Source organism: Dreissena polymorpha, chromosome 14 (assembly GCF_020536995.1).
Source record: "Dreissena polymorpha isolate Duluth1 chromosome 14, UMN_Dpol_1.0, whole genome shotgun sequence".
In the NCBI taxonomy this organism is placed as follows: domain Eukaryota; kingdom Metazoa; phylum Mollusca; class Bivalvia; order Myida; family Dreissenidae; genus Dreissena; species Dreissena polymorpha.
In genome coordinates this window covers 7,231,511-7,303,599 of record NC_068368.1, presented here as the reverse complement: position 1 = coordinate 7,303,599, position 72,089 = coordinate 7,231,511, and the positions used below count along the sequence as shown (strand labels likewise).

At 32.2% G+C, this 72,089-nt stretch overlaps 1 protein-coding gene across 2 annotated transcripts; it reads left to right on the top strand.

The window, feature by feature from the left end:
- The first annotated feature begins 19,272 nt into the window (after positions 1-19,272).
- On the top strand, positions 19,273-68,538 carry LOC127858844 (prolactin-releasing peptide receptor-like). 2 transcript variants are annotated; one of them, XM_052396170.1, is made up of 4 exons: positions 19,273-19,955; positions 47,526-47,571; positions 58,849-59,213; positions 64,920-68,538. In XM_052396170.1, the coding sequence occupies exon 4, from the start codon at positions 65,415-65,417 to the stop codon at positions 66,561-66,563; it is 1,149 nt and encodes a 382-aa protein (XP_052252130.1). In that variant the 5' UTR covers positions 19,273-19,955; positions 47,526-47,571; positions 58,849-59,213; positions 64,920-65,414; the 3' UTR covers positions 66,564-68,538. The 2 variants fall into 2 exon arrangements, with proteins under 2 accessions (XP_052252130.1, XP_052252131.1); XM_052396171.1 differs by lacking the exons at positions 47,526-47,571; positions 64,920-68,538 and having other exon boundaries at positions 58,849-62,415.
- The last annotated feature ends 3,551 nt before the right edge of the window (positions 68,539-72,089 follow it).

Below are 72,089 nucleotides of genomic sequence, written 5' to 3'. Positions count from 1 at the left end.
TATGATATATTCAGATCATTTTACAATTAATCAGACCTGCTCTAATACATGATATTAGGCTATTAAAATGAACATAATGACCTTATGTGTTTAGGTGTGAGCATATTAACACCATTGCATCAGTATTTGTTGATTTGTATATAAGATCATAATATCACAAGTGGCAAAGCCACGAGATAGACAATCCCTTTTTTAATATAAACTTAAATGAAATGTTTAAATGTTTATACGATAATTAATTGATATCAACACTTAACGGTGACTATGCAATACAGTAACAATTTTATATTCCTGATGTGAACGACGTTACAACCATTATCTTGCATGTACACATAACCTTAGTTGAGCCATTTATATAACTTCTTTTGTGATACTAATGCACGTGTACATATTAAAATATGTATTATTATGGAACACCAATATCTTTTAAATAGATAAACTACTTAGAAATAGAAACTGCCTCGTATGGTGACCGACTTAAACAACGATACATCAATCTATTGAAATGAGCATCGTGTGTGTTACATGTCATTAAAATTAATTGCGATCTAATTTGCGACAATCCATTATGTTTGAAGCAATACATTCAGCGCAAAATGACAATAAACCACCGTTTAATATCCGTTAGTTGTTTTAACCGGGTTAAATTGTATGAAGTAATACAAAATAAAAAACAAATTGTTGGTTAAACATGTCTTACATTTATTCTTTATATGGACATTCAATTTAAATCTGGATGCACTTTATCCTCATAACGGTTACATTCAAAATAAATTACAAAAATAACTCGGTCTTATGCCGTTAGCGTCTGCATTAAAGCAGAATATAATAACAACGATTTCATACGAATGGAATTAAAAATAATTCGGTATCATGTCAAACACATGAACAAGATACACCACTGATTTAAAGTTGCTTCAGACTCTACGTCGCATACCTTATTTACACGCTCGACAGTTTAAAAAGTCCATCATTTTACTAATGCCTTTTATATGAAAAACTCATGATTGAAGACTAGGTTGTGAAATATAGGCATGAATATTAAACCTGAAAAAGAATTGCGTTTGATGAACTGATATATGCATATGACATTTTGTGAGTTTGTTCTCAATCATATTTTCGGCTGAGTATTATAGCTCACTTAGACGAGACAACTAATTCGATAACGTATTATGCCGATGTGGTCACATTAAACCAGGAAATCTGATTGCCTTATTTGAAATATCAAATACAAATCACTGTCTTTGTTAAGTTTTGATTTCATCAGGCATATGTTTACGAAACATGACGATATACACGGACGACACTGAATAATTCGGTTCTTGATGTTGTTCTCATAATATACTCTCAGATTGTTTTGTTTAAGAAACGAGACTAGTAAGAGTTAAATTCTTTGATCAGAAATCTTACATAGTTGAAGCTTAACTGACTTATTAAATTACACAGCACACGAGACAAAACTTACCAGTTAAAACAAAGAGGCAGTGAAACACATGACAGTGTTTTTCGTTTATTCCAAATTTAGCTTTTATCCATGTTTATTGTTACATATTTAAGTAATAAATTAGCTGTGCTGTGTCTCAAAATGGACTGCTATTACTCCCGACCGCTTTGCTGCAGGCATAGAAAACATGCAAACCGTGATGTTCAAGTACACACAACTCAGAATGAGGGTATCTTTGTGAGTTCAAATTGTGTCGTAAACGTCCTTGATGATGATGTACTTCAAGATTTTGTTCAGTCACTTGATAAAATGTGTTACTCAACAAAAATTGGGTACATATAGAACGATCGTCAAACTGATAATTGGGATAAAGAGCGGCCACGAAAGAGGAACGGATAGACTGACATAACACATTCATCTAATGTATACAAACTGCACTCGGGGTTGTTATATCATAACATAAAATGCAGTATGTGTGCGCATGTTTTATCATGTAAACATAAAATGTAATTTAGACGCATGGTAAGTGACATTAAAACCAGCAAAAATTCCATGTTCAGTAAATATGAAAAGGGAATCTATTGAATCTACATCCAATAATCAAGGGTTAGATTTATTGTATGTATATATCGTTTTGTCACTACCTGTTATTTCGTACTTGTTATATACCGTTATTACTCTATGTTTTCGGACACTCTAAGTTTTCGGACACCCCCGTTTTTAGCAAAAATAATTATTTTTCGTGACTCTTAATTTTCGGACACACGAGTTTTCGTCCATAATTAATGTCTCTAAGTTTTCGGACAGTATATTTTACAGCGCTATTTTACCAAATTTCGGTCGTGTTTTCGATATCTAATGACACTTTGATCATGGGGTTTTACAACCAGATTAACATCATAAAACCAGGCAGGTGCATGCCTGAGGGCAACGGACCATTACATTTGCGTTATTTTGTAAATAACCTTGTAAACTGCTTTTAAAGAATGGTTTCGCCCGATAGCATTTGAATTGATGCCGTATTAAGGAAGCAGTATGTTTCATGTTACCGGGTATATATCTTTGTTCTATATTATTTCAATAGACAACAACTATCGGAAATGAACACACAAATAATTCATAGCTTTTTTTATTGCGTTAGTTACAGGTTCATACTAGCGAGTATCGGTACATCACATGCTCATCTTTGAACTCGTTGGTCAAAGTACAAACTTATAGTAACTTTCTGTAAAATAAATTAAGCACGTGCTTAAAATTATTTAAATTGCAGTGCAAACATATATAAATGTAATTTATACTATACGGCATGGTATTTTACATGCACGTTCTATTACCGGTAGTCGTTGATACAATTGACGATATTTTCGAACACTTCAATTTTGCGACTCTTAGTTTTCGGACACCTGTTTTTTGTGAATATTTTTCGTATCTAAGTTTTCGGACACGAATTTTTTTTTTAAATTGTCCGAAAACATAGAGTTATTACGGTAAACATATATACATATTATTTCGAAAGTTTCCCCCATAAAATGGAAAACAATTCACTTTTCTCATATCATTAAAATGTCCAGCATTTCGACACAATTTACAAGAATTACCAAATACTTAAACATACAAAAAACTGCATTCCCGGCGTGGTTGCATTCATGTTGAAAAAAGTGCATACCTATCATGCACAGCGTATAAAACACACAGGTTTATTGAGAAGCGGAACATGTGGACAAAATGCTGATATTGGTTTCTTATAACTCTCTACAAAATTAGGGGTAAATCAAGTAAACAACAAAAATGATATTTTGATTCAATTATTACGGACTCGATCGTATATCGAATTAACGCAACTTTAATTGTTTGAGGCACGATGACAAGAAATCAAACAAAGAATCAATTTTGTACCGACTTAATAAATAAGCTCTACTTAAAGCCATGGGCATAATACATTTTAATATTTAGTGTATCGTCATGCGCTGTCCTCTTTTCTAGTCATTAAATTTTGCACACTTTTCAATACAGATCATATTCGTTGCTTTGAACCTCTTGTTTACTTAAAGTGAAGAACAACTTTTTCCGAACTGAGCTATCCATTCGAATATATGGACAAAATTACGCAAACATTTACGACTGCATTTTGTTAACAATTTGATTCCTACTGCTGCTTGTACAAAGTGGCATATGTTCATGTAAGATTTATTTCCCTTAGATGTCAAAAAGTATGTTATCTTATGTGATGCCGATGCTATACTGACGAAAATAGCTTAAGGTTTCGAAAAAAAAGTTCAATACAAGTTACATTAGACATTTCGTCGTGGTATGTTAATATTTCGTAAAAAACAACGCTTATATAACACTTAAAGTATTAAGTATACAATAAGCGGAGCGTACGTTTTTAACAATCAAACTTAATCCGCAGTTTTGTTTCTTTAAAGGCCCATCAAAGGTGACGATCCGTAATTATTACCGATTTTTAAATATTGTTTTCATATTTTATTTTAAAAAGTAATCAAAATATCATTTAAATATGCTATTGAACATTACCATAAACAATGAGCAATACAACTTGTTTTGAGCTCAAAATACAGTGTCCTCCAAGTCTATTGTGTTTACAACAATCAGTTTATTTACATCGCTGTTTATTCACAATCATTTAAAGCGATTTCGAGCCGGTTTTCCGATGTATTTATAATGTTAAAGAATGCGAATGTATTCAATTCATCTATAATGTTTTAAAATGCTTATAGTTATACTCAAATGTGCCAAATACATGCCCATAGCAAAAACAACAACATAAATGTTATTTTAATAAATAGCAGTTAAAGAAATTAGATAAAATTCACTAATATACACTAATCAATTTCGATTTTGAATATATAAACAATTCCTTACCTCTCGAAGGCTCATCGAAGTGAGATTTTCTCAGTCGCAATGGGTCGATGCTACTATCAGGCAATGTCTCAAGGGTTCAAGTTATTTTGAATTTAAACCCATCAGCAGTTGTGCACACCCATGCATGTATCATCCATGTTAAGCCTTTAGGTCTCTGTTCTCTGTTTTTTAACTCGATTGCGGATTAAATAAAGCAAGAAAACATAGCCCCTTAATATATTCGACAGAATATCAGTAAAAACCCATATATCAATTAAACAAACATAAGCCCATCTGCGTTGCCGATATTTATATTTACGTTGATGCTTTTTCCTTAGCCACTACATTGAACATAACTATAATATTATGAAATGTATCCTCGCGGATCAACACGGACGGCCAACAATGGCATGCCCTCCTCCTACCCGATTTTGTTTCAAATACAACTTAAACATGTTAATGAATAAGGAGCTCAAATGTTATTGATGTACCCCCTTATTACACATTACATAGTGCGGTTTACAAAAGTATATCAATCGTTATTATATAAAACTATCATTTGTGTTTACCATGAGAGGAAATGTTTTGCACCAATAGTTTTTTTCATAAAATATAGGATGTCTGGACAACAGCTCAACTCAACAGAAATAGCTAAACACGCGCCCATTCAGAATTCCTCTTCTGAGTTGATAAAATTTAAACTAATTTGTTTATGTCATATACCATGTATTATTATTAGTATAGATTGTATTGATGTTAAGTAACGTTGAGGTTTATTTTTCGTGTAAATGTATAGTTTTCTTTACATTCTAAGTAGTGTTATTTATAAATATTTGATTACCAGATTCTGAAATATTATTTGCTACCCGACAAAAAAAAAACGTTACCTATTTTGTAAAATTATTTGGTTGTTTTCTTTTGGAAAATGTGACACAAGTGAAACGAACAAACTGATTAAGACTTTATTGTTATACGTTATTCACAGCGGGGTATGCAATGGTATATAAAAAAGTAATTGCTTATAAAAATACAATCAGGTATTAATGCCTATGCAATGTTTTCAGAAAGTAGTTCATATCATGTTTTGATTGTTCTCATATTTTCCGTCGTCATGGATTCCATGTATAAACGAATTATGCTCGAAACATTACATTACTGGCGGAGTAATAATATCGTACTTGATTAAGGAGAAATAATGCGTATCTATTTGCTTGAACCAATTGCTCTCCTTAGTCTATTGCAGCAGACATAATTTAATTAAGAAGCGTAAACAAACGCTCAATACCTTAATCGAATGATAAATGAGTATAATACAAATACGTGTTTGTATCGAAGGTACGGACCAATATAAATGAACATGGCATGATAACTGTTACACTGTACACACGAACCTACCACGCTGTTTTGCGAAAGCTTAAATTTGAAGATTAATATCTATTTCCAAAGTATGAGTATTAATTCCATTTACCCCATATTAATATAATTTATGTATTACCTTGCATTACATTTGTAATCATTTTTCTAAGGTCTGTGTGTCTGCTGAAAACATCAAGTTGTTTTTTCTATGATCAGAGTGTGAATGAATATACACAGAAAACATGTGCTTTATTCTTCAAAGGATTTAGAACAACTTAAAGCTACTTTAAGCTACCTTAAATACGTAATGAAATATAAGTTCACGACGTTCTCAGCCAGTTAAATAAAATTTATATGTGTAGCATTGTAAAATTGAAGTATACACTCTTTACGGAATGTATAAAAAATCAAGAAAATTAACTGTTTCAAAATAATAATTACATTTGCAGAGAAAGGAAAAAGTAAGCACATATCTTATAAAATTGATAGATATTCTCTGTATATTTTAGATTTCGTTTCATTACATCGCTATCATAAAATATAATATATCGTTCTCATAACCTTGCATAACAATGCACACTAACACCCCCGTTAAATGATGGCTTTAAAACAATTTTATATCAATCTTTTGAAATAAAATCCTGTTTTAAGCGAGCCTTAATTGAGGAAGGTCTCTCTGCTATCTTAATGATGTTTGAAGCCATATATCGATCTTCAAATGACAATGAAACGATATTTTATTTCCGTTCGAATCGAACCCAAAATACATAAATTTGTGTAAAATACAAAATGCTTCACAACATAACGTGATATGGTTTATTATTATTCACAAAGCCATATCAAACGAAATTAATTGATTTCAACTCGTAATATCCTAACAACGACAAACAGAAATCGAATTACATGCGTATTTTTGAAAAATTGAAACGGAAGTATTAAATAAAACATAACAATTCAGAAATCTATCTCATGTATAAAATATATAAATGTGTTTAGCGTAGCTTATTTTGAAAAATTTAAAGATGACAAACAAGTTTTATATAAAATGTTAAAATAAAAACATACATGTACGGCATTATCAAATTGAGCGATAATTATTTGATGCATTACTTTATTAAAATATCTAAAAAACATAAATAACACTTATTTGGTTATGAAATTGTTTTTACTAGAGTATAATTATAGTCTTATAAGAATAAATAGTGACATAAAACGGTTTCCATTACTTCCGGATAATTTAACCAATGTACTAATTTGATACGCACTAAGTACAGGTTGCCGTCAAATTGAAACCAAAATATCAGATGGCATCATTGCAACATCCAATCAAAACTGTTTGGAGAAACTGTATTTCCTCATGCAAGTCATGTATGTATAGACAATCAATTTGCTTTAAATTTAATAATATTGGAGACATAACCAACGTTCCAGAAAGATATTGTTATTTTCGAAACTTTGTAGACCTTGAATCTTGCATATTTCGTTTTGTTTTGAATAGAAGAATTTAAGTTTTCCTTTTATCAAAGACAAATGGACGGTTAAACGAATTACTTTTCTAATATGAGGACTATTAATTTGAGTATATGTTGTACCAAAACACGCATGTAGCCATTCAAATAAAACACATCGGAAGTTTATTACCAGGTTGTGGTAGGAATGAGATATTTCAGTATCGATTGATGAATCAATATCATAACACATGTGTGTAACTTCATTTTTTGTATTTAGATATTTTATAGCACACAACCAATCACATTACAGGTAATCGATCCTAAAAATGCAAATTCATTTTCAAGACGAAATGTTGTTTTTCAACGTTGTCAGTAAACGTTCCGAAGTTATTAATAACCTGTCATCGACAGCAATGATCTAATCTCCTATATTGATAATAGAAAAATGGAACAGTCTTACATTTGTTTTTGGTTAAATTTTGACAAACTTTACTTGAATACAAAATGTGTTTTTTGCAATTAGCCCTATCAAAATGTTCCATAAACACATTGCATGTTTGTACATGCGCCTCAATTACATTTTATACTAAGGGATTCAGACGCATACTCATTATTTTCGAAATTGTCCACAATGATTTATGTTTTGCAATGCATTGTAAGTTCGAAAAGTGTTATGTACGTTTTCAAATTGGCACACAATTAACGACGAACGAAACAGTAACACTTGTGAAACAGCTTTCGTTCAGAAAGCACGGACTGTATCTGGAAAAGTGTGAAGCCTATTGGCACCAGTATAAGATAACTTGATACATGTCTAGTATCGTTTTCCGAAAGACTATCCTTGCGACAATTACTTCTGAAAACACGGCCAGTCTATTATAACATAAAAAAAACATTGAGGATATTTTTACGATATTGTTTGCCTATATAAGACATTCAGATAATAAAACATAATACCAAAAGGCAACATTAGCAATAAATCTATGTAATATTTTATACCGGTTATATATAATTGGCACAATACCCGGTTATATATAATTGGCACAATACACAGTGTAACCATTTTATATAATTTTTGTTATTTTTATTTGTATGTTTTCTTTCAGGAATTTATATAAACATACACGCATTCAAACTATGTGAAAGTATACCAACAATTGTATATAGCATGTATTAGTCATGAACAAAGGTATAAATTGGGTGTTATTATTGAATATGCATTACAATTAATGTCTTGACTTAAAAGGGGAAAACAAAAAAATAAGAACAGAAAAAACAAGAGAAGGTGCGCACATACAGGAACCTAGGAAAATTCTTATGATCGCACTGTAACCTTTCAGTGACAAAGTTATAATTAATATAAAAATTAATTAGATCTTGCAAACAAGTTCTTAAGTAATTGACCATCGTTCTTTTGTCGTTTCAGTTAGTTTTATGTCGTATATATGAAGTTAGCTTCCCGCAAACTATGAAGTTATCAATTGTAACTTGGTAACATTTTCTTTCTTCAAGAAAAAAACCCATTATTATTTAACGTAGAGAACCAGAGTATTTATTGTATTTTTCTATTTCAAACCCAATACTTCCAAGAATAAATAAGTTAAAATTCCTTTCAAAATGAGTGATTGTTTCCTCCCCTTAGTTTAAAAAGTACATGTTTTATTGTTAGTTAAATTAATACTATACTATAAAGAATAAGTTCTTTATATTTGGCGAATAATTGTATAATTGCATTCTGAGTAAGTATCTCTTGTAGAAATGAATTTGAAAAATATACTTCCATTTATTTCCATCGTTATGGAGAATTTTCAATTGTTATGCAAATCGATTATCTTTTTTTAAATAACACGTTATTAATTTATATGGATTTAATAGTTGATAAAAAGTTAGTTTAGCATGATAGGGAAGGCATTTTAACACTCATATCTTTGCTGCTAAATTTTAGATTTAAAGATCTAAAAAATGTCTTCACTGCGTAAATAAAACCTTTTATATTAAATCAAGTTTATATTTTAACCGGTATGTTTTTAAATTGGTGTTTTGCTAAAACAGGAGTTTAAATCAATAACTAATTAAAAAAACAAATCTCTTTTCGCTTTTGTGCATTGCTTTCTTAAAAAAGGTTTGTGAACGATGGTTAATTGTGAAAATAAAGGCAAAATCATGTTTATGACATTGTTTACATCTAAAGTATCTTACAATTCAAAAAACTGTTCGAAACATGCAACCTCTTTGAACAAGAAGTAATATGTATAGTATTTGTTACAATATTATCATAATGTTGCCCTGTGTAAAAAAAGGGTGCCCATTTCTAAACGCGATTTAATAAAAATGACACATTTACTTTAACAACATGAATACAATTTTCTTATCAATGCAGGTTTTATTTTTTTAGAACAAGTATATATGTTTTATCATATTTAATCAATCAATTGCAAACATTGACATTGGACACAAGTTAATCATAAGTTTATTGATTTTATCAAGGATTTCCTTTGTAGGCGTTGGTATTGTATAAAAAGGGAATACAGATTGGAAGTTTTTAAGACTTTCTAGCAGTTATTTTACCTATACGATTAAGCAGTCTTTTGTCATTGATTGACACGACTGATCGCTTTATTCTATTTATTTAGGATCTTGTAGCTATACTTTAGGGCTCCAATAAATCTAAAATTGGTTTTGTAAAAATATAACTTTAAAGCCGGATAATAAAGACAAAACATGGAGCATATCCTATGCAGATTTCAAGGGGTGTCAGAGGGGTGTCAGATTCATCCAGTAACAAAGCCGTTTCGTCAACAAATTGCAAATTGTATACATGTATTCTACTATTTACGTTTATTTAATATAATTACGTTTTGTTAAGTTTTAGTACGTATACTTCTAATAATGTTTGTATGTATAAGTATCCGAATGATTTCACTCAATGACTGTTTAAATAGACACAGTTTGCTTAAAGAAGTACGTTTTGTAAGTGGTTGAACTTTCGTTACAATGCTCGGTTTAGATACACCGATTACATTTCAATATACGAGCTCATGCAGTTTCGCTTACCCATCACATATTAAAGACATCAAACTTTAAGCTGTGTTTTTTTTTTTTTTAATTTTCCAGGAAGCACTTGCGCGTGACATGACAGCCTATCATTTTCATCTGCGACCAAGGATTGTCAGAAATAAAAATATCATGCACTTAGTATGAGGAACACTAATGATACGTGGTCGGCTTAGCTATAAGCGGTCGTTCGTGACATTTTGAAATGCGTTTATGGGAAGAGATAAACAACGACAGCGTTTGTTTTTTGTCAATACAATTGTCATTTTCAACTAGGCACACTTGAGATCAATTGTATTAAAACACACTTAGTCCGTTTCTGGATATGGAATCATTGTATCATTCGTCCAAGTCATCGGAGCTTTTATTAGTTTTACCATTTAAAATTATATCTCGAGATGTATAATGTGTAAATATGTTTATTTTGTTTGGTAAAAGCAATATGAATTCGGCTTTAGTATTTGATACGACTTTCATTGATATACATAATGTGCATGTAATTATTAAAATCATAACGATTTCAAATATGATATGAGCTATGATATGTACCGGCTAGGTTCATTTTCATTCTAGTATCATTATCAATATTTTGAATCATCTGTGAATCGCCAATTTATCCTCAGCGTTACCGAAATCTATTGGACGAACACTTTTTAATTCAAATCTACATCTTGGTAGCCTAATCGTGATACACAAGTTTGCTTTTCGATGTATTCAAATTTGGCCGACTAGAAGCTGTTTTCCATCAAAGGATGTCCTTTAATTTCCTCCATCAATACACATGATGAACATTTTACTTAACCTTTCTTTGACCTTAAAATTTACTTTGATAAATATAAAAAGGCCGCCTCCGAATATAAATGAATACAAAAAATAAATAACATAAATGAAATAAGTTATAAATAACAAAATAAATAAATTAATAAATACATGTTAAAAATATATTTTTCAGGTTTTGATCAGATTAAAACAATAAAGACTATTCTTGTATTGTCCGCAAACAGCAAGCTTGAATTAAAGTCGACATAAAATACCTACGCATTCGAATATAAATAAATGAATACATATACACATGTTTCATTCTTGTTGGATTTAGACTTGGTACAATACAAACTATGCTTCGTTTCGTTTTGTTTAGTAATACTCTCAGCACATTTGTTATAATGTGGAAAAGAGGTATAAAGGTGAGTTACAAAATAATTCAAAAATAGGTCAAGCAGTATGGATAAGGTAACACATACAATATTTTGTTTCAACATAGTTACTAGGATGATATAATCAAATTGCATAGAACTAGATCAAGTCCAGACAATATTTGTATATCAATACAAATACAAATGCAGCAAAAAAAGAAGGGTGCAACGACATTCGGTATTTTATCAACAGTATATATGTTATAATCATTACATAAAGCTAACAGAAACATTATGTATAAACAATATCAGCTAGGTGTATTTTCAAAAAATAATTTTTATAAATTTTACTTAATTACAAAATTTTGATCGATCTGTTTCATTCATGATTATTAAAAAAAGTAAAGCATTATTGGTTTTATGTCTAATGTATGGGAGTAGTTGCTGTCGTTGGTTTGCAAAGAAAGGACAGTTCAATATGTAATGGAATTCATCACCAATGTCATTTAAATTACACAGTTTACACTTTCAAAGGTTACGATCAATATTTTACCAACAGCCCTTTTGCAATGGCACATGGTGGTTACACATACGGAACTTTATAAGGTAAGGTTAATAATGATAAGGTACAAACTCAAAAAAATTGTCTAGTCCAAACGTGTCTTTAAAAATCGATAATTAAGACATTGAGGCATTGAATATATATCGGATGACCATTGCGGTATGCATTGATCACAGAGTACTTTATTTAATTTTGACAATAAAAGATGCTTGGTGCCAGTAAAATATTGATTATTCCACACAAAGCTCATTCCACATTGATCAAAAATACATTTTACGGTATCGAACTCAACATCGTTTACACTTGCATGAGAATATATTAGCTTATACATTATTGCGCTGAGCTTATTTTGATCATTTGTAACAAGTTCATACCAAACCCCGATAATTTTCTTTTTAATTACAATTGATAGTGGGTAACGACCAAGATCCCCATAAATCATGACATGTGTTGTACCTTTTTTAACACCAAGAATATGTTTAAAAGAATTAGTGTGAACGTTTTCAATAGTTGATAAATCTCCGTAACCCCATACTTCGCACCCGAATGTTAAAATTGGGACAATGGTATTGTTGAACAGTTTCAATGTTTCAATTGATATTCAATAGATAAATCAAGGTTTTTTACTTTTTTATATTGACTAAACATTGCCTTTCTCACCTGTTCTACTACATGATTTTTTGCTAATGAAAATTGTCTGTTTTTAGAGAACATCACACCTAAATATTTCAAATAATCAACTATTTCTTATGAGTATTTATGTTTATTTATACCTCTTTTTCATTTCATTTTATCACCCAGAACAATAACTTTATTTTTAGCATAATAAATATCTAATTTTCATTGGCAGCAAGACGAGTAAAAAATGTTCAAAACAGACACAAGGTTTTCTTCCGAAGTGCCAAATATTACTGTATCATCGGCAGTTATGTGCTGTAGCAGTATGCTGTTATTGTCCATAAATAGAGCGCTTGAATACATGTCAATAATCGTAATTTGAATCAGATTTCTTATAAATTATTCATTACGCGATAAGTTTGTAATCGATTTGAATTTGTTTCTTATGTAATCATTCACTAAAATGGTACATATTGCCGATTATTTCAAATATTTTGCATGAAGAAAACTCATCTACAATTTACGAAACTTTGACAATATTTTTTTCCAAAATAGTTTGCTAGATGTAAAATGAAGCAAACTGCTTACACTCCTGTTACTAAGCTAAAATTATTATTTTGTGAGTTACCAATTACGGTCAATTATTGTATTAATTTTGTTAATTGTTGAATACCAGTTTGCTATTTTCACAGCTTATAAATATTGGTAAACGAAAACAAAATATGCTAACACATACCTTTTGATTTTTTTTGCATATTATCGTTATAGGCCGATCCCGCGATATGAGTGTACGTTTTCAGTTGTTACTGGAACATATATATACTAAAACATATTATTTCTCTAACAAAATATTATGTATAAAACGTCAACTAACTCACCAATACGGTCAATATCACTGATTAATAGGAAACATATCACAGGTAAGCCTATTTTCACGAGAATTGATTTAAACATCATTAATTTACTAAACATGTCCAATATTTTCAGAAGTACGTTTAAACATCAATGTTTTAGGGCGTGGAAGTAAAATAAAAAAGATATTTCCAGCAAACTAAAAGCTAGTTCCTAAAAAAATGCAGTAATACATTTCCTCTTGCAAAATTAGTGCCCTATCAATGTGACAGAGCTTTTCTTCTCCGTATTTACCAAACGATAACCGACCTGCGTATGCCCATTATCAACGTATGCAATTTTTTATCAATATAGAGCCAAAGGCAGCAGAAACATGGGTATTCCACAAGGTTGCTGAATAATAACTTGTACATATTAAAATTGTGTAAAATACTCTTAGGTCTGAAATCATTAAATCACGATTTATTTATTTGTTTAATACGTGATATGATTTTAAACGGATTCGGGTTTGTTTGGAAAATAACACAACTATCTCGAAATAACGTCTTAAGGCTTGATTATTTTGCGTTAATTATAGTGGAGTATGAAATTGCCTTTCAGATTACAATCAGAAAAATATACTTACTTATCGGTTGTTTTAAAATAGAAGTTCATTTCCGATCAAGCGTTGGCGTGTTTTACGTCGTCATGGATTCCACGAATAATCGAATATGTACACATAATTTAACTACAAGCGGATCAATTATCCTAATGCGTCTCGCTTTACTATAATCTTTAGAACTGCTCTCATTAGTCTGTTGTGGCAGACAAATTCAATTAAATGGCGTACATACACAGTCAGTGCCATTTATTGAATGATTAATGAGTATAATTAATCCGTCCGTTTTTTATTGAAGGCACGGACCATATTAATACTCATAGCATGGTGATTGTTTACACGCTGAAGACATGAACCGACAACGCTGTTTAGCGAATGCTAAAATAAACAGAATACAATATGTTTCCAGAGAATGAGGATTGATTTCAATTTACGTTATATTGATATTTATATTATCTTGCTTTTCAAATGGTCTTTATAAATGTTTCTATGGTGTTTGTTTCTGCTGAAAACACAGAATAATAATTTTCTATGAATAGTGGACGAGTGGATATACTTAGAAAACATGTGCCGTATTCTCCACGTGATTGACTAAATCTTCAGGACGCAATGAATCTTATTTATATCACACTAATCAATAAAACTGTATATGTGTAGAATTGTTATCTTATTTATATCACCCTAATCAATAAAACTGTATATGTGTAGAATTGTTAACTTGAAATTCGAGACAGTTCGAAACTTATATGTTTACTTAAAAGAAATTCACCTTCTTTAGAACAATAGTTTAATTTACAGTTAAATTTTGCGCATATTTCCCCGTTTTCTGAATATAAAAGTATAATGTTTTAATTCCTGTTCAGTTTCGTGCTTTTTACACTGCTCGTGTCCCGTTATTTAAGTTTTTACAATAAGCCAATGCAATCAACACACTTGATCATTTAAAGTTAGGTAACAATATCTATTTCCGCATGTAACAATAAAGTGCTTTTTTTATTGAGTGCGGTGTTCTTTAGATAAGATTTACTCTGTTGTTTTAAATAGTTACAAAAATATAATAGTTTTAAATATCGTCTCATTAACTTTGCACAACACAGCACAGTTAAATCACCGTTAAATTAGAGCTTAGAAACAGTAATATATCAATCTTTAGAAATAACATATTGAATGGTATCGTTAACTGTTCAATGTAGTTCTCTTTTCTGTCTTGATGTTAGAAGCAATACATCGATCTCAAATGGACACAATAAAACGATTTTGTAATATCCGCACAAATCGAACCAAAACATAATTAAGCTGTAAAAAATACAAAATATTAAACAATTTGATCGTGATATGGTTTATTATAATCTCATTTATCCTTAAAGGTCAATCTTTATTGTTTATATTTTACTGTTCATTAACGCTCGATTGGTCATTGTCTGCTCTGGTACTACTTAAATCTAACCCGGGTACCCTTAAGTATACTGAAATTTACCCTGGGAAACAGAAAATATACTTTAACATATCCTGTCAATTTAGATGTATCCGAGGTTTAGTATTGCCCAAAATCCGTTATCCTAAAACGCACTACAGAATACGAAACACAATTCTATAAAAAAAATGCTTTTGAGTATAAATTTACCGAGATTCTTTAGTATATTTTCCTTTCACGGGATGCATTTAAGTTGTACCCGAGCAGACAATGACAAATCGAGCGTTATTAAACAGTTAACTGAACAACCTTAAACAAAAGTGAAAAAATATTAGTGTTATTTAAAACGTGTATTCTTTTTTTTTGACATATACTCTCTACAAAATATATATATATATAGCAGTTATTTTCATAATGCTGTTTTATGATGTTTCATAAAAACGTTCACGCTGTTTGAAACCACAAAGGTATTTATCTATTGCTTACTTACCGTGCATGTCGACACGGTATTGGTAACCTTCGTTGGTGTGATACGATTGTAAGTTGGCAGAATGTCGCGATTAACCCAATTATGCCTAGTGGACTCTCCCATCCTTCTAAATTGGATCAATTTATTTCCAAAATAAGGGATGTCTAGTATATTTATCTCTTTATTTAGAATATTTCTTACATAAATTCATTTAAGCAAACAGCGTATACCCTGATAGGACGCCGCATCATGCGGCGTCTCATCTGGGTCTACCCTGTTTGCCAAGGCCTTTTTCTAGACGCTAGGCATACATGAGTTAACAAGTTAATTGGTACGATGTTCTCTATGCAAAAAGAATGATAATAATATTAGAATAGCCTCTTTCAATAAATTTAACCAGTGAACCTCTTGCATCCATACATCAGCATATATATACCTTAATTCATTATGCGATTTTGCGGGTAACCTACAGCTACTCCTTATTTATACACTTATAATTCTTCTGGTTAGAACGACCAATCTATAACTTTGATACGGAAAATACAGAGACTGTCATCAAATTGAAACAAACATGTTTGTTTTGATGGCCCAATTGCAACGTCCAATGAAAACATTCATTGTCTTTGAGTTACTTTTTTTCCTCATGCGTGGTGTTTCTGTATTGACAATAAGGGGATGGCCGTTTATTTGATAATATTGTACACATATACAGAGTTCCAGGATACTATTTTTAATGTTCTTGAACTAAAACATTTGGATTTATTATTGCGGAGGTTAAATTTCTTTCTCCTAAAATCAATCACTTTTTGATGGAAACACCAATGTCTTAACTTATATCTTTCGGACTTTCATTTTGTTTAACATGCCACTGATGATGTTGTATAGGTATTTAGTATATTACATTTCATTGATTTGCGCTGAGTTGTATGGATACTAGTTAATTGAATACATATTTAACCCAAACGTTTATTTATTTGATTAAAATAAAACAAACTGAAAATGAACTACCAGATTGAGGTATGAAAAATATATGTAGCTATTTATTGATTAATCAGTATACAACACTCAAATAGAACTGTGTTGTTTTGGTATTAAAATTATTCTAAGAACACACTCAATCTAAACACAGATACTTTAACCTCAAGTTGCAAAACAATGTTAAAATCCGACGTACTTTTTCAACGTTGAAAGCAAAGATTCCGCAGTTATTAATAATTAATAATGTAAATTGCTGTATAAATACAGCATCATACTGCAATATCATATTCAGCAATCCGTGTAAATTGCTATCGGAAAAAAGGAACAAACTTACTTTTGCGTTTGGTAACATTGTGACAAAATGCAATTTTAGACAAATGTTATTTAGATTTGCAATAAGCTCTTTCAAAACCAAAATTGATGGTTATCAAATAGCCGGAACAGTTTTTTTTCATGTGTGGATTTTACGATTCGGTTACCATACTTTGACACAAAATGTACATGGCGCAGATGTTGTAATAGACATTTTGCCCATTCTGCTTCCGCATCTATAAGAATGTGCTCATATAAAAGGCACGCATAAACATTTTTCCAACGTTGTCCACACACATTTAATACTTGCAATGCAATATCTGTTAAATATGTGGAAAATATATATTTGCAGACTTTTTAAAGAAATATTGGCGAAAGCTATAGCAGCTTTACTTCCCTTATCACGGACTGTGTCTAGGGGAAGTGATACGCCTATTGACACAATATGAGATCTTGATACACGTTAAATATCGTATTCATTGCGACCATTACTTATGAAAACACTGACAGTCTTTAATATTAAGCAATAATTGGAAACCTTTTTTTCGTACGATATTGTTAATAATGTTTGAAGATCAAGGACATGCGGAAATAATTAATTTAAATTGTAATTTCAGGCAAAAAATAGGCAATTATTCAATGCTATACATATATTATATAGTTTTCACAATACACATGTTTACTATCATATAAATATAACGATATTTTTAACTACCCAATTAACGTTATTTAATAACTGTTAAAATAAACTTTACTTCCCGAAATTCAGAGTGTCAGTTCTTAATCTTACTTTAAACTGCTTGAATTAATTTATGGCACGCTACTGCAATAGAAGATTTTACTAAGTTAAGCTTTCATGACACATATCAAAAACACAGTACTGTGCCCTTCAATAGTTTGTCAATATTCCGTGAAGCATACCAGACTATATAAGACCATTGTTTTCATTTCCGACCTAGGATTGCCAGACCTTGTCATTCACCTAAAAATATATCAAACACATTTATAAGAGACGGGTTCATTACTTTCTTGATAAAACAATAACATGCGCGCCTCTCTCTAACGTTGCGAAGTGCTCTCGATATTCGTTGTTTGGGCCACAGACCCATTTCGACAAACACGGGTTATCGCTCAGTATCGAGAATACATTATTAATGAGAAGAACTAAACACTGCTTTACAAAAATACAAATACAATTGGCTATCGGCTTTTCAAGTATGATAAACTGTGTTTAAGTAAGTGCAGAATGGGCGTTTACATGTTTGAAAATTTACAGACCCGGTGTTTTGAAGTGTAAACAAGTGACGGTTGAAGCGTGTTTCAAGGTTGTTCATGATTAATTCATGATTAATAGCAATTTACGTAAGAATCATATTATATTTGGATTATCTTGCATTTTAGAATGGTGGACATTCGTTACTGGTATGCTTAAATATAAGTAAGAAACAATAATACCGTTTTCTCTGGATGGTATCAGGTTGAACGAATAACGGCTTAGATAGAAACGATCGTAACTGAAAGTTGTAACATCTTTCATACCAGCAGATAAACTTCAACACTATTTGATTTTGTCATTACAAACATAATTCTTAATCTGAGCATGCGTTCGATCAATTGGATGTTTACAGCAGTTTAACGATGTTGTTATTACATCCTGACGATTTGCGACCGTTTTTGACTCGCATTTGTTGCATATTTTGGTATGGTATTTTGTACTTACCAAGTTCCTTTCTCGAAATGGAATAAGAACAGAACAGTTCTGTTTTGTTCTGTTATTATTAACTTTAACAAAATTCAAAACTTTCGCCGCCAAGTACAAATAAATTGAATCTGATTTCATATACATTATTAATTCATCGAGATCTTTGAAGCCAATTGCAAAATGTATCTTCGCTAATGGAATCATATACTGAATGGATACGGATACAATGAAAATTCTTAAAAGCATTTAATCGATTTATGAAACTTTGAAAGGATTTCGTTCCCAAATAGGTTGTAAAATAAAACTTCATGTAATCGCTAACTACTGTTACGATTGCGTTAATATGAATAACACAAACACATATGTCTAAAATGTCACGATCATTGATTGGTTGAAATGATATTAAAAAGAAATCCGATGGTTTAAAATTAATAATTTAAGTTTCGTTAAATTTAAGTACTAAAAAGTTTCAAAATGTTCATTTACGCGTTGGTTTATCAGAGTGACATTTTCAAAGACTTCTAAAGAAGTTATTTCGAGCAAAATGAGGGCTAGAAGTAATTTGAAACGTTATTCATAATACATTTCCTATCGCCCATTCAGAGACCCCAACAATGTTACAGCGCTATTCTTCTCCGTTTCCAACCAAACAATAAGCGGCCAGTGTATGCCTAGCATCAACGTTTTACATTGATCGACTTAATAGTTTATAGAGCAAAAGGCAGCAGAATAAATACTTAAGACTCCGGGGATTACTAATGTCACCAAAGGTTGGCCTCTGCTGTCGAAGCGAGAAACATGGCGACGCAGCGCCACTGTGCGAATGCTAGGAATTCTTGCACAAATTACTTCGCTATCGATCCGACCAGTGTTAACGGTAGTGGAAGTCATGAAGCTCTATATGCGCCGGCAGCTACGGCCATTCTATAGTATTTTTCCCCAGCGCCTGTTCCACGATCGCCCAGTGTTGTGGAGTATCCTCGCAGAGACTGTACGTCTTAGACACAGAGCGACAAATCGTCTTAAATAAAATCGCCACGGTGCTGTTGTTGATATTGACATAAATATGCAGCTCCAGGAACGAAGCTTTTGTTCCAGAATGAACATTTGACGGATTTATATAAAGTGATGGTGATTTGAAACGGAGTTTGTGAGTATTGATTTCTGTATTTTTGATGCGGATTATAATTTTATGTTATTTGATTGCACATTCAGACTCCGACACGCAATACGAATAAACATATGGCGGGTTCTCATTCGTAAATAACTTCGATATGTTTGCTCAAGACCAATTAAATCTATAAGAAGATTGTATTATTAATAATCAATTTCTTCTATTGGACTTTTATACCATTTGTTTGCATATGAAAAAGAAACTAAATTTTCCACAAATAATTACTGCCATTTCTAAAAACAATTTAATTTACTTCATTTATTTATTCCTTTAGGGAATTATATCGTCAATGCAATGGTTGAAAACGTGATCCACATCATTCTCGATTATTTGTGTGAAATCACGTAAAAAATTACTTGATTAATAAAAGGAAAAAATATGTTTAAGTGCTTTAGGTCAAATTTAACTATTGGAGGATTTTTTTAATGTAATCTCAACCGTATTTTTAAAAAACTGTAAACCAATAATATGGCAATAAAACGTGCATTTTTTATTTATGCAAAAGCTATGATGCATGGTACACAAGGTAGATAAGTGCGATAGTTATTGTTTGTGATAAATTTCGGGAAATTGCTAAGATAATAGAAGGCGCCTTAAGAATGCATAGACAAACATTATACATGCAGACAGTGTAATTGGTCGAAATAAGATAAAACGATTCGGTGAACGATTACAGCTTACATACGAGTAAACGGCATTTTAATAACCTGGCAATTACCTTTTGTTTCTAAAACAGATTAAGAAAAAAACGTATAATATCATTATGAAATACATACAAATACTACTAAGACTACTACTACTACTACTACTACTACTACTACTACTACTACTACTACTACTACTACTACTACTACTACTACTACGTCTTCTACTACTACAACTACTACTACTACTACTACTACTACTACTACTACTACTACTACAACAACTACTACTACTATTACTACTACTACTGCTGCTGCTGCTGCTACTGCTGCTGCTGCTACTACTACTACTACTACTACTACTTCTACTACTACTACTACTACTACTACTTCTACTACTACTACTACTACTACTACTACTACTACTACTACCACTACTACAACAACAACAACTACTACTACTACTACTACTACTACTACTACTACTACTACTACTGCTACTACTACTATTACTACTACTACTACTACAACAACTACTACTACTACTACTACTACTACTACTACTACTACTACTACTACTACTACTACTACTACTACTACTTCTACTACAACTGCAACTACTACTACTACTACTTCTACTACTTATAATAATAATACTACTACCAATAACATTCGTCGTAAAAACAGGATATAGGTGTAGAGTCGCGAATAATGTAAGCATACGTTTATTGTACTGGATAGTGCCTTTTCCGCAAATAAATGCATCTCATTATTCTGGAAAAATAATGATAATGTATTCGCTGGAATCATTGTGGATCATTTTTAGAAACCGACGCCCATCTTGATTTTTTTCGCGAGGTACCTGTAACTGTAAGATACTCCCTCGTTATATAAGCGAACTGTGTTGTATCAGTTCATTCAAACATTTGGAAGCGATAAATATTTACTTGAAACTGTACTCTTAACAAAATGATAAACGATGATTCTTGTGCTTTCCTGTTCATGTTTGTGTAACATCAATATACATTTCACTATATCTAAATTTGTATCCAGTTTCAATTTCTCAATGATCTTTTACTAAGCCTGGAATTGCGTTTGATAGAACACAATTCATACTCTATAATTAGAGTTACAAATTACCATGACTTGCTTCACGCCCCGTGATCATCTATTGCCAACGATCAGCCCATTAGCCTCGTGCTCGAGATGAGTCGAAATCGGTGCGAACACTGTTATTTCCTACTGCAATAGTATGAATAATTGCTCTGGTCGGTTTTCTGAAAATGGCTTATAGCAACGAATAAAGTTGTTGTTTTGTTCAGACAGCTTAAATTATCATCGCATTAACATTTGTTTATTGAAGAGAGATGATGATATATCTTCAAATCGTTATAAATAACTTGAGTTGATTTTCACAATGTCCAAATCAGGTACATATTCTTTAACTGTAAATACATATGAGGCAAGATTTTAGATTAATTATTATAACGCGCATATATTGTTTTCAATCTTGCAAATCTATTTGACATAGTTAATTTTTTTTCTAGAATAAAATGGCGGTTAGGTGTGAACGCAACCATTGATAATTGCTTTATTAAATACTACGTGTATCCAATTACTTATTCGTAAAATAATATGTATATGGCTTGTTTATGACAATATTAAAAAGTAACAAGTCAAATATCATATCTAATGTTGCATTGCAATCTAAAACTGATAGGTTGGTTTCGTTAATACAGTGTACACGTGTAATCGGCGTGAATGACTTTGTCGGACCTGCGTGATTATTAAACCTTTTAAACACATTGCCAGGCAATTGATTACGAGCACGCATCTCAAGCTTCACCTTTGTTCACAAAAATTTGGGCTTTTATCAACATGTAATTTTTTTTTAAAGTGACACATCAGGTGATGAAACCGGTTGTTCTTGAGTCCAAAGCTTACATTAGAATACATAGTCCCGTTACTTCGCTATTTTAATTCTAAAAGGAGCGAGAAGTTTTAACCATACATAAATTTTAATCAAATTAGGAGATGAACATGACGTCGAACAATCACATTTGAATTAAAAAGTGTTGTTTTTTTTCTAATTAATTTTAAATCATAACAGAGAAAACCGTATTAGAAAATGATTCACATACATGCACACTATATCCGTACCTGACTTTAGGGCAAAACTTTATGGCTAAATCGAGTTGAAGCTAATATGTTGGACATTGAGGTAATTTACGGAAGTGTTCTGGCGTGAATGCAATAAATCTTTGTTTAACCACATTAAGTCTGCGCCTCCTGGTCATAATAAAAAAGCACGTAATTACTCCTGGACATAATTGTATCCTTCAAAAGAAATGCAAATAATGATTGTTCCAAATATTTTAACGTTCAGCTTCAAATAGAGCGATATTCCTATTGATGTCGTTGCGAAACTTCACGTTATTTTGTTCATCTTAGTGTAATGGTTGCATCAAATGTTTAGAAGTTATATATTTCGCGAACGAGCTCAGTCCAAAACAAGTAAAAGGCGATGTTAATGATAACAAGTATAATTACGTAAACATAAATTATGGACATTGTCTGCGTATCAATCGGATAATTCATGCTAACGTTTGAACATGCTTTATTTATTTAAAGTATATAAAATACCCATGAAGTCGTCAACAATAAGAAATATTCATTTTCTAAGTCAATATTTACTGCCCTTCCTATATTTCTAGGTGTTTGTTTTTGCAATTTATTTCTCGCCTCATGCGGATTTCCTGGAATTCTTTCATTGTTTCAAACGCTCAATATTTGGTATTGGACATGCGAGGATAAATCCTCATTTTGCGTATAAATATTAACAGCATGAGCATTGACATTGCACAAAGAAGGAGCAAAACGTTATTCAAAGTTCGCTCAGAGTTTACTGTGTCAGGAAAATGAAATTTTGTTCTAGAAACATGTGAGTACGTTTGCTTATGTTACTTTAAATGCTCAGATAAATGATTTATTAACGGTAAAAACGCTTATATAAACACGCATTTAATGAGAACATATTGCACATTTGAAATCATGTCGCTAACTGTTATTTAAGAGTAATTTATTCGGAATGTGCATCATTGTTTATTGTATGATATATTAGATAAGCTTGTTCACTTGTTGTTATCATCGCGCCATGTGAGCTAGGATTTATTATCAACAATTTATTATGTAGTAATAATTAAGTTAATTATCTCACAACTACTGATCAACGTGAAAACAGCTTAATATAAATTTTGCGGCCAATGTTCAGTTCCGGTTCAAAGCATTATTTGCATGTATTTTCATAATACCATGATGGAAACATTTATATTAAATGCTCTTTATTTGTTGTTAATTGCCTGGAAATATGTTTGAAATGTGGTTTATTGCTTTAGAGGTATTCACAGTCATGTAAATATGTGAGGTTTTATGTAATGTTGACAAACTGTGGTAAACAGATTTGCTATTCCGCAAATAAAATGACACTAATCTCAACAATTAAAGAACGAAGATTGTGCATCGTCAATGTCATAATGTACAACAATCATTACGCACTTGTAGAACATTTTCTTCTCTTAGATGAAGAGAGTACAGCTTATATCTCAGCAAGTGTTCGTAAGTTACTCTTTTGCAAAGATGTGTGCAAGAATCATAACTTGAATTCCGTTAATGCAATTACATTTGCTATGAAAACGACCATCAGGAATGCCTACATTAATATACAAAGTGGAAGATTTTTGGTTATAAGATTAATACTTGTTATTGGCAAATAATTAACGGTTATAAACTCAAAAATGCATATATCACAATGATTATTATAAACTTCAAAGTAATTATAAGTAATAATTATGTTTTCTAAGCAGCAATTGATTACAAGCCATACCATATGCTTATCAACGAACGCATAACACATGTTGAATTTTATTTGTTTTAATATAACCATCACTTTTGTCAGTAATCATAGTTGGTATATTATTATAAAATATGTTCTTGTTTTTCTTTTTGTATATTTACTAAAGTCTAAATACACAACACACAAATGTCAAGCCTTGAATATACTTTGCGTTAGCGTGTATAACATAACATGTCGGGCGTAAAAAACTTAACAATTCTATTGCAAACTTAACGCCTCTTATTGAAGAAGTTTGAAAGCGTTTGACACGTTTTCTTTGCAGATCATGGTTCAAGTAAAATGCCTATGTTCCGAACGAAACGTGGTTGTTGTTTTATATGCCAGACACTTAAATCATGGCAGTAATTACTTGTTTATCAATTATGCTTATCTAACAATGTGCAGTAACCTATAAGTTTTGTTAGTGTCAACTGTGAGCTTTGTTGAGGAGTGGGTTTGACATTTTATTAGAACAGAAGCGATCCATCCCTGGGTTTTAACATCATCGGTTCCGTGCTTTAATTTATAGTTGAATCACGAAGCCGCATTTGAAGTAAAGAGATTATAATCAGCAGGCTTTAATATCCGATTTGACAGGATATTAAAACTTGAAGGGCTTTGCGCATATCTCCGCCATTAATTTAATGTATTTTCTTTTTTAAATATACAACATTCGTGGTTGCCTTGAACACTAGTTAGATAATTAACTATTTATTTTTTAAATTATTGTTTCATGTAAACCACCGTGTTACATTAACTATCAACTACATGGCGTTTTGGGTTTAAAATTCTTTAACTTTAGGTAGATATATTTGTTTCACTCATTTATACACGCTCCGAATAAATGTTAAATTGATTTTGTAGCTTAATCCATAAGATACTAAGTGTGTATTACGATGCTTTAATTTAAAGCTTGATGAATGCATATTAGTTTGGACGTTCTGACAGAGTGTATGCATTATAATTCGTCACGTTTGGTGCAACTTTCATAAACAATTAATAGTCGTAGACTGATAGTATTTTACACACGCGTATAATACACGTCTTGTTGAATACTATTCATATTATATGAAACATGCAAATCGAAAAGCGTCGTGATAGTCGGACTAGAGCTGATTAACACCATGTATTTGTTTTAAACGTGCCTATGTTTAAACATAAGTACCCCGTTTCAGCGGTATCCGACCAGATTATTTACAAGATACTGTCAGTTTGTAAAACATGAATGCACAGTACTACACATGTATTTCATATAGTGTAGTTATTTGTGCATCTTTTTTTGCGGTTGGCAAGATAAAAAACAAATATAACCTGTAAAATAGGTTCCTGCCAGATATTAGATAAGCGGCGAAGTAAAACCATCCAAAATAACACAAGACGGAAATTCTATGTGCACGCCAAAACCTTCTATGTTTCAACTGAAAAATATACAATTATTGCGGGGTAGTTTCGCATGTTTTTATGGCTCCTCAGACCCGTCATAAAGTTTCCGCTTGTTCATCAATGTAGACGCACGTCGGAAATGATCGACGAAATTGTATTATATTTTTTCTCCTACAGTCCACTAAGTTCTCCGGCTGTTCGAAATGATTTTATTTTATTACTGTGTGTTAAGGCTGTCGTGTTGGTTTTTATGTGTAAACGCAATCTAATACAAAGCAATTCAACAATTTTTGCGTACTTAGGGAAGTGTTTTAAATGTGTCAGTAATAAGTTTGCGTGAATTAAAAGCTAAAACGTAGATCTCGTAAATGTGTAATTATTATATATAATTATATATTGAAACGGAATTGTTATATTTAGTCAAAACAGTACAAACTACATGTAGATCAGTGACTGAAATGCTTTTGAACAAGGTATTTGTATCATGGCAATACTCTTTAATTAACGGACAAACGCAGTCGATTCTTCTACATGATCGTTAAGTGTATACCTTGGGTCAAAAGGTGTATTGTTAACGTGAAGCCAAAGTATTCACCTGTTCTGTCATGTATGTACACGTATCATTGTTGTTACAATTTAATGGTGATGGCAGGTAAGGAGTTACACACTTAGCTTTCTGTCAGATCAAATTCATTCATACGATTCAATAGTGTAATTATAATGACTTTTCAACACGTTGATGCAAACATTATTTTTTAACATGAAATGTACCTAGTTATCATAGTTACTTTTTTTTATTTTTTAATATCACGAAGCCCCTGTTATTGACACCTCTAGAAGTTAAATTATATTATGCTAAACAGTTATTTTACCCCAATGTTGATACTAATTATGATATTTTCAAGGGTCAACTAGCACGTCCTGAAAAGCATTTGCTAAGTTTGTGTTATCGATGCAATACGCAGCTTGCCTCATTTTCGACTAGAAGGCTATCTGACATGAAAACAACATATGGACGATATTGATACATGCGATAATTATGTGAGTAAGAGATTAGACGCATACGCTTTTAATATAATAGGATGGTGATCTTTCACAATTAATATAGGAACTGCTGAATTGTTTTTGTAAATATGTAAGTTAGTTATTGATGATGTCGTTAGCTCAATAAATCTTTTCTATTTTTGTTGTCTTTCTAGAACTTATGAGTCATTTTTCTTTGTCAGAAAACAACAACATCAAAAGGAATTAATAATTATTGTTTTGTTTCATCGCATTTGATGTTTTCCGTTTTAATAAATCTTAACAAAACCCACCAAATTTTAAATTATTTTGAGGACTGTGTTATACTATTTGTAAATACAAAACGTTATTTAAGATGGAAAAGCCCGATAAATTGTCAAGACATTTACGTGAAATAATATTGTAAATATAATAGTAAATAATAATATTCTATTTGCGCATTTAGTCAATGCTAGCATTGTCATTGCATTTAACTTTACTCACGGCTATATTTTAGCCTGTTAGTAAAGAATGAACTCTATTTTTTTAATTAAATAATTAAATCAAGCCTAGGGATAGAATAAATTATACGTTTGTACACTGGGGTGAATATAAATAATGCATATAGCTTTTGCAATAACAAGCATCCCAGTTGCTAGGTCAGTCCATTGCGTCAAATTCTTTACTAAAATAATGATCAGCTGATGGTGTTAGCATTTTGAATAAGTTTGAAGTTAATGGCATTAAACTGCCACAATTGCCTTGTTTCATCAACGCATCATTAGCGAAACAGGTATGGCTATAATTTTACGACTTTCTGACGACCATCATGTTCTTTTAAACAACACTTCTTGAATAACAGGTACGAGAAATTATATATATTATATATACTTTGGAACATTAAACGCAGCAAACGACTATCAAGATGAAGTTATGATCGCAATTAGATTGTGTTATGTTAAATTTAATTTAAATGGTTCGACAAGCTTGGCAGGTGTTATTTTGTAATCTAATGTAAGCATTTAATAATGAACATCTTATACATTTACTTGTTTTAGATAAACCTTTAATGTCTCTTCTGTGCATGTGAAAACTGTTTAAATGTCTGATAAACTTCTATCCCAAATTCATCTTAATTTGTGGCACAAGTAACTTTCTTAAACTGTCCAAAGTAAAGGAATAATTTTGTCTTTAGATTGTGAATGGATATTCAAGACTCAGTTCACTCGCCGAATATTTCATTTGCCTCAATTTTAATCGACTTTGTAATCGTATTTTGATAACGTCTTTGTAAAAATTAACAGCTATGTGTACGTCCACGTTTGTCTGTTTTAAAATCATACAACATCGCTGTTCAGATCGATATATTTCACACACGTTTATTTTCTTCGTTACGTTGCAAGTTTGCTTTTAATCATAACCGTTATGGTCAGATTTGTTTGCCCGTTATGTTTTCAAAAAGAAATATACCAATATATTAATATGTTTTAAACGAAGTTATGATTTCTGGGAAGTAGCCTGCAATACAGCAACAATGAGATATTCAGTGGTTTAAATTGGCATTGTGTGTCGAATATATGTGATATTGTTTGATTGTTATTTTACTAGTACAAAAGGCCAAACGTATCCCCTACAAATCCACACTGTTTTCATACTGCAGTCTTCAGAGGCTGTAAGCAGTAGAGCTATGTTTTGTTATGTTGATGAAACAAATTCACGATATTTTTTAAGCCTTGATGCCTCGCAGTTTTCAATGTGTAGTATGCTTTTCATTTTCACGTTTTGGCATTTATAAATGTGATTTATTTACAGTTGTGCACGCGCGTTTAGTTTTGTGATTGATTCTGGGTAAGTTTGAGGTTCGCGTCGCCCTTAACGCAATGTTGACCCCAAAATATTTTTATTGACATTTCCAAAGCGATCATCCGAGTTTTAATCGTTTTATGTTTTAAATTGTATTAAACATAAACGTGATAAGAACAATAAGTTATATCATTACAGAGTTTCTGGAGTTTCACTATTTGCTTTATTCTGAACTGTTTAAGTTAAAGGGGCCTTTTCACAGATTTTGGCATGTATTAAAGCTTGTCATAATATGCCTTATATTGATAAATTTCAACCTGAAATATCCAGTAAAAAATCAAGAATGCAATTTAAAAAAAAAGAAAAAAAATAACCCTCAACAGGGCTCGAACCACTGACCCCTGGAGTACTGGAGTAAAAAGTCTCTAGCATAGATCACTCGACAGTCGGTGCTCATGCGTTTCTCGTTGCAACGCTTTATAATTTTCAGGTTTCCAAATCGTCAAAAGATGCATATAATGGATATTTTAGAGCATGGTAAAAGTTCAGTATTACTTTTTTTCTCGCAAATATCTTAACTAAAACGAACATTTGCGAATCTGGATTTTTATTTTATTTTGTCAATTTACCAAAAAGTGAAAAATGCCCCTTTAAATCACACAAACACCTTTTGCATATTTCTTTAAATATTAATTCACAATCGACGTTTTCATAAATATAAACATTCCACATCTTTGTTTATCAATGTATTATTGGTATTAGGCCGTTATCTTGAGTTTTAGAAAGCTATCGAGGAAAAGAAACACATCGAAAATGTACAGTTGACTGCATGCTGTGTTTCACTCACATCTCAATAAAATCTCTTTTGATCCAAAACAGGAACAACGCTCGTGAGATACAGGATTCGTATCATAAACCATTTTAATTTCCGTTGATATTGCAATATACATCGTTATATATGTAATTGACGTGGACAGGTACCTGCATTGTGCACTTATATTATATGTATCATGCATAAAATACATAACGCGTGTGCACATGTATCATTTTTTTTCTTAACATTATGCGCAATAATGCAGGAATCTTGATCTAAATTAATATCTGCACTCTTGCCACGATAAACCAGCAGTGTTTTCCTATTAAACATTGTAACATCGTATCTTTCATTTAGGCTAATGATAATTAGGAATGCATTCTTACATTTTGTTTCTACAGGTAAATGAGCACAATGAATTAGAAGGACAATACACTCATCAATTGAGTAACTGTCTCGAAGGAACATTATGGTTTCCAATGTAATATAGATAATTTAATATCACATAACGCAATAACCATTAAAGCGATTAAAAAGAATAATCAATAATTGTATTTTTTTTGTAATTGTAATAAGTGAATCCTCTTTAAACCAGTTTTAATATAACGGGAACGCTTAGCATAACGAACAGATGTTAAAATTGGAATATAAAATACGAATTGCATCAGATATGCGTTCTTGACTACACTATTTGCATAGACTTCTCTCTGTAAAATTAATAAACATTCATGGATATATATACTATAATAAATTAAATAATCAACAGTGGCGCATTTGTGCAGTCTGATCATGAGCTACCCTGTCCGTTTGGCAACACGAAACCTTGCGAGACTTTCTAACGGACAGGGAAGTTGATTATCAAACTTTTCTAATGAATATTGCATGGAAGCGATTTTTATTTGACGAAGCTTTTATAGTGATTATGTTAAAAAGGCGACTCTCTTGACCTGTGTTTACATTTTAGTCTCGCCTACCAGTATCTACAGTTAAAAGCACGTGTATCCCAACGTATGTAACGGTGGAAATGCTTAAGAATTGAACTTTATATCAATATACTCCTACTATGGTATCAATTTCGTAGCAATACTTTGTATACTTAAAAATAAATACACTGCACTTATTAAAATAACATTGAAATAGTGAGAACCCATAACAAATCAATTGTAATAATCTACTACTAAGCAGAGCATTTAGTTGTTTCGTCAGCCAAGTTCCATATTTTTATTTAATGCATTGTCTGCTTAGGGACTTTTTTTAAACGATTAACTTTATTTCTTTTCTTTTACGAATGTCTCAGCTCATGTCAACGGATCACTTTTACATCTCTTTTGAGAAATCTTTTAAATATTCAATCATTATACACCATACCATTCTCATAGCAACTATGATTAAAGTACATACTAACTTCGTGATTCATTTGATGAAATGACATTGCATTTGAGGAAACGAAAATATCTACGCAATGATATGTTTTCCAGACATAATGGAATTCGAAAATGTGTCTACTATTTGTATGCAATCGTTTATTCCGTAAATAAATGACTGCATATGTTAAAAGAATATTGACATGCATATTGACTATACCCGGAATGATAGATACTAACAACATAAATCAACTTACGCGTTTTTTAAAGCATCATTAACGAATTCTCACACATCGTTTGATTTTAAAGCTAAATTCAGTAGTTGTGTGTTTGATAATATACTAGAAAGTATTTGGTTGGTCTTTCGTTATTCTAGCGTATTGCTATACTGCAAAAAGGTACAAATGCCTAAATAAAACACAGGATATACCAACACGATTAATGTTTTCACATTCTGGAAACGTCGAAGGTCTATCGATTAAATTCTTTGATTGAGTTTTTCAAATGTTCTAAGATCATGTCATCCGATACACCTCGAACAGTTCACTGATTAGAGTTCTTTTCCATATTCTTTCATCACCGTTACCATAGAGACAAAGTTGAATTAGACATAATCATGCGAGATCCCCTGAGTAAAATTACATTGAAGCACAGAGGACACTTAAAACGACATGAATTGTTTTGAGGTCGAAACGAAAAAGGATTTATGAGTGCAACATACTAGACTATTTCTTTGCTGTTGTGCAAAACTTGCCATATTATCCACGTAATTTATTGAATCATACAAACCGAATTGGCATTACACAGCCTTAGTTAAACAACTAGGGTATTTTGCATGTACATTTCTTAGTTTTGACGGCAAATGCTACTACAAATATTACGCATATTACATCATATTGTGTAATACGGGTCTAGTTGGACATCATTTTTGGGCTCTAGGGTAATTTTGCAAACATACACATTTGATAACGCATTACACAATGAATGATTACACAACTATATAAACTTTATTTGATGTACGTATGCGATAAGATAAAATGAGATCGTACATTCCATATTGGAAAGCACAATTGCTTTTCTGATTAATTGACATTGGTAATAAAAACGTCTGCTTGGAACGGTATTGGTAAATTGGTCTTCTATTTGTCTTCTTGTTCAAGACAGAAAACATATATATTGATTTAAGAAAGAAACACTACCAACGAATGTCTGACATGCTTGGTACATCGTCATTGCTTAAAAATCTCATTCGACAAAAATAACACAAAACATCTCCACTGCCATTGCCACTGAGGAACAGTACATGTACGTATCCAGTCCTGTTTTAATATTATAATTGTGTATACTAATTGCAAACATATTTTAAATAGTATTTGTTTATATACTGATATACATGTACATAAGTACAAATATTTTCTTTCCATATATAATACAAACTGTTCTTTCTAGACGGAAAGCAACGCCCACGCTTACCTAACAAGTGATCGGTTATTTGATTGTTTCAAATTGTAGAACAAAAAAAACTTCAACCAATTAAGCACATAACAACAGCATGCTCCTCCAGTTAGCAGTTTTTTATGAAGAACGTGTCCGTAGATTGATAGCAGTAAGCACAACAACATATCAAACTTTGACAGGCTGCTGATGTGGGGATACCAAGATCTGTGCATAACAAGGTGGTTTAACGCTCGAACCACTGATATTTAAACATTTAAATGGTCCGTTGGAATATTCCACGAATCTACCACTTATAATGACAAGCAATTACACATCGTGAGCAAGACGTATTGCGATTAAATACACTTTCATAAACGCGTCGTGTTAGACAATGTTTATATTAAAACATGCTTACTTTGATTAAACAAAGACCGTACATTAAAGAAAGTGAATACAATTTCAAAAGTTAACATTTTATTTTCACGATCGTTAAATAAACTTAATTAAAATTCTGTATATGTTCTATTAATCAAATATTAGTAATTTTATTGAACATTATAATGACAGGTATTGTGTACATAAAGGACTTTTCTTCTGTTGGCGACATTTGTTAAACGTCTGCCTCTATAAACAGTTGCATACAAAGTATAGTATGACATCTATTTACATAAGCTTTATTCCAGTGTTTGCATTTTGGTTTCGCATTTTACAATGATTATTTGCTTAATTGTTTTTAACATGAACATATGTAGGTATTTAGTTGCCATTTTTCTTCGATGAACTAAGCGCGATCGGAATCAGGCATAGAAATATTTTTCATGTGGGAATTTTTTTTATTTTTGGCCCGACCGAAACGCATAATGACCAGCTCTTGAGGTCATTCTGATAATAGGTTTATGGTTATTTTTATAAATGATAGTATCTTAATTGTTTGCACTGATACATCATCTTTTATCGACCCAATTTGATATTTTCTTTTTAAAATGAGATCGTCATTACGAATGACCTCATGTCAGTAAATATATTCACGGATAATGTAGACATAATTGGAATGTCCAGGAACGCCACAAGATTGTTAATAACACAATTTCTTTACTCGTTAAATACGGTTATAAATGCATTGACAACAATTGTCGGATCGTTATATTCTTATTATCGACGGACTGCAAATATATCAATTCGCTCTGCTATTAAAAATAAAAGTTGGCATGGTAGCCATGTACACTATATTAATGACTTAGTGTTTAACATATAGACACTGCAATCTTTTTATTATAATTTATAACGTTTTATTTAATAATCTAAATATTTGAATCAAAATATTGTACTATACTTGTGAATACCATAAACGTAGAGCATAATAATAAACATGAAACAAATCTGTCACAATCCTATCAATCATAATGATTGTCATGGAGAGTGTAGTGTTATCTTCGGTCACGAATATGGTGACCAGAAATGCATTCGATGGAATGCACGCAATCAGATCATTATCTAACACGTTTCTTCATACAAACTGGACTGCAGTCTTCCCTTGAATGAAAATGATCAATCAGCATGAAATAAATAGATATATGTTCGTTGGTGCATTATCATAAAAGAACAGTTAACGGCCACCGGAAAAAAACTTTGCGAAGCCGAGATTTCGCAAACACGAGTATCATTTTTCTTAAAGATTCGCTTCGTTTAGACAAAGCGTGTCATACCAGTTTTATTTTTTATTAAAACTTGATTATTTGATTTACAAAATGCTTTTTTTTAGTATGAACTTAATTAGCAAATTTTGTCTTCCCATGTGATTTTTGCATTTCCAAATGGGAATTTTCTTTTCCCCATGTTTGAAAATTCTGTGCGACTTTAAGGGTACTTCTATTTAGCATATGAATCGCGATATTAAACACGTGTGATCGTTAAGTTTAATTTGGTAAATGACTTTACATTTTTAATATAAACGTTTGGCTCGCGACCAATACAAATCGGGTTGGCCAGTAAAATATAGCAGCAGATGGGAGCTATTGAGATATCGGATCTCAATATTGTCGGGCGATTAAGACTACTCAGACCTTATCACTAGCAACAGAGCTACGTTTTTGCGATAGGATCACCTGTCAGACACAATAAACTTCCCAAACGCTGACGTGAACCGTATGCATACCTCTCAACGCAACTTCAATAGAACGGGCGGTGAACTATGTATTCCTGCTGTTCAACATACGAAACTGTTTTAGTGATCTTGGGAGAATATATTCAATGAAACTGATTTTATGGGTTACGTTATTATTGCAGTACTGCTTTATCTGATATTGGATACATGGAATGTAATGGTTAATAATTGCACAATTCATTACGTTGTATTGTTAGTAAATAAAGACATCAATTTAAGATTTTGTGTGTGTGTGATACGTTGACGGTACAAGTTGGAATGGAGCAACGTTTGATTAATTTGTTGGGCCTGTTGGAAGTCTTTTATTCTAATTGTAAGAATATAAATACATGTGGATATTCGAGTTGTTCTGAACTTCATATTTAACAGTTAATAATACCAGAGTCATTATCTCCTTGTGATCAGGTGGTTAAACCTGTTATTAAAAAATAAAGCTGATCTTTTCCACATTCTGTTTACGCAATTATTATCACAAATAACGGCTTGTCATTTATTTTTAGGCACCAGGTGTCTAAAGCAATAAATATAACAGTGCATTATGCTTATATTACACCTTGCCGGCAGCAATCAAACACAAATATGACGATTTTATTACTCGCATTTTAATTTTGATTAATTTCCAAACTCTGTATTTTAGCAACTGCGGTAACTTCATTACGGCTGATGTGAAAGGTGTACATATAACCGTTTTTTTTTCATAATGCAGTTTGCAGCGTACAGTGGAGAACATATGTCTTCTCATGGCTAAAAAAATTGGTCATCTCATATATGGAATGTTGACGTTGTCAGGAAAGTGTAGTCATTTCCACTTGAGAAACCGATGAAACATTATATGCTAATTAAATTAATTTGTACAGTATTTTGAAATCATGACAGCATTCAAATGAACACTGAGTATAATGCTTTATTCCGAAGATCATCATGTCCTGACATGTCTGCTTTCTTATAGACAAGAGTTGAGTTCTGTATTATTACAGATTCTAGTTCCCAACTTCACAGAAGAAGTTTCATTTATGAACTACAGTTAGCCCGGAGATGAGGAACGATACTAGGTTACTTATTTGTCGCAATGAATATATATTATAATGTTAAAAATGCAATACAGTATTATGTATTATATAATTTATTGAGGATTATGTATGCTTTTAATAAGCTTATGGGACAAGTTAGGAACAAAAAATGAAGAAAGACTCGATAATTTGCTAATATATATGTTCATTTACATAAATAACTTTGATTACGGTTGTTAGCCGCAAACTGCGTTCCCTTACATATTTGCTGAATGCTCCTACCTATTTGTTTGCCTGAAAAAAAAAATCTCGTCAACGCATGGGGCATTGCCTTCCACTGAGAGAGATTATTATAGCGATGATAAAACGCGTACATATTTTGTTTCGTTAGCATGAGAGTATTTGAATTTAGTTAAAAAACTCACGGCAATTGCTTCGTAACTATAGGCTCATTTGCAAGGATTTGTCAAATACTACCATATCAAATTATGTTTAAGCATCCGTAGAATAATGTAACACTTTTGGACTTGATACGTTTTTGTTTTAAATAATTATATTATTATTATTATTATTATCAATTATTATTATTATTATTATTAGTTTCATTATTATTATTATAATTATTATTATAATAATTATTATTATTATTATTATTATTATTATTATAATTATTTGTATTATTATTATTATTATTATTATTATTATTATTATTATTATTATTATTATTATTTAAAGTTGGTTACCAATAAATCTGAAAATGTAGGAATCTTATGATATGATGTAAGTACAGAACAGTTTTTATACAGCTACTTATCAAAAACAATTAATAACGTTACGCTGTATCTTTGCAATCTTACGCGTTAGAAAGTTCTTAGATTGTTGAAACGTTCACTTTTGTTTATCAAAACTATTTATTCAATCCAACAACTTAACTGTCTTCAGGATGATATTCGTCACAAAACGTTGTTTTGTCACGAAAACTTAAAGCAACCCAAATGGATCATGTAGTACATAAAACCTAAATCTGATACGCTGAAATAGATGGGCAATGCTTACGCGTCACGCAATTTCGTGTGTGCCAACCTTTTATACTCGCTGTAAAAACGCATGAATTATTACTTGCAGCTCGGGATGCTATCTCTAATTTCAGCCATTGGCAATGTGTTTTTTGTGTAATTCGTTTTAACACGACAAACCGTCACTGGGATTGAGTATGTTTTAAGCAGGTCTACTTGACTTACTATTAAGATAAATACAATAATTTAGTTTATTGAGTTATTTTATTAACACAATAATGAAATGAGTAAACACACACGATAATATAGATAAATAAAACAAAGTGAGAAGTCTAAACGTATTTGCATTTGATCGTTAGTTCCATATAGACAATAATAAAATCTTTGAAATAATTGGTTAGCCAGAAAAAAATTGTTTTTTACACGATGGTCTTTTAACTTCTAAACTCCAACCCGAAAACAAAACTATCCCTATTCAAGATTGTTCTTAAAACTCTAATAAAGCGATTTTTGCAACACCACACACAACAATAAGACTTGATCTGTAGCTTATCTCATGTAAGGCACAAAGGAATAAACTTTTTGTTTAACGTATGAGGCAAATCAGATTCAATTCTTAAAAAGGTAGTATTGGTCCGTATTTAAATATGATATTCATCATTTTAAAGAACTAGATCTACATTATGCTTCTTCAATAATTATGATCCTTGCAATTTTCCAGGCAACAGGAACAAGAGATTTGAGTCAGCTATGAAGTTAAGATGACATTAACAATCATCGTATCTTCTGCCGCGTAAAAGCCTTATTTAAGTTTGATGTGTCAATTAATTATCGTCTTATTTATTAACGGCTTTGTAATATGAAATACATTTACTGATTGCTTAACTTAACGGAATCTGTAACTGCTTTGCATCGACAGTAATACTCCATTTAGGTACGGAAATGTTCTTGCCCATATGTCAACTTACAACGATTCGCAAGCTGTCTAAACTTATTTGTGACAGCGGCAACTGCAGGCAAATGTGTAGGCTGCCAAATGGATATGTCAGAGTCAGACATTTCCATTTCCGGAGGCCGTATCGGCTTAACAGCAATAATTGGCTTCAGCTAAATTAGTTAGACCTTCCGTTAATGCAGGCCACGGAACAAACGTGTTTGTTAGTCATCCATTGTATGATTATACTATTAAAGAGACTTTCTTACCTCTGTCTAAGTCTTGAAACTTCACATTTAACATCTGTTTAGTTACACTGTCTGTTAACTTAAATATTGATGTAAGACTTTCATTTTGTTTAGCTCTGAGGTAATGAATGTAAACTGATTTGAATATGATGGTAAACTGGACATAAGCCTGGATTGAATGACGGTCACTGAGTATTTAAATTGGTTAATTAAACTTATCCATATATACTATTTTATACTTAATCACGGTATTAGTTACCTTGGTCATTTTTTTAAAATTAAAAAAGTTTTACACATCATGTTTATTTGTATCCAAGGAGCCACGCATTTAGATTTATTGAGTGTTAAATATATAATTGCCCGACTGTTGTCGTCGAATAGGCGGGGGCATTTGCTTTGCGAAATTCCTTCGGTTGGTCTGTAGGAAATAAGTTAGGTCTGTAGGTCGATCGATATATCGGTCTGAATTCCATTCGTTTTCGAACAATATCTAGAGGACGCGTTGACCACCGACCATGCAAGAACGATGGTTACTTACGATTTTGAGGTCAACAGGTCAGAGGTCAAGCTGTGTTGGGTTATGGAATTAAATAGACACACCTCAATTGTAAGAACTCTTCACCTCTTAACAAAATCTCTCTATAAGACGTTACACTGTGCTCTATCACTATATACACATTGGATAATTATTTTCAACATTATTAGATAGAGTTTGGTACCGGCACCAATATAGTGCGTTAACGTGAGTTCTCTCTCAGGTGTTGATGTAAGCAAACTATCTGTTCCAGTATTTTTTTACTGAAATGTTTTTTTTTGTGTGGGAATAACAAAATATGTTTGACAAGCACATTTTTGAAATACTCTCATATGCCTTCAAATTGATGTTATAATTATACATTTACTTTCCGCTGTTCATTTAAACTACTATGACGGTAAGTCAAAGAATGACTGCTTATGATTTTGTAAATCAAAAGTCGAAACTTTTCATTAAGTCGGAGGATGGATAAATGGTTGACTTCTTTGAAACGTAAAATTACTTCTCTAACTTTTGATTCATTTCCGCAAATTTTCCAAATGGTTCGTAATCTAATCGCTATTGAAATGAGGCCTGTGTATAAGGGAGACATAAACAACCCATATATTGCCATTAAAGCTGGACCGAAGGTTTCTCATTTATAATGCAAAGATTGAAAACGGTGGTTATAGGGGTGTGTAATGTTACCACTGGGAATTGAAAAAGTCCTCTTCATCAATTGCAATGTCAGATGAAAGTTGGAGTGTGTGTTTTCTGTACAACCGATAAGATGAATTGCCTTAAAAATAAAGCCATTACAGATTAGCTCATTTTGAAAATTAGCAAATATAGTTGCTGCTCAGGTAACTGAAATTGTCCTGTTTCTTGTGTCATTAAACGAAAGAAACACATTGTTAGTAAATGTAGTATATAATGGATTTTATTTGAGCTGAAGTAATTTTGATATGAAGGCTATTAAACACGCGATGATACATAAACACGAGTGTCTATATATAATTTTAGTAAAAACTTATAATTGTAATAAACACGAAGGGCATCCTCGTTTTTTGTTCACGCATAGATATAGATCATTACTGATGTAAATAGTAACATGATTAATATAGAAGGCTACGTAGTAATACAATACACAGATACGCAACATTTTTTCCGATTCTAAATTATTAATAACATCTAATAAGCATCATGCTTCCTTAGAAATATAAACGTTAGTATAAAATAAAACCCTGTGAAACTAGTATTTAGAAAAATGCTTAGTCTACGTGAGAACCAAGCAATGATTGAAATATGAAAGGATCAATTGCAATGTAAATATATATTTTTTATTTCGCGTCGAACAATGGTATGATTATAACGAAGATTCTGGCCTTCTGGTTACGGTATATTAAAGTGTATTACTAAACATGACAAAAGGAGTTAAATTTGACAGAGGTAAATGTATACAAGTTAATATCATAGTTCGAATCTGGATGGCGTTTAGTTATATTGTAGTATAATCGGGAATATAAGGTTAACTTCCTAAGGAATTTATCCGTTGCGTGACGAATATTAAACAGAGCAAGTATAATTCATATTTATGCATGTGTCTAGGTCTTGCTAGAACTGCTTAAGCATTAATTCAAACATGCTCTGCAATGGAAAATCCGTCAAAAACGTTTTTTGAATTCTCAAGTTACCACTGGCATGTCAAATTTGCATGGTTTCTATATATTGACATTTCCCTATACGCAGTATGACTCGTTGATTTCACGCGCATGCAGAATGATGTAATTGTAAGTGTCCGTATAATACGACCCACGAACGGATTATTTAGAGACTAGCAAAAATACATCCATTATGTTTGTTTTCTCTCTCTTGTTGTTGTACAATTGGTTTTGCTTAGATATGGACACGAATTTGTTTCTTCAATACCTGGACGTGTTTCCGGCAAATGATTCTGACGGGTGAATACAAAATTGTAGGACTATTATAACTTTTTATTTGTGAAATAACAAAACTAAAATATTAATTGCTCATCGCATACAGTTTCAATCCACATATTTCTATTCGATGTATTTTGAAACCTGTTCCTTAAACCGTCATCGATATCATGTGCTGTTACTGGAATTTACGTATTTATGATATTTCTTTAACACGCCCAATAGTAATGAATGAACAAAGTCTTATTATTCACCCAGATGATGTATCCATCTATGATCGATTACTAAAACAATCCACGAAACGATGGATTACTGGTCTTCATTTCGAAACTTTGTCTGACAATACGTCTTTATATGTACATTAAATAGGCCATCACGTGATGTTTCTGAATTTCTGGACGTTATTTCAAATTGCGATGACCGTAAGAACATGAATTGAAGACACACATTTGAGCTCAGCCAACCTTAAGGAAAAGAGAAGCCAGATGACAGGATAAATCATTTTCCGAAACCATTCAAATGAGACTGTAATCATTTGCGATCTTCAGAAAGTTATCGCTGATAAATTGAGTTTGCATCCCAGTAATAATGGAATCAACGGGTTCCTGTACCATACGTACCGTGTGTTTGCGTGTTTGTTAGCAATCATTAGTTTAAGAAACTATTTGTTAATATTTCCTGGTTATTATACACATGCAACTATTAAAGTGTTACATTAAGGTTTTAGTCATATACAAAATAGTTTATGATGCATACGAAAAAACGATGGGGCATTAAATATAACTGAAAAAGTAATAACCTGAAACTTAATCATACATAAATTCTACCTACTTCTCAACAAATTTAAGAGGGTGTGACAGAGATATATAAAAGTAATGTGAACAGTTTATGAGAGATATACGATCTAGGAATGGAAGAATTCTTCAAGAGTTTTTAAATGTACAAACTTTACGATTGTGATATTCCACTGAAACTGTTTAAGGATCGGTTACCTGAGGAGTTGTGACGCCGTTCTACATGCTGGCATTTTCCTGGAGATTCTGTCGAGCCATCGTGAAAAATTATATTTTATGACAGTTGATTTTATACAATCGATGATGGAATTCTTCGAAAGTTTTTACGTCATATCATATACGAATGGCATAGTTAATGGAAAATGTTTATAGTTGATTATTCAATACAAATACTGAACTATGCGCTATCACACTGAAGAAGAATTGGAGATCAGATTGTACACTATTTACAGTCGATACAATGCCGTCTTACATTGAGGACACTGACTTTGGCAGTGGATTCATCAAGGAATCGGATATATCAGGAGATGTATTCTCGTACAAGGACGCAGATCAATGCGTGGAAGAGATTTCGGACCGCTCTGGACCTTCATCACTTAACGTAAAGGACCGGAGAGGTCCGAAAACTCTTCTGTGCATTTAACATCGAGACAACAATGGATATTTGGATCAAGAATGGAAGATGGCGAAGAGCGGGTATCGGTCACATTAGGGGGCTACATGTTTTTATGCGCTTTGACAAAACATATATTTTATGTTTTTTGTGTTTTAACGATTTTCACGACAAATACGTAGCGGATTTTATCATTTATTTATAATTACAAAAATAAATTTTATTAATGTTGATTTTTTTTTAAAATTCTGTTCATAAAAGTATCCAACTTTTCCTATATCCATAAACGGTAAATTACTGACTATGCGAAGTTTGCGTCTTTCGGAGGTCAAACGTGGATTACATCCACTATTTACGATATGAGAGATGACAGGAATGGAGGAATAATCTCATTAGAACCACGACTAGTAGTATCAGGCATTCAATTATACTTCCATCCAAATGTGACTGGAGATTTGTTCTGCAATCCGTCGCAAGGGACATCATTAAATCAGGATGAGCCAGAGTGAATTAAGTAGAGCTCGATGCGTGATCAGCCTCATCTATACCTCAGTTTCTCGGAAATCTTTATACATTTATTCGATACGTAGAGCACTTCAACGTACAACAAAACAGAGGCTATTCGTGATAGTTTGAAATTTACTCGATACAAATAATGCAAGGCTAATATAAATCATGTCCACATTTGAATATTAGAATATCACGACGTAACGTTCCTCCGTATGAATGGTGTTTGCATCGAACTGACCAATTATACTTATGAGTAGCATTTTCTAAGCACAACACTTGAATGTTCAATCCGTTACATATTAACGTGTTATATGAATAGAAGATAACACTACAATACTTGTACTATAGTATGTATGCAACGTCGATACTTGACATAAAACTTCTTATACTAGTAAGCAATACAACTCTGGAACAAACGTGTAATATTATGAAACATTCACCACAGTATTTAAACAAAGAGGCACAATATGTATTTTTAGAATTTGATATTTTTGTTCAAGATTTAAAATCACTATCCAACACGAATACCATTATAGTCATCACTTAAATTTAATTTCTCGTTTGCAGACCGTAAATGTGTAATGAATAGTGAAGGCCTAATTTTAATGTGTCCCTTGCAGAACATTTGTGTCGAGTATAAAAGTTCCTAATTTAGAAGACTAGCGCGTTAGAAATTAAAAACGTTTAAGTTTGCTAAGAAATTAATCAGTTACGTTTGACTCGTTTTATTTGTAAGCAAGGGCGTTTGATACCCTTTGAAATGACACTTAAAGCACATGCATTAAGACCGGTTTTTCCAGAACAATTACGCACGCTAGTCTCTGCAGAAGATTAGCTATTTTGCAAATTATAAAGTTGGTGTGATTATAACATGTAAACATATTCATTATATGAACTGTCGATAACAAAATATGCTTATAATACTTTGTTAAGAAATTGATGTGACTGTCAAGTTAAATTGGTTCAATCAAATTAAACGATGAATATAACGATTACATAACTATATGTTTAAGTTGTATGTAACTATTATCTAACAATCAAGAATCATTCAAATAACGATGTATGGACAAAAAATAATTTTTATGTTGTTAATATTAATATGCCATTAATAAACTACTCTTATAATTAAGATATAGAGTTTCGTTTATCATTTACGAATAAACGAAAACCGAATGAAACTTAAAAGAAATACATGAAAGGTAATCCTCGGAGGTAATATAACGATATTAATCATCGGCATCAGTAAATATTGCGCTGCCTACTCCAGTTGACAAGTAATCGATAAAGTCATTCGCCAATAATTCACACAGGCGTTTTAATGGCCAGAAATATATAACTGATGAAACTTGCCCGCCGTAATATTGCACTTTTCCAAGTAATGTCGGAAAAAAACGGGTTGAATGTATTGGCACAGTCACGCAGTTAACGGCTATTTTTTTACATATTACTACATCTAATTCATACAAGACACGTAAACTTGTGTCTTAATTATACGTACATGATTCTAAATTCAGTTCGAGAATTCACCGGGCAATGTCTTGTATGCCATATGCGGCCAGCACAGTTCAATCACTCAGTCTGGTAAGTAGCTGCGCTGTCCGCTTCAAATAAAGGCAATACTATATAGTATTGGTCTAATTAGAGGGCAGAGTATCTTCTGACTAGCATGCGCATATTCATTTCTTTCTCTCCCAAAGTAAGATTTTAGAACGACGTAATACAACACAGCTTGCATTCATTTATGAAAACGTATTGATCAATACATTTTGAAGTCTACTTTATTTAGAACTGATGAATATTTTCCAAGTTTGAACGAGAAGATTTCACTTTCATTGAACATTTGTATACATATTCATTTTTCAAAAATATCTTGCAATAAAGTAAATCATTGAAATTATTAATATATACTATTATATATATTATTATTCTTTAAGTTGATTTTGCATTTAAATTTTGAAAATACTTTACTTCCATGGCTGCATTTGTTTAAGTTATGACACGAATAGCAGGATTTAAAAAGAAGTTTCCTAAACTCCACTTAATGCCAGTTCTGATACAAAAAATACATTAATGAAACAAAAATTAGCACCGTGGCTCAATCTGGGTCACTGTGTATGATACTGAATTGACAAGTATTAAGCGATTGAAGTTTGGCGCTAATAAGGTAATTCTTGATTGGTCGTGCTTTCCAAAATTGCGTATTCCCAGAATCCGCTGTCATTTGTAACAAACAAAGTGCTGCAGAGCTGTACTTCTTCGGCGGCTAATTTTATTCAGTCATGGTACGTTATGTCAATCGCAAAAGAATTTTCTGTCGAGCACAATGTCGACATTGTCCGTACTGGAACTATACATTATACTGTCTGGCGCATGCCTACAAGATAGTAGTTTTGTGTGAGAGTTTTCCTAAATAAAAGTACACGCGAAGTGTCATTAGTTAACAAAACCCATCTTATTACATGTGCACTACATTCGCGTAAATGTGAATATTATAAAGTTTGAACACTTTTCTGTGATACTTGTGATGAAAGCAAAACGTTCATTTCAACGTTCAGAATTTGTATATAAGTATAAAACTTTACGAGCAATTTCATGCTGATTTTGGTTTAGCCACCATTAAGTTAAGCAATATTTGAACAGTAACTCTAAAACCTTGGTTGCATGTAATTTATGGTATGTTTACATTGGAAATATTAACTTCACCCTTATTTGAATTCAAACTATGTAATTATGCCATTGTTTTGGTACCAAACTTGTAAATCATTGCTGTATGGTATGGATGCGGTATGTGGGTTTGGCGTTTTTTGTTTTGGAGAGAGCTTCTTTTAAAAAATTCACAACAATACACATGTAACCTATATAATTACTATATTGGTAAAATTTTTACAGCATAATTTGAAAAAATAAGCTGTCCATTTCCTCTGCCTTGTATTTTCGTCTGAAGATATCATGATGTCCTTATATACAGAAGAGTTTTGAAGTCCTCTTTAAAACTGTGTGTTACAGATAAAGTGCATTTTAAGAGTCAGCTGGAATTTCTATGCAAATACATTTCAGCGAAATTTAAAATCCCATTTCACAGCGGTTAATTGCTTCTCTAATAATAATCATACATAATATACAATCAGCGATTTGCTATTACATCGTCGTTCTGTCTGAATGTTATCTATAAATAAATAACCTATTTACAGCGACGGAAATGTAAAACCTTCCATAACGCCCCTGCGATAATCAAAGAAATGTCAGGAAAATTATTTCCCCAAACGCCCTGTAATGTTCATTTTTTTTATAATGTCGTCAATATTAGCTGGGTAAGGTTGCGCCTGTTAAGCACACGCAGTGATAATTTACATATAGATGGAATGTTTATGATTGTAAGGGTAAAGCCTTCACAATACATGCCAATCAATCTTTACTGTTTGAATGTAATTGTAACTATTTTCGTTGTTGCATAGAAATTGAACCTGGGAACAATTACCTGGGTTTGGAATTCCATTTTGATCGACATAACGTTAGTGAATTTAACATAAACATGTGTCTTACTCGTAAAATCAATAACTGATCAGTATATAGCAATTGATGTAATAATAGTGTGTAGGGAGACACAGCAGAAATGGTGGCTTAAAAAGCGGCTTTCGTTAAATAAAGTTAGAAACATATTTGCACTAATAGCTATGAACAAATAATGTGCTTTGTCCCCACTTGTTTACATTTTAACATATTGATAATTTCATTACATTGATTTCATATATATTGAAGCAGGTAAACCAAACACAAACGGTTGGGCAGACGACATAATAACTTGTTCATTTATTTCATAGTGTTGTGTCCAATACTTCATGATTATGGTTTTCGTGTGTGTTTTTCAACTGTTTTGTAACTTAAAAAACAAGCATCGTTAATACATTTGTGAACACCTCACTAAACTATACTCTCATGACCGTAGGCATAATTCATTTGCGTTCACATTCAGCTGACGGCGACATGTTTGCAAGTGTCTGTCAGTATGTTATAGACATTGCTAGCGCACAATCGTGATCAAGTGCGACAATCAGTCAGTTAAATAACCACACTCTTAGCATGGCTATAACTGATCAATCAATATATCTTCATGTCGGTTCCCGGATGATAAGTTCACCATTGATACAGTATTTTCATTGGTCCTTGATACCATAATGCGTGAATGTCCTTGTGATTATATATTTAGCCGAACTATACTAACATAAATAATATAAAACCTTTGAAAGCTGCGAATGGTAAAAACTAAGATTTTCCCAAAAGTACTTTAAGTCCACAGGACATGCGGTCCTGTGGACAAAACAAACGTGCAGGATCGGACTTGGATTCATAGGACCGACATGATTGACATGATGATTGGAAAAAGAAATGGAATATAAAGAACACACCAATGAACACAGAAAAATCACAAAACACAGTATTCTGAATAAAAAATAACCCCAAAATTAATTCAAAACAATGCAATTACTCAATTGAAAATTCAATAATTGTATACTGGTATGCAAATTGCTGTAAAAACAAATGATATTGATCAGATACTGATAGTTTAGTGTGATAGTTACCGGAGAAAGTAAATAAATTATTTTACAAAATGTCACATTTATACTTGCTAGAAATCAATGAATAACCTAAAACAAAGAACACATGTTTGACATCAATTAAAAAATTTAAACAGAAGTCTTAAAAGCACCAAGAAATTATCAGTAATCAGAAAATTTCAATGACTAATATTTCCAGGTCGCGAAATGACAACTCGGAATTTTACTACAAAAGTCAACAAATTTGCCACAACGATCTATTAAAAAAACAGCACTATTAAGCGTTATTTTGATCGGTAACGAACTGTTAACACCACGTGTACAACGATCTTAGTTGCAGAACGTGTTTTCGTTTAACCGTTATATATATTTAGTCGCATAGGAGGAAGTGTTTGGGGCGCATGCGCAATAACATTTTAAGAAGACACAATGTAACCAAACATACAACGTAATCGTAACTGCTCATATTTCATTTGAGCTCTCTTTTATTTTTAGGATTAATTCTATGCAATAAATTACCTTTTTCTCTTTGATTATTTACCGCACATTCGAACCGGCGATATAGCATTTTTAATCGGATCTGTCTTATATACTTCGGTCAGGTCCGACGGTCCGGCACGTTTTGGATTGTCTGTAAATAGCCTACATGATTCCTGATAAGAATAATAACCTTTGTTTAAGATTGTACTTTTTACTGTAGAGATAATTTAATTAAAACCTTATTATGTTTGCTCACATATCGTGCTTCTTTATTTCCTACACAGTCTGAGAACGCTTGATTTTCTTCATGCAAACATTTCTGTCCTGTTTTATAACGGTATACAATAACAAAGACTTCACAAAAGCCATTACTAGATTTTTCTATTAACAAGTAAGATGTTAATTACTGGACGTAAATCCTTTATTTACAGGTAATCGACTGTAACAGTATAAAAGACCAAGGACATTGAAGTTCAGGTACCTATTTTACTTGTTACCACTGCTGTTGTAAAAGCACAAATCGTAATTTCTTGTTAAGCCAGTTTCTATAGTCCTTTCGTTTGTAAAGTTTCTGAAAGCAGTTCGAGGCCTCTTTAAAGGTAACAACCTGAACAGAGTGTTTTTACGCATGGTATTTGTAAATACACCCTTAAACCAAGAAAAGTCATAATTCATTGTATACAAAATCTTATCACTGTTGATTTGTTTGGAGAACCAGCTTTTAAAATATAAGAAAATATAGCACAATGATCATACTAGGTTGAAACTGATGTTGTTGCTTAAAACAAACTTTACTTATACCTGGTCGATCTGTTGAGTTAGTGGTTGTGTTGGTCGGTCCTGCTTATGTGTTCAGCCCGATAGATCAGACAATGTCGGAATATAGCTCCCAGTCGAAAGTTTTGATTTATAAAATATAAACAATTATCACATGCTATACCCTGTTTCCCATGTAATACAACCCTTTTTTTATATAACACATGTGTAATACAACATTTTTAATCGTTTTCATTGGCTTAGTTTTCGTTTATTGACCAATCGCATTTTATTATTTTGCTGAAATGACGTTGCAACGTCAAATGACGTCACGAAATGTAAACAACATTCGGGATTAATCATAATGTTTGCGTAAATATTTATTAAATTTGCTCATTTAAAAGCATGTGATTAAAAAGATCTGACACTCGTTGTCATATTATACCATATTTTATTAAACTCGTCCAAGAAATTCGTTAGTAAGCTCGCCAAAGGCTCGCTTACTAACAAAATTCCTGAACTCGTTTAATAAAATATGGTATGATATAACAACTCGTGCCAGATCCTATATTTATATGATTTTATCCTATCATTAAGTATGCAATATTGACTTAAACCTTTTAATAAAAAAACTTCTGAAATCAATAGGATTAAAACGTTTATGAATATAAAATCAGACACCCATATTGATGGATGGTTAATTATAAACAATAAAACTGTTTGCTTATTGGACGTGAAGTATATTTGTATTAGTCTGAGTAATCAGAAGCTGTTCTGCGAACACAAACTCTGCAATATATGTTTAAAGAGATTTAACATGTCATTCGAGCCGATAAAGATACATATTAATATCTTTTCGATAAAGAAAACAGTTGATTTAATCAAACCACATATATTCAGTTAATGGCATTTTACACGAACATGCATCTAACATTATAACGTGCTTGTTGGTTCTGCATACCTACGTTATGGATGTTGAATTTTATATATTTCAAATACATTTTAATACCAGAAGCTATGAATTGCTCACAGAACGTTTTTTCTTCTGATCCTGGCGAAGCCGACTTAAGCAAACGTATGCAAATGACCTTCATAGGAACGTTGTTGTTGCGAAAGATAACGCGATATTAAATACGATTTCAGTGCACAGCTATTTAATATCTTACACTATAAATATGATTGTAATGCGCAATATATTGCTGTTAACGCCACAATGACCGCTTCATTTAACAAAGTAACAACGTGAAATACGAGAAAAAACATGCATTTATTAAAGAAGTTGCGTTGTTATATCAGATTTGTTTAAAGAAGCATGTTCGTAATAAATAAAATACTAACAATGTGCAATACTCAGAGATGATGTTCCTCTTTCAAATGTCGCTTTTGTGAATTATTTTATCAGACAGGTTTGTAAATAAACGATGATGTAGCAACTTTAAATATTCGCTAAAATAAAATTGTAGAAATATGACTTATTTAACTACGAATATATTATAATGAGCAATCTGTTTGCAAGTTCCTATATCATTTTAGTATTATCACAAATGTAATAAAATACTGGTAAATTTTAAGGAACACAAGTTAAGTTGTACAACCAAATTGATCTTTTTTAAATTAATCAAATATTTATTTAAATGTATGTACAAGTATTCAATGGGTAAGTGAGATACTTTGGAAATTGCAAACAATCGATTATTTAGGTAAGCTTGATTCAGAAAAGCTTAAGCAGACAATTAACTCAACACACAATATGGTTGTATTTAAATTGCACTTTGCTTCACTCAACTCCCAATGTCTTAAGCACAATCAGGGGATGTATGACCGTGCTATTTTAAATGTGGGAAATAAGCATGATTGAAATTATTTTCTTGCGAGTATGGCCCAAAATCCTAAGCGCATTAAACTCTATGGTCCTGTTGAGATGAAGCGTAACACATCTCATGCTTTGAATAATGATCTTTGAATGCTCTGTGCAATTGTCGTGTCTTGTTATCTCAGAATTTCAAAATCATATATTGCTAGACAGAGCCTTCTCTATTCCGTCATATTTAACACCAGTATTTGCAAAGCATGCATATTTGTTTGCAACAATATAGATAGGTGCCGTACTTTCAATATGATTTTTTGTCAATACCATAGAAATTTCTTCCACAAATGGGATGCCATTTGTTACTCTGGTTAAGCCGATTTATGCAAATGAATGCAAATTACCTTCATGACTTCGTTGTTGTTGCGATAGATCACGCGATATTTAATCTCAACATTATAGTTGAACAGCGTAATGTTGAAATCATTGTCTTGTGATGCAAACACATATTATTTTGAAATAAAATATCAGTCTGTGTTATTCTGGCTTGTATTGCATCTATGTGTTGTGGTTTAATGTCTGAACGTTGTTTTGTACATATATAGGTTTAAAACAGACCGTTTGGGTACATGTGATCTTGCACCCGAAGTGGGGCTTTACCATTTAGTTAACTTGCGATCCCTTGGGTACACAAACAATATTAAATAGCCGTATACAGCTGCTTCAAAACTTGAATATAGCATGGACGAAAAAGATATAGTTTACTTTAAAACGTTAAGTAAAGATGTCGAGTGCAATATTTTACAGTTTAACATAAAAAGTAAGGTCATACCAATCAGTTTAAGATTCTTTGATTTTGCATAATTGTAAATATGTCTGACCTCCTGAATCAAAATAATACGAACAGTGTGCTCAAAGAGAACTTTTTGTCCGTCTTTGGTTGTCGTCTTCCATTATTCGTTACCTGTTCAAACATTAAACAAAATCCCCTTCGCAATGAAAGAAAGAATCGATAATTATGAATACAACACGAACACTATATTTATATGTTCCGATTTAAACATGTAATAAACCATCTTCGAGCTCGATAGCAGTTGTCTTAAGCAGGACTAAAGATGACCTGTCCATAACAAAGTTATTGGATGGATATTCAAATTGCGACGTTTGAACAAGTAATGATATTGTTAAGTAACTATCAACGGAATAGACTTGCACGTCCTCTTAAGAATGAAATACAAACAGAAAATTGCACTTTGGATATTTTACCATATCCGGTGGATACTTAAGCTCAATATATGATTTCAGCCGGTTTATAATAGTACTTGATTCCGATCACCGACGCAATATGTAGAATGATCAAGTGGTGTAATTGCTAGCTTAAAATATGACCATCATGCAATTAAACTCTTAATGACTTCCCGTTAACATTTCGTTAAATGGATGTTTTTAGAAGTTTACTGCAATCGGACGTAACTACTATGACTAAAGTTTGATTATGATGTTGACGCTTGTGCATTTACGATAACGATCCCCATTAAACGCCTCAAGTCTAGCTGATACAATTTTAATATATATATTCCGTGGAATCATCTTTATGAAATATCATTTTTACTTGTTTAAGATAGCCAGTGCTTGAGAGGAATAAGATAGTAAGTGATTTAGGCATTTTATATCTGTAAACGTAAAGGTCACCGTTGAAATAATAAATCGAGAAGTAATTCATAAGAAATCGTGTTTTCAAAAGCAACATAGTCGCGTTATATGTATTGCTTAATAACCTTAGCAGCATTCTCATCAGTTTATTTTTACACATCAAAAGTAATTATTAAAACACTTATGGCATGTTGTAACACATGCTCCATTACCAGTACAATAACTATGAAAAAATGCGTGTATTATAGTTGCGATATCACAGAAGCATAATTGTGAATATTATGCCGATCACAAGTAATGTCGGGACGAATTCAGACTAAGTATGGCATGCATAGTATCGCGTATGACATTTCGTCATAAAGAAACATCTCGTAAAATGACTTTCAAATTATATCAAATATGTACTAAGACGACCGACATAAAGCTGTGTATGATTTCCCGCAAAAAAGGAGAACGGTGATTTTCACCTGCGCAATGATTTCGAATGAAGATATTTTGCATACCTGCTTTTGTTAAAATAATGTTATACAATTTATGCGCAAGACAACAATGATGTTAAAATATCGAAAGTGTATGTATTGTTTTTATATTAGAATGTTTTAAAACATAGTATACTTTATAATCAATTCGTCAACGATGCTTTACTAATTTAGTGCGTACACGATAATGCGTTCAAACAATACTTTCACTATTAAATCGAGCGAATCCTTATGCGAAGAAGCTATATAAGTTGTAATATATTTGTATGGTTGCAATACATCGATTCATCGCCCATAATTAGATTCACGATTGCAACGACACTAGTTTCCCATTATATGGACATAGGAACTTCTAAGAAAATACTCGTATTCATAGATGGCGATTATTCAGTTTTATGGCATAAGATATGCACAAATATAAGTTAATTGAATTGGTGAATTCAAATCACATCGGTTGTGTTAGCAAATACTATATCAACAACAAAGTAATAACACTCTTGATTGCGTAATACGATTTATGGGTAAGGATAATTTAATCGATATATTGCCTACGGTAGAAAAAAAAGACGATGCCACCTGCTTCCTCCCGTCGAGACCACGACCAATATGATTGTTGCATAAAACGAACGAGTATAGAATTAAATATACGTTTATACTATAAGTATGGGTTTAATTTCAGCTATTCATTGCGTTAGCCTTAATGAGAATCGTTTTACCGTCATAAATCGGATGTGGGAATACACGAAGAAACCAGACTAATTAAGAACTATATCCCCCTTAATGTGAACATTCAGCACACGAAATGCGCGAGTAATTATTCAAATTACTTTATATTGGAAGCAAAGTATCTATAGTCAGATCTAGGGGATACTAAATAATCATTAACTTAACTTAACTGTACATTTGTTAGTTTACCCAATTAGACGAAAACAATCTCCGTTCTATCTTGATAATCTGTTTAAAGAATCAATTCTCCACCGATACTGTTAGAATACTAGTTTCCACCCCATGATAATCTTGGTATTAAAATGTCTATGGGAAATAACTTAACAAATCCCTCAAAATGTGTATATGAAAGCTATCGAATTGCGAGTGACGTTCCAGCAGGAATTTTGTATCATTTATTTATTTCTAATTGTGCTTTCAGACAGATTGCGTGTTAGGCGAGAAAATTACAATTGTAGGGAAACAAAATTATAATTGTTATTGCTTTTATACATATTTCACCAAAGACACGCAAACATGAATCAAGTAGACAATAAAAGTATTTCTTGCATACTTGTGCAATTTTAAATATCTGTTTGGAATAATTTGAAGTGGTCAATTTCAGACACGTTTAGGAAACAAGAAGGCGTCTAATATTAAATTGCAAAATTAAATTAAATGAATACGAAGATATTTATGCAATTGCTTATATGTACTTAATTTTAAAAGTTTATTACATTTGCAAGAATGAATTAGAAAACATCGTAAGAGAGTGTTTCATGCTTTTTATGACAATGAAGCTGCTATCTACATCCTAGCTGCACACATAGATATGTTTTCTTACTTGACCGTTGTTGTACGATTGTAGATCGTATAGATAAAGCAAAAGGTTCAAAATATGGTGAACCGATCCATCAGTTGTTTTGCATCATGTATTATGTACTATGTATTAACTTTAATTATAACATTTCAAGTTTTATTGTTTTAATGGTTGTTTTGTAAAAAAGAACAATATGTACAAATTACGATCAGAGTCCGAGCAGTTTTACCATGCTACATCACAGGAATCAGTCACTCGATTTGTATATGATTAAATGGATATTATGTATTGGGGTTCAGGAAAAAGGACATTCGGAGTTAAACTGTTTTTATCTAAAATTGAATCGTAAAAAATCGTGTGTAATATAATGGTATACGTGTTATTTTATGATGATTTGGTTTAATAGTATTGGAATAATACGATTGCAGCGATTACGCTATATTTTATCACATATTACAAATAACTAGAGGCGCAAGCTAATTTTAATTATATTAGTTACAAACGACTGTATCTACATAGGATAAAAGCAAGAAAATTAAGTGACTAACTTTTCTGTCGTCTTGTATTTCACGACTGGAAGTGATGCAATAAATATATTAGCAGAAAAAATAATAAATATTTGTTTTAAGGATAAATCGTAACCGGCATATGCCATAATGTAGTAAAACAGTGCAGTCTATAAACGAATTTTCCGGAAAGAAAGAGCATGGGCACCATCATTTTGAGATCTGTTATACAAAACAAGGTAAATTTATTTTTAACTTTTCAAGACGATCCTGGTGTTGCATGTGTTATGACTACATATAATCTAATGATTTAATCTTGCCAATAGAAGTCTGATTGTTATAACTAAATATCTGTTCAAAATTGTATGTCATGTTTGCTTATCTGTCAACAGTGCAATTGTTGTTTCATCAACATTTTGCATAATGTTCTTATATTTAAGATGTTAATTGAATTAAAATGCTTCAGGGTCATTTCAATATTCCGTTTAGGAAGTAAACAATCCTGATTTCTTTGCTGCAGTAAGCTATGCCCTATGCGGCTTAGACTTACCTTGGTGAGACCCTTTAAATGCTTGAACTGTTTATTCTGGCATTACGTCACATATGTTATAGGGCCAATACCTTAAATTAAATGCTTATGGACCATAACGTATCGTTTACTAAATGCATGTGGCATTTAATGTGTTTTAAAAATGAGGCAAGTTTTACTGCCAAACTGAATTCTCGTTTTTAATATATACTTTGAATAAAATTACGTGTTTCCTGAGTTAACAAATGAGTTATGACCTTTGTTGATCGTACACATTCTTGGTTAAGCTTTTGAACGTTATGTGATATATCCCTTACCAATTCAATGAATCCTTTGTGAAAAACTTTGTATGCATTTCTGCTATACTCTTTTGAGCAATAAACTGCAATTATAATACGGTTTCAACAATCATTTCAGAGCATGCAGACTAGCAGCCAATTATTCTGTTCAGCTGGTCGATGAAGCTGCTCTCCTAACTGCCCGAATGCGTTTGTTGTCTGGATTTTCTGCAGACACTACTGAGTTTTATACACTTTTAACAATTTACTAATTACTAGTAAAAAAACAAGCTATCGTTTTGCTTTCGTTTCAACTTTACAAAAAACGTTGTTGAAGAATTACACATGACTTCTAAAAGTATGCTTTTATTTTATATATTCTGCAGTAATCTGCTTTTTTTATGAGAATCCCAAGAAAAGGATGAAGAAAAGTACTGGACTTTCCAGTACACGTGAACAGTTTAAAGTATGTTAAGTCATACAATAATGCCACTTTTATCCTTACACATATAGTGTAAATATACTTTCAACATTTTCACGTCCCCCACCACTATAGTGGGTGGCATATTGTTTTACCCTGTTTGTTGGTTTGTTGCTTTGTTGCTTTGTTTGCGCCAATTTTAACATTTGCCATGACTTTTGCAATATTGAAGATAGACTAGACCTCATATTTGGCATGCATGTGTATCTCATGGAGCTGCACATTTTGAGTGGTGAAAGATTAAGGTCAAGGTCAGCCTTCAAGGTCAACGGTCAAATATATGGGTAACAATCGCTCATTTAATGTACACTTTTGCAATATTGAAGATAGCAACTTGATATTTGGCATGCATGTGTATCTCATGGAGCTGCACATTTTGAGTGGTGAAAGGTCAAAGTCATCCTTCAAGGTCAAATGTTAAATATATGGGGACATAGTGTTTGACAAACGCATCGCTTGTTAAAGTTTAATTTGCTGTGTAATAGTGACTATTGTAACATTATTTGTAAAAATAAACAAAATAAATATCTCAATTTCAATGCTAATCTGGTATTGATTTAAATGCAAAATTTGTTTGTCTGTTCCTCTGTTTTGACATTGATAAAATATATAAGTATATATGCTGTACTTATAGATATTTAATAAAACAATATAAAAACACTGTTATCTTTTTATATATTTTACGAGAACAGTTTTCGACGCTGATTTCAGAAACAGTAACGTCATATTAACGGGTTTTCTGTATTGTTCCATTACAGTAAATTTTGCGGTTTTACGGAAACTGTCATGTCAGCTGCTTTCATGTTTCAATACTTGTCCCTTTTAAGTGACGTGGTAATCAATTATGGACTGCGAAATATAATTTCGGACTTATTTATTTTGTGGTTTGTATATTGATTGTGCTAGAACATTATCAGGCCCGCGGAGAAACCGCATCTGTTGACATTGTAGTGTCGTTAATTGATAATGTTCTTGTGATGTTCACACAATTGATAACACTATCGACTCATCTGTTTGTTTAGCTGCCTACATAATGTTTAAACTCCGCGCATAATAACACATGTTTGAGTTCCTCTTTTGTGTTTAGATTGTTCCTGTCCTGTTAACAAACTTTTACACTTATACTGTAGAAAGTACTTCATGCGATTAAATTTCTGATGTTGAATTCATCTAAAAACCTTGGGCATCATGAATTAAAACAAAAAACAAACACAACGCATCTCAAGCAGTTAGTGCAATTGTAATGGTAATGGTGTAAGGATTTTTCATAAACAGTATTCCTTTCTCATTGAGATTTGCATTTAATGGTTCGAACAAAATCAAAAGCTGTGTGATAAACAATACAAACACATCACCGCACTAAAACATCATTTCTTTGGAATGCGTGCTGTTGTTAATGATTCCATTTAACAGCTGCTTCGGCAAATCCTACAGTTATCACAGATACTATTATTTAATAAGATATCATATTTCATTTTAGCACAGGCATTGCAAAGGAGGACTCATGTCTTTAATCTACTTACTCAAATAATTAAAACTCTTATACATTACTTTGCTTTTGCAACAAAACTCAATTGTTAAGGTACTTGAATTCGTTCTATATACTACAGTTAGATGAATAAAATTTCCATCTTACGAAGAAGTTAAGAGCATATAATGCTATAATGAGAGGTACATTTTACTCTTGTACTTGTTTTCTAACAGTAACATCCCTTTACGGTAAACAATCAATTAAAATAATTAGACATAAACATCAATATTCGTATTTCCCATTATATGCTACTGTGTACGACGTTCTTTTTTATATTTTTTCTTCGCATTTGTCATAATGTTTTGGTATTGTGAATACAAATCTAAATATATGACAAAACATTATTAAAAGTGAGAATTATCCGAAATTCATTCAACCTATGTATTATTCTGAACCATTTGTTACAAACTTCAATGCCAATAAAATATATATCGATCAAGCTACATGTATATTGTTTTTATTTTTTGCATACATAAATTATATATGCATACTGATTTATAAGATGTAACACGTAAACTTATAAGCATACAAGCTAACAATTGATGTTATATCCCCGCGGAAAACTATGAACTTATCAATATCTAGTCATCACGCCGGTAATGCGGATACTTTGATAGCAGATGGTTCTTCGATAACAGAGAGCAATAAAAGACACGCGCTAGAGGGGAGTTTTTCAGTTTTTTCGCATTTATGTTCTGTTCATTTGTTTTTCAGACACGGGGCATTTTTGGTTGATTATATATTAAATAAAAAACGATAAAATTCGATCGATAATCTTCATGAATTGGGTGATCAGTACATATTTCAACTAAATAAAAATATTTGGAAATAAACCAAGAACTTGCTTAGTTTACGAAATAAAAGATCAATATATCCCTTAATGCTACAACATGTTATTTTTTAGTTTACTTACGTATTTGAGAAATTTTTAATGTTTAAAGAGTCGGATACCAAATTTGTATGGGCACTTCTTGTACCGATCATCTCAATGATAATGGCACTTATATTTCCAATCAAACTTTTTACCAGATATAACACACTCTTCTAAGTAAATCAGATATGCAGAATTCGCTGTTGAGTACTGTTCAAGAAAGCCGACAATTCATACACATGTATGTACTGAACTAATTAAACATATTACCTAAACAATTTTTATCACTTTGGAATATAATTGGGAATTTGTATACATATTAAAGATAAATGTGAAACTAATTCGATATGTCTGATGCGAAGAGTCTATATGACCATATAGATTTCAGTTTTCGAGTCATCCAACCGCCGGATCTCGCATAGTATACGAGCTTAAACAATTTTAACTAACGCTATTTGTAGCGAAGCAGTTGATCTAAAGCTTATAGAAGTTCATGTATGTTCTCATATAGGCACTGAGGCCATTTACTTATATATTAGGTAGCATGTCATGAATCATCACTCTGCTAAAACTGCTACTTAGAGTTAAATATAAGCAGTGATGACGGTCCGAAATTCTTTTAACTCAACCAATAAAGTGATTTAGGGTCATGCGAATCGCACTTCGAGCGTACGTAATCATTGCGTAAAAGTCAGTGCTCCCTACAAGCAGAGCTCAATATAAATGGAGTTTTTGAATGTAAATGGAGTTTTCGATTATCTCATTCATGTTGTGGCTACGCATGAGTATCATCTTAATGATGCGATTCTATCGAGCATCAACGACGACATATGTTTTATGAAGTACAAAGGTGTATTTGCCTCTAAAAGACCCCATTCGCTCCCGTTGTTTAGAGTCTTGCTATAAGTAAAATTAAACACGATCGTGTTGTTCCACATGATTCGTTGTATTTCCATTTCTCTGAATCACAAGTTACAACTACAAACAAGCATTTTAATCCTTTTGTTCGAAAAAAAGGAATTATAATATTAAAAGTAGTCATGAATAGTAATGTGATTTTTGGAAACGAACAATGCCATTTGTTATAGTTCACGTGTGTGTGTTATAATGTTATGCTTAGATTCCCAATGTGTAACGCATGACTATGCACATTGATTCATACTTCAAAATGTTTGTAAAGAACATCCATACTATACATAACTGCATTTCAGGTAGAAGATAAAACTCGGTTACTATATTTTGGAAAGGAACTTGCCCACATACTGATTCATTGTTTGAATTGTGTCTGGAAACGCCTCAAAATGCATGTTGTTAACTCCCGTTTATCATTACTTTCAGTTAACGAATCAGACGCAGTATTGTGACTGTCTGACAAACTGCCAGCGTGACGGAATTGCTGATAGTTCACCACAAATGAAATGTGAGACATTATAATTCGGATATATATTCAGGCAATAACACCAATATTTTAGACAGATTCTCCTCTACCTCGTCTGCAAATCGGGAAAATTGTTACAAAAGATCGATATCGCCGATGTAATCATCAAAGACCTTCACACCAACCCATACTCGTTAAATGCCGTCAACACGATGTGTCGTCTTAGACACGGCACATGCCAGCAATCATTGTGAATAATTGAAGAAGCATTATTAATCAAATTGTATCGTGAGGATGAAACGACCAACCCTTTAAGTGTAAAAAGGTACAATATTGTATAAACAGCTGCGTTAGTAGATTTTATAATGGATTCATGAAAAGTGTTTGTTTAAAAATATTCCTGTTATAATTCTAGTACTATTCTGTTACGTAACACTTCATTTTTGGGAAACACAATGTCGTCAAACAGCACAAACAGCACCACGGTGCCAGACATTTTGAAAGAGTCCGCTTCATTGACGGTTGTTTTCATCATACTCTACGTTGTCTTGTTTTTCATTGGCTTCAGCGGAAACTCGTTGGTTGTATATATTGTGATGCGTAACAAGGCAATGCAGACCATTACGAACATATTTATAACAAATCTAGCTATTTCAGACATCATGATATGCTTGCTTGCAGTACCTTTCACTCCCCTATCATACTTCATGAACTCGTGGGTATTTGGCGACGGCCTATGTCACATAGTGCCTATGTCGTTGTGCATATGCGTGTTTGTCTCGACCCTGACTTCAACCGCAATTGCGGTGGACAGATATTTTGTCATCGTGTACCCCTTCAAACCACGAATGAAAACATGCGTATGCATACTAATGATTATTGCCATCTGGATAATCTCAATATCCATTTCACTTCCGCTTGGTATATATCAAGTCAATGAAGACACAAATGGAACGAAGACTTGCAAAGAGCATTGGCCCAAGGACCAGGCAAGACAGTTCTTTACCGTCACGAGTTTGGTACTTCAATATATCGTGCCTTGTAGCATTATAACATACTGCTATTCAAAAGTATCACTTGCCCTTCGGAAAAGGTCAAAGTCGAGAATAGGATCCGGAAGCGTTTCCAGGGAGCGCGATGAAATGGAGATACGCCGTAAGCGGAGAACTAATAAAATGTTGATTGCCATGGTGACAATTTTTGTTTGCTGTTGGCTACCATTAAATATGGTGTTATTAGCCAGCGAATATTATAACATATTTCAATTAAAGCCATATTTTTCTTTGATCTTTTTTTTATCGCACGTTATTGCTATGAGCTCCATTATTTATAATCCGTTTCTGTACGCATGGATGAACGATAATTTTAAAAAGGAATTCAAACTGGTGTTACCATGTCTTTATCGACGGAGTAGTGATCGGAATGCAAACGGGAACTTCACGCAGTACACACACGTGGAAACCAACCCGTCTGTCGTGATGAATAAATCGCCACAAAAGGAGAGTAACGGTAATGAAAATGCGAAGAACACTAAAGCATATTTTGAAGCAGAAACTGAGAGGGTACATTTAAACGTTGCGGATGATCATGATAACTCCGATTGAGGGTACCTGGAGACTCATTTGTGATAGGAATAAAATATGTATTTGGATTATTGAATTTTGACTGACTTTTGTTTTGAGATGGCACATCTCCGACTGAATAAGTACCCTAAGAGATGAAGGTTTTGCTGTTTGGACTGCCAGTGATTAAGATTTTAATAAAGTCCATGTATCAATTAATAGTCAGATTATGATATTTTAAACACGTATACAAAGCAGCAGTTTCAGTAAAGTTTTGACACAATTGTGTTGGTTCCTATCTTAATGAGTCTCCGAACAATTGGTTACATGAAAAAAATACAAACTGTTTAGAGCTTGTTTTTCAGTTGTATTATACCTGGAGCTTGATTAAACGTTTGCCTCAGAGGATCGTCAAACAAGCATCATCGATGTTACATGATGAATGTGTTATGGGGTTCGAGGGACTCAACAATTAACAATATGGAACAAGGGACTGATTTTTTCAGATGGAATGTCTAACGAGTATGTAGGAGAGCAATAAAAGGGGTTTAACATGAACAGATATGACGGAGACTTACAATAAAAACAATACATAGACTAATTATATTTAAGTAGTGTAATGATGATACTGTTTAAAGACGTCGTGGAACACACGAGTCAGTGTATTTCATCATAAACGTGTTACGTTTGGATAGTTTTTGGACAATAGTTTTGTTAAACCACTTGGTAAATAAACATGTTATTATTTATCTTTATGCGGGTAAAGATTATTAAAGGACATTTTATAATGGTGTAAACATCTTAATCCATTTGAAATGGCATGTAAATTGCTATGTAACAACTCTAAATTGCCTACATCTAAACTGAAGCAATAAGAGGAAAATTATATTTGAGAAAAGTTTGTGGAAATTTTACTTTTCTTAAAATACTATTTTTTACATTTTTGATGCGAATCACAATTTTATTCCATTGTTCTCAAAATGTTTATTGCCTGTACTAAGGTATTTTTGGTTGTTCTTTATCTATGTTATATAGCATTTCAATATTATTGTGGAATGCGTCCGAAATTAACTCCATTACTAGCACAAGTTTTGAACTACTTTAGTTATGTTATAATACATGTTCTAAGAGGTATGCTTATTGTATGCTAGCATATGTTTTATTTAATCCCTTTTCGCCGTCATTGTTTTACCATGTGAAATGAAATATGTACATTCGTGATCAAAGGGACCAGGACCAGGGATGTTTCAATTTCATATTGTTCATTGAACAAAGTCCTATGCGGTGAAATCACCTATAAAATCCTATATGTAATTCGTTCTTTAACTAAATATGTATATATTCACAACTGTGTACTGTTGAGTGATTGCGTTGATTTACCTTTAACTAACATAAAATAGTAGATAATAAACAATATACAAAACAATGCACGTTCCTTGGTATAATTGGATATTAAACAGGTGAGAACGATGGATTTTCAATTAAAACGAATTTTTGTTTTATTTTCACGTTATATAATCATGTATTTTGCAATTTTTGCGTCTTTGAAATCTGAATTCCTTGGTCCTTGTCATTCACTCTTGCGTTCATGTATATCGTATGACTGTAAATATGTGACATGCTATTCATATAAATATTATGTATTTGTGTGTTTATACTTGTATCAAAAAAGAAAAAATATTTTATTTAATTATATATATTTTACTATAATATCTATTAAGCGATAAATGAACATAAGTTAGCTGACGGGATTAAGGCAACACTTCAATCAAGCTTGTCATTTTTATAGTTATGTTGCCGTAATGAATGCATATACGAGGATAATGTAGTGTTAGTGAATACATGTTGTTGGTTAATAAAGCCCTTTCTGAATCGAACAAGCATTTGTACCCAGAAACCCCCACTTAGTACTGTTTCGTTTCTGAAAGTGAGTTCGTCAAATACATAAAGTGCTTTATGTGATTATTTATTTCGTAGTTTGAAGATATAAAAATGTATAAATAAACATATATATATATATATATATATATATATATATATATATATATATATATATATATATATATATATATATATTATGGAGGAGAGACATATTGTTGTTGTTGGTCGGTTGGTTATTTGGTTAGTCTCTCCAAATTTAGAATCTTACCTATGCCTATATTATTAATGATGGTATATCGAAATTAAGGGAACAGACATACAGATATCAAGAGGACCTATTGCGCAAAAATCCTATTGGAAATCTTATTGGACACTTGTATATAAGATAAATACATACAGTGCACATACATGTCTGTCAGGCCAATAACGTTATTGTATTGCAATCAAGAACCTGACAGCTATATGTAAGTTCATGGTCTCCCGTGGAGCTCAAATGCCATAGGTCGTGTCCGGGATAGTACTCCAATATTTCGATAGATACTGCGAAAATTCAGCTTTATTTGACACACATATCCACCATGATTTAAGAACAATGTGTCACGAGCCGATTGAGGTCATCAGTTGCAAGGAGAACGTAAGCCTCGAAGTTCGCTACGTTTTGTATTTGGTGCACAATTGCGTATACTCCCTGTCCCTGTCCAATGTCCCATTCACATTAATCCTATCTGGTGCAAGCAAATTTAAGTCTTTTAACTTCAAAAACAAATCACACCGCAGCAGCACTCGCTGATCATGTTTCTGCAATTGCAAAACTTAGATCTAATTTACCGTTTTAACATATATACAAACATACTACTTACATCGTATAGTTTCCTTTACATTTTCCTATGTATAGGGATAGTAATGAACCATTGCACTAAACAGGTCATTTAGTTAACTTGACTATAAACCATGAAACAATCCGTCTAATTTGGAATACGTCTTTAGGGAGTTTATGTTTGCGAAAAATAAACAATGTTTACTTTGCGTAATATAACAGATACTTCGGAAAGTAAATATGTCTGACAAGATGCCGATTCTGTTAGTTATTATCTGAAACTCACATGGTAATCCCAATCTTATCCGCACATTTACGAAATGTATCAGGAAAGCAAAATGTATCCGAAATGATTATATGGCGTCAAATCAATTTATCCGAACGTAGTTTTATTATAATGATTTTTCATAATTGACAGTTGTATTTATTTTACCATTTTCAATAAATACAGAATAAAGAGATCTACTGCGTTTAAAAACTGGCAGCATAAGAATAGTGATTATATGATAGAAAAGTTGAAACACTTGTACAGTATATTTCGAAAGAACGCCTGCAAAAGGATACATTTAAATATATATTACATATTCTAACTAATACTGTGCACAATTCTTAGATTTAGTTCGCTCATTTTAACATGGGAAATCGTATTTTATCAAAACAGAATTGACGTGAGTTGATTTATGATAATGATTTGGTATGAGTAACTCACCGGGAATATGGAAGTTATAGCAAAACGGGTTATTATATTATATCAACTTATACTTCATAACTGAGAACAAGTTGGCCACGCATTAATGTCTTAACTAACACCTCATAAGATATACAACTGAGCACATGATTAAAATAAAGATGTAAGAAGGAGATTAAAATTGTGTTACTGTAACACATTAATCGGGTACGTATTTTGTCAATATTGGAGGGGGCATTGGGCATTGACAAATTAGATGTTAATATAAGATAATCATGAATCAAAATTTCATTACAACAATGCATAAAAACAAGATGCCGATTTTATTAAAATCATTTTAGATATCCCTAAAATGCCTGAAGTTAATCATTTAACGTGATTGATATTGTATTTTAGAGTTACAAAAACAAATTCACGCTTGTCATTAAACTTTTAATTTTTGAATGGTGAAATGCAAAAAAACCCAGAATATCACCAGTTTATTATGCAATATACACACCAACTCTTTAACGGACTGCTTTATTTTAAATCGGAAAATATAGACATTCGTAATTATTCCATTAAATAGGCTTACAATGGAAACTCTCATAAAACGAACAGAATAATGTTTACGCGTAGAGTAACATAAATACGCAAAATCAACGAATATTTCGAAATTAAACACGATCGTGTTGTTCCACATGATTCGTTGTATTTCTATTTCTTTGAATCACAAGTTACAACTACAAACAAGCATTTAATCTTTTTGTTCGAAAAAAAAAGAAATTATAATATTAAAAGTAGTCATGAATAGTAATGTGATTTTTGGAAACGAACAATGCCATTTGTTATATTTCACGTGTGTGTGTAATAATGTTATGCTTAGATTCCCAATGTGTAACGCATGACTATGCACATTGATTCATACTTCAAAATGTTTGTAAAGAACATCCATACTATACATAACTGCATTTCAGGTAGAAGATAAAACTCGGTTACTATATTTTGGAAAGGAACTTGCCCACATATTGATTCATTGTTTGAATTGTGTCTGGAAACGCCTCAAAATGCATGTTGTTAACTCCCGTTTATCATTACTTTCAGTTACCGAATCAGACGCAGTATTGTGACTGTCTGACAAACTGCCAGCGTGACGGAATTGCTGATAATGCACCACAAATTAAATGTGAGACATTATAATTCGGATATATATTCAGGCAATAACACCAATGTTTTAGACAGATTCTCCTATACCTCGTCTGCATATCGGGAAAATTGTTACAAAAGATCGATATCGCCGATGTAATCATCAAAGACCTTCCCACCAACCCATACTCGTCAAATGCCGTCAACACGATGTGTCGTCTTAGACACGGCACATGCCAGCAATCATTGTGAATAATTGAAGAAGCATTATTAATCAAATTGTATCGTGAGGATGAAACGACCTACCCTTTAAGTGTAAAAAGGTACAATATTGTATAAACAGCTGCGTTAGTAGATTTTATAATGGATTCATGAAAAGTGTTTGTTTAAAAATATTCCTGTTATAATTCTAGTACTATTCTGTTACGTAACACTTCATTTTTGGGAAACACAATGTCGTCAAACAGCACAAACAGCACCACGGTGCCAGACATTTTGAAAGAGTCCGCTTCATTGACGGTTGTTTTCATCATACTCTACGTTGTCTTGTTTTTCATTGGCTTCAGCGGAAACTCGTTGGTTGTATATATTGTGATGCGTAACAAGGCAATGCAGACCATAACGAACATATTTATAACAAATCTAGCTATTTCAGACATCATGATATGCTTGCTTGCAGTACCTTTCACTCCCCTATCATACTTCATGAACTCGTGGGTATTTGGCGACGGCCTATGTCACATAGTGCCTATGTCGTTGTGCATATGCGTGTTTGTCTCGACCCTGACTTCAACCGCAATTGCGGTGGACAGATATTTTGTCATCGTGTACCCCTTCAAACCACGAATGAAAACATGCGTATGCATACTAATGATTATTGCCATCTGGATAATCTCAATATCCATTTCACTTCCGCTTGGTATATATCAAGTCATTGAAGACACAAATGGAACGAAGACTTGCAAAGAGCATTGGCCCAAGGACCAGGCAAGACAGTTCTTTACCGTCACGAGTTTGGTACTTCAATATATCGTGCCTTGTAGCATTATAACATACTGCTATTCAAAAGTATCACTCGCCCTTCGGAAAAGGTCAAAGTCGAGAATAGGATCCGGAAGCGTTTCCAGGGAGCGCGATGAAATGGAGATACGCCGTAAGCGGAGAACTAATAAAATGTTGATTGCCATGGTGACAATTTTTGTTTGCTGTTGGCTACCATTAAATATGGTTTTATTAGTCGGCGAATATTATAACATATTTCATTCAATGCCATATTTTCCTTTGATCTTTCTTTTATCCCACGTTATTGCTATGAGCTCCATTATTTATAATCCGTTTCTGTACGCATGGATGAACGATAATTTTAAAAAGGAATTCAAACTGGTGTTACCATGTCTTTATCGACGGAGTAGTGATCGGAATGCAAACGGGAACTTCACGCAGTACACACACGTGGAAACCAACCCGTCTGTCGTGATGAATAAATCGCCACAAAAGGAGAGTAACGGTAATGAAAATGCGAAGAACACTAAAGCATATTTTGAAGCAGAAACTGAGAGGGTACATTTAAACGTTGCGGATGACCATGATAACTCCGATTGAGGGTACCTGGAGACTCATTTGTGATAGGAATAAAATATGTATTTGGATTATTGAATTATGACTGACTTTTGTTTTGAGATGGAACATCTCCGCCTGAATGAGTACCCTAAGAGATGAAGGTTTTGCTATTTGGACTGCCAGTGATTAAGATCTTAATAAAGTCCATGTATCAATTAATAGTCAGATTATGATATATTAAAAACGTATTAAAAGCAGCAGTTTCAGTAAAGTATTGACACAATTGTGTTGGTTCCTGTCTTAATGAGTCTCCGAACAATTGGTTACATGAAAAAATACAAACTGTTTTGAGCTTGTTTTTCAGTTGTATTATACCTGGAGCTTGATGAAACGTTTGCCTCTGAGGATCGTCAAACAAGCATCATCGATGTTACGTGATGAATGTGTTACGGGGTTCGAGGGACTCAACAATTAACAATGTGGAACAAGGGACTGATTTTTTCAGATGGAATGTCTTACAAGTATGAAGGAGAACAATAAAAGCGGTTTAACATGAACAGATATGACGGAGACTTACAATAAAAACAATACATAGACTAATTATGTTTAAGTAGTGTAATGATGATACTGTATAAAGACGTGGAACACACGAGTCAGTGTATTTCATCACAAACGTGTTTAGTTTGGATAGTTTTTGGACAACAGTTTTGTTAAACCACTTGGTAAATAAACATGTTATTATTTATCTTTATGCGGGTAAAGATTATTAAAGGACATTTTATAACGGTGTAAACATCTTAATCCATTTGAAATGGCATGTAAGTTGCTATGTAACAACTCTTAATTGCCTACATCTAAACTGAAGCAATAAGAGGTAAATTATAATTGAGAAAAGTTTGTGGAAAATTTACTTTTCTTAAAATACTACTTTTAACATTTATGATGCGAATCACAATTTTATTCCATTGTACTCAAAAATGTTTATTGTCTGTACTAAGGTATTTTTGGCCGTTCTTTATCTATGTTATATTGCATTTCAATTTCATTGTGGAATGCGTCCGAAAAATAATTCCATTACTTGCACAAGTTTTGAACTACTTTAGCTATGTTATAATACATGTTCTAAGAGGTATGCTTATTGTATGCTAGCATATGTTTTATTTAAACCTTTTCGCCGTCATTGTTTTACCATATGAAATAAAATATGTAAATTCGTGATCAAAGGGACCAGGACCAGGGGTGTTTCAATTTCATATTTTTCATTGAGCAAAGTCCTATGCGGTAAAATCACCTATAAAATCCTATATGTAAGCTCGTTCTTTAACCAAATATGTATACATTCACAACTGTGTACTGTTGAGTGATTGCGCTGATTTACCTTTAACTAACATTAAATAGTAGATAATAAACAATATACAAAACAATACACGTTCCTTAGTATAATTGGATATTAAACAGGTGAGAACGGTGGATTTTCAGTTAAAACGAATTTTACTTTTATTTTCACGTTATATAATCATGTATTTTGCACTTTTTGCGTCTTTGAATTCTGAATTCCTTGGTCCTTGTCATTCACTCTTGCGTTCATGTATATCGTATGACTGTAAATATGTGACATGCTTTTCAAATACATATTATTTATTTGTGTGTTTATACTTGTATCAAAAAAGAAAAAAATATTTTATTTAATTATATATATTTTACTATAATATCTATAAAGCGATAAATGAACATAAGTTAGCTGACGGGACGAAGGCAACACTTCAATCAAGATTGTCCTTTTTATAGTTATGTTGCCGTTATGAATGCATATACTAGGATAATGCAGTAGTAGTGAATACATGTTGTTGGTTAATAAAGCCCTTTCTGAATCGAACAAGCATTTGTACCCAGAAACCCCCACTTAGTACTTTTTCGTTTCTGAAAGTGAGTTCGTCAAATACATAAAGTGCTTTATGTGATTATTTATTTCGTGGTTTTAAGATATAAAAAATGTATAAATAAACATATATATATATATATATAGCATGGAGGAGAGACATATTGTTGTTGTTGGTCGGTTGGTTATCTGGTTAGTCTCTCTAAATTTAGAATCTTACCTATACCTATGTTATTAATGATGGTATATCGAAATTAATTGTACATACAAACACATATCAAGAGGACCTATTGCGCAAAAATCCTATAGAATATCTTATTGGACACCTGTATATAAGATAAATACATACAGTGCACGTACATGTCTGTCAGGCCAGTAACGTTATTATATTGCAATCAAGAACCTGACAGCTATATGTTAGTTCATGGTCTCCCGTGGAGCTCAAATGCCATAGGTCGTTTCCGGAGTAGTATTCCAATATTTCGATAGCTACAGCAAAAATCCAGCTTTATTTGACACACATATCCACCATGATTTAAGAACAACGTGTCACGAGCCCATTGAGGTCATCAGTTGCAAGGACAACGTAAGCCTCGAAGTTCGCTACGTTTTGTATTTGGTGCACAATTGCGTATACTCCCTGTCCCTGTCCAAAGCCCCATTCACATTAATCCTATCTGGTGCAAGCAAATTTAAGTCTCTTAACTTGAAAAACAAATCACACCGCAGCAGCACTCGCTGATCATGTTTCTGCAATTGCAAAACTTAGATCTAATTTACCGTTTTAACATATATACAAACATACTACTTACATCGTATAGTTTCCTTTACATTTTCCTATGTATAGGGATAGTAATTAACCATTGCAATAAATGGGTCATAAAGTTAAATTGACTATAAACCATGAAACAATCCGTCTAATTAGGAATACGTCTTTAGGGAGTTTATGGTTGCGAAAAATAAACAATGTTTACTTTGCGTAATATAACAGATACTTCGGAGAGTAAATATGTCTGACAAGATGCCGATTCCGTTAGTTATTATCTGAAACTCACATGGTAATCCCAATCTTATCCGCACATTTACGAAATGTATCAGGAAGGCAAAATGTATCCGAAATGATTATATGGCGTCAAATCAATTTATCCGAACGTAGTTTTATTATAATGATTTTTCATAGTTGACAGTTGTATTTATTTTACTATTTCCAATAAATACAGAGTAAAGATCCACTGCGTTAAAAAACTGGCAGCATAAGAATAGTGATTATATGATAGAAAAGTTTAAACACTAGTACAGGATATTTCGAAAGAACGCCTGCAAAAACGATACATTTAAATATATATTACATATTTTTCCGTCTAACTAATACTGTGCACAATTCTAAGATTTAGTTCGCTCATTTTAACATGGGAAATCGTATCTTATCAAAACAGAAACGACGTGAGTTGATTTATGATAATGATTTGGTATGAGTAACTCACCGGGTGTATGGAAGTAATATTTAAACACACGCGAGCAAAACGGGTTATTATATTATATCAACTTATACTTCATAACTGAGAACAAGTTGGCCACGCATTAATGTCTTAACTAACCTTATAAGATACACAACTGAGCACATTATTAAAATAAAGATGTAAGAAGGAGATTAAAATTTTGTTACTGTAACACATTAATCGGGTACGTATTTTGTCAATATTGGACGGGGCATTGGGCATTGACAAATTAGCTGTTAATATAAGATAATCATGAATCATAATTTCATTACAACAATGCATAAAAAAACAAGATGCAAATGTTATTAAAATCATTTAAGATATCCCTAAAATGCCTGAAGACGATCATTTAACGTGATTGATATTGTATTTTAGAGTTACAAAACCAAATTCACGCTTGTCATAAAACTTTTAATTTTTGAATGGTGAAATGCAAAAAAAATCCTGAATATCACCAGTTTATTATGCCACATACACACCAACTCTTTAACGGACTGCTTTATTTTAAATTGGAAAATATAGACAATCGTAATTATTCCATTAAATAGGCTTACAATGGAAACTCTCATAAAACGCACAGAATAATGTTAACGCATAAAGTAACATAAAAACGCAAAATCAACGAATATTTCGTAAAATATTTCGTGAAATAAAGTTTAGCCATAAAATGAGTGTTTATTATAGCGATAGCCACAATTTCAACGATAGATGTGGTATGGTAACACATATTTAACGAGATATAAAATGCTCGTTTTTATTTTTGTGAAAACTAACATGGCACATAAACATGTGTTGAACATATTGTCTCACAAAAACATAAAAAGAGCATGTAATATCTTGCTGAATATATGTTACCAGACATATTTTAAGCGTTTAGGGGCTTTTAAAAGAAATGTCATTAATAGGTATGAGAATATAACTTTCATATATATTTGATTTACCATTTCAGAATTAAAATTCAGCAGTGTTAGGTTTTATATCCTATAGATGTAATAACAAGAGTGTGTAGTTGTTTTTAATTCTGTCTGTGTAAAGCAAAATAATCGGTTCTAATAACGATACAATTGAATCTAAAAAGGGTTAAGCAGTGTTCCTACTTTATTGTTACATTTATGTAAATAGAAGGCAATCCATTCATGTCAAAGATTTATTATCTCTGTGGATTAATATTTATTCTTGTCTGACACAAATATGTTGATTGCAAATCAAAGGAAAATATAATAATTGTGCCCCCTAGCATTTTTCGTAACGCATGTTATGTATTGACACAATATTGGCAGTATTAATTGGATATTCCATCGGATCGCGTTTTTTTCTGCTGAAATGATGACAGCAACCATAAACCATATGACAGTTTTTATTTAAGAGAAACATATATTTTAGGCACGAACGCACACAATGTTTAACAACCATGCACAAACCATGCACACAATAAGAAAACAAATCAGATACGATAATTGGGGTGGTCTGTAACTAAATCATTGTTTTTGCACTTTGAGTTCGCGATAAATTACTATGAATTTGAACTGCACCCACTGATAAAGTTTATACGTGTAATTATTAACGTGTGACTGGAAAGCTATCGAATATTAGGAAATAACGCAAAATTAACAGCTATTTAATTAACTCGTGTAATCTATCGGTATATGTCTATACTAAATCTGAGAAAAGTGTCGTGTTTTACATGTTTGAGCCAATAATTGGATAATGTTTTCCTTTCCTTCCTTTATATGGCTGTACAGGCGGAGGTGCTGGAAAATGCGTCTATATAGGGCAACCTCGGCACGGTGTGATTTCAGAACATGCAACAAACCCAATTTTATTTTTTGGTTTTCCAATAGTACGGCATATTTTATTTATTTGCTCAGCCGCACATACAATAATATTTTGTGCTCAAACCTGTCATACCTGTTCTTTAATAACTCCAAAACAAAGCATTTTGTAGCTATGATCTTTATATTTATATTTATCATAATTAAGTTGTTGTTGTTTTGTGTTTGCTTTTTGTTTTTACGTTGGCTAGCGTCCGTAATAGTTAACACAATATTAATATTGATTATTACGACTGTCAGACCTAACTGGGATCATTAACGTGAGACCCAGCAGCTTGCTAAAATATGCAAAATCCATGTTCATGACCATTGCGCACACTGAAAGCACCAATGTTGACGCTGAGACTACCTTGCATTA

Coding starts and splice junctions, on each gene's coding strand:
- LOC127858844 (XM_052396170.1), top strand. CDS start 65,415: ATGTCGTCAAACAGCACAAACAGCACCACGGTGCCAGACATTTTGAAA.